General features: G+C 33.2%; 6 protein-coding genes and 1 pseudogene across 14 annotated transcripts; 5 read left to right on the top strand and 2 right to left on the bottom strand.

Annotated features, from left to right (window-relative positions):
* Positions 1–3074: 3074 nt before the first annotated feature.
* Positions 3075–7244, top strand: LOC140839745 (putative HVA22-like protein g). Of its 5 annotated transcripts, none has more exons than XM_073206678.1 (8): positions 3075–3324; positions 3481–3498; positions 3596–3627; positions 3764–3862; positions 4803–4859; positions 4985–5048; positions 5246–5455; positions 6167–7244. In XM_073206678.1, exons 3-8 carry the CDS (start codon positions 3596–3598, stop codon positions 6341–6343), a joined length of 639 nt encoding a protein of 212 aa, XP_073062779.1. In that variant the 5' UTR covers positions 3075–3324; positions 3481–3498; the 3' UTR covers positions 6344–7244. The 5 variants fall into 5 exon arrangements, with proteins under 5 accessions (XP_073062779.1, XP_073062778.1, XP_073062777.1 ...); XM_073206677.1 differs by having other exon boundaries at positions 3076–3324; positions 3586–3627; XM_073206676.1 differs by having other exon boundaries at positions 3076–3324; positions 3404–3498.
* A 9980-nt stretch (positions 7245–17224) lies between these two features.
* On the top strand, positions 17225–21857 carry LOC140839744 (nuclear transcription factor Y subunit A-10-like). Of its 3 annotated transcripts, none has more exons than XM_073206673.1 (6): positions 17225–17407; positions 20067–20348; positions 20681–20787; positions 20879–20947; positions 21091–21231; positions 21426–21857. In XM_073206673.1, exons 2-6 carry the CDS (start codon positions 20087–20089, stop codon positions 21765–21767), a joined length of 921 nt encoding a protein of 306 aa, XP_073062774.1. In that variant the 5' UTR covers positions 17225–17407; positions 20067–20086; the 3' UTR covers positions 21768–21857. The 3 variants fall into 3 exon arrangements, with proteins under 3 accessions (XP_073062774.1, XP_073062773.1, XP_073062775.1); XM_073206672.1 differs by having other exon boundaries at positions 17228–17407; positions 20072–20348; XM_073206674.1 differs by having other exon boundaries at positions 17236–17407; positions 20072–20348; positions 20684–20787.
* A 2631-nt stretch (positions 21858–24488) lies between these two features.
* LOC140837979 (syntaxin-121-like) lies at positions 24489–25812 on the top strand. The gene has a single exon (XM_073204063.1). The coding sequence runs from the start codon at positions 24634–24636 to the stop codon at positions 25540–25542; it is 909 nt and encodes a 302-aa protein (XP_073060164.1). The 5' UTR covers positions 24489–24633; the 3' UTR covers positions 25543–25812.
* Positions 25813–26441: 629 nt separating this feature from the next.
* On the bottom strand, positions 26442–41977 carry LOC140839742 (uncharacterized). Its single transcript, XM_073206670.1, has 28 exons — positions 41744–41977; positions 41575–41669; positions 40843–40942; positions 40455–40559; positions 40125–40287; positions 38829–38949; positions 38690–38752; positions 38524–38604; positions 38324–38415; positions 38069–38219; positions 37064–37150; positions 36339–36455; positions 36137–36265; positions 35954–36051; positions 35758–35881; positions 35099–35206; positions 34786–34927; positions 33838–33948; positions 33569–33632; positions 33261–33336; positions 31640–31822; positions 31411–31521; positions 29320–29481; positions 29073–29231; positions 28584–28817; positions 27923–28093; positions 27347–27456; positions 26442–27215 (listed from the first exon to the last, which is right to left on the bottom strand). Exons 1-28 carry the CDS (start codon positions 41904–41906, stop codon positions 26675–26677), a joined length of 3861 nt encoding a protein of 1286 aa, XP_073062771.1. The 5' UTR covers positions 41907–41977; the 3' UTR covers positions 26442–26674.
* A 236-nt stretch (positions 41978–42213) lies between these two features.
* On the top strand, positions 42214–44994 carry LOC140839743 (DExH-box ATP-dependent RNA helicase DExH1-like). The gene is made up of 3 exons (XM_073206671.1): positions 42214–42543; positions 43177–43389; positions 43460–44994. Exons 1-3 carry the CDS (start codon positions 42214–42216, stop codon positions 43592–43594), a joined length of 678 nt encoding a protein of 225 aa, XP_073062772.1. The 3' UTR covers positions 43595–44994.
* LOC140839269 (BTB/POZ domain-containing protein At3g05675-like) lies at positions 43656–45047 on the top strand (annotated as a pseudogene).
* A 2429-nt stretch (positions 45048–47476) lies between these two features.
* On the bottom strand, positions 47477–50974 carry LOC140839741 (BEL1-like homeodomain protein 1). Of its 3 annotated transcripts, none has more exons than XM_073206667.1 (6): positions 50647–50974; positions 50429–50484; positions 49265–50108; positions 48593–48966; positions 48424–48484; positions 47477–48336 (listed from the first exon to the last, which is right to left on the bottom strand). In XM_073206667.1, the coding sequence occupies exons 3-6, from the start codon at positions 50060–50062 to the stop codon at positions 47704–47706; spliced, it is 1866 nt and encodes a 621-aa protein (XP_073062768.1). In that variant the 5' UTR covers positions 50063–50108; positions 50429–50484; positions 50647–50974; the 3' UTR covers positions 47477–47703. The 3 variants fall into 3 exon arrangements, with proteins under 3 accessions (XP_073062768.1, XP_073062770.1, XP_073062769.1); XM_073206669.1 differs by having other exon boundaries at positions 50429–50486; positions 50653–50974; XM_073206668.1 differs by having other exon boundaries at positions 50429–50974.
* Positions 50975–62850: the final 11876 nt, after the last annotated feature.

Genomic DNA, 62850 nt, shown 5'->3' with positions numbered 1-62850 from the left:
GTGTATCAAATATTATTTTTAGTTGATTTTGTGAATTGCTACTTGTTTAACTTGAACTAGACATATTATAGATAAATCAATATATGAATTAATTAATATAATACATAAAAGTTCATCTCACCAATATCTACTTCAATGTATAAAAAATATTACTTTTTGTTTCAAAAATATTATTTTTAATTGTAAAAGTATATTTTTGTTATTTATTTTATGAGAATTATTGTGTAATATATGATGATTTGAATAAAACTGTTATTTTTATGTCAAAAATATATTATGTAATATATTCTATTTTGAGTGAAAATATATTTTTTTTGTCAAAACTCAGAAACAATTTTTTGGATAATCTATTTTCTATTAGGTTGTATTTGGAGATATGAATTTAAAATAAATAGATATCGATCAAATTTTAAATATATATCTTACTTGTTTACACATTATTAATACAAGGCAAAAACTTGTGTGAGACGGTCTCACAGGTCATATTTGTGAGACGGATATTTTATTTGGATCATCCATGAAAATGAATTACTTTTTATGCTAAGAGTATTATTTTTTATTGTGAATATGAGTATGGTTGACCCGGCTCACAGATTAAAATCCGTGAGACGGTCTCACATGAGACACGCTCTTAATACAAAGTAGAATGAATTTTAACTCACATCATAATTGAATGAATTTTAAATTTATCTTAATTAATGTGAAATACTATATAAACATGTAAAGAATGGATTTGAAATCCATGCATAAATCCAAATAGAATATTAGATAATAGAAATATGAATACTGCATAATTTTTTTTTGTCTTTTGAATCATCTTGCATATACTTTAAGTGTTGCGGCCTTATGGAAGAAAGCACGAGGTAGATATTGAGAGAAGCTTACTGGAACTTAGGGATCAATTTTTGGGATAATTCCACTGAATTGGGTTCCATTAAAATTCTTCAATTTTTCCTATCTACAAACATCACACCCCACCCATTGAGGTACACTTACAATTAAATTTTGTCAAATAAGATTTTTTTTGATGAGTTAAAAGTGTATAATATAATTTTTTTAAAAAAAAATTACTTACTAGCGGAATTCACATGCCTCATTTCAAAATGTACCTAAAAAGTATCAAACTACAAGTCTCAACTTAATATATACTTTGATAACTTACTTTAATAAACCCAGTTTTTTTCCCTCGCTGAATTCGAAGCATAGGTTTTTTGAGGTTGAGTCCAACCTAATTTTCGGGCATTGCTAAGAGTGTGTATCATTATTCACATTTATTCTTATATATATATTTTTTTATGGGTACTTCATATGTGAGAATGAACGTAGATCACTGGATGTTCGAGTTCTAACCGTTATTCGTGAAGATTGGCATGTAATACATTTATCATCAATAACCCTTTGCCTTTCATTTGAATCCTGTAACTGCTGAAAGACCATGCATATATATCAGGCAAAAGCTGATCCGGGAAAGGGAGAGGGTTGATGAGATGTAATTTTTTTGTTCCAGTACGTGTTATTATGGGAATTTGAGGTTGTCAGTTTCGCATTTGACTCATGCATGCTAATTTTTTTCATTATGATAGGAACAAAAATAAAAAACAATAATTTTCCTTAGCTCATGACAGTAAGAGGGTATCAGAATGGGGTTTTATCTTCTTTATGTATGTAGTGTCCAAAAATTTTGTGTCGTTTTCTTCTAATTAAAAAATACGAGTCGGGCACGTAAATGGTGTACGGTATAATCCATGTCTGATTTCGAACATCATCAAGCTTCCAAAATGTCCTCGATATCCTGTCTAGCCGTGTCAACGGATGCAAATCTCCATTTAGATTGTGAAGTGAGTGAGAAAGGCCTTTGATCTTATCCGAGCGTAAAATGTTAAAGAATGTTTCCTCGTACAATTCGAAACACAGGAGACGAAGTGAGTCCTGTCCAGAATAAAACCCCGTTAACAAAAACACACCAGGCCGGGCATGCCCCTTCACCTAATCACCTTACATGGTGTACTTGTTCTTAATGGGTTTCCAGCCACCAGTACTCAAGTCTTTGAAGTTGTTTCTATAGGATAAAGTGATCATCTGCCACTGAAGGCAACTTATGATGATGATAACACATTGGTTCATGCTATGGAGATAAAAGAAACCACGAGCTTCTGATTTTCAAGTTTGTAATAAAATTTATTTTTGAGTACAAGTGTCGATCCCACGAGGAGTATGTATTTAAATGTATATTAATGCTTGCAATTAATATAGTCTCAATTTTATTTAGAAAAATCAATTAACAGATTTGTTAAAGAGGAATTTGGCAAGAGCAAAATAGATGATTTTCCTAACATGGGAAGAGGAATTTGGCAAGAGCAAAAGGTTCGGATTTTTTAAAGATTTTTTATCATGTAGAGGATTGAAATAACAAGTAAATATCAAAGTTTCCCACTTTTTGCATACGACCTGATTCTTAGTTTCATAAAGATTTTGTCAAGATTGAGACTTGTACTTAACTCAACTATCAAAAACTATATTCAATCAATTTGGACATTTTAACCCTTTTTGAATGCAATTTTGATAGTATATATCCTCCACAATGGCATCGGGCAGAACACAGCCTGCATCCCCGTCTCCTTCTGATCCATCTCCAACGATTGGAAATTTCTTATTCATCATCTTCTCCTCTTTGGTACCTCTTTTCAATGAATCATACAACCGTACTTAGCGCGGTTGAATGTGTGTATGTATACATAGGTGAACATGAAAACCTTTTTTGAATAGATTAGTGTCTTATCTCACTTATAGAATTTGTCGAACATGGAAACTTTCAGGATGCGTTTGGATATTGAATACTTTTTATTTTATTTTTCAAAAAATATAACATAAATGGAATGTATTCAATAAAATTTATAAAATAAAATTATTTAAAATTCATAATTCGACTCACGACCCCATCGGCATCAACATACAATTCCTGATGCGGTGGTGCGAGCTGAGGAAAAATTAAACTACTCTAATAATACCCTAATATCCGGCAGTGGTGAAAAGACAAAATCACCCTCATCGGCGACCAACTGTTACCTTCAAACAACCTTAAAATGGAAAAAAAAGAAAAGAAAAAAAAGAAACCATCACATGAGTTATGTGTAAAATAAAGGAGGAGGCGTCTGTGCCAAGAAACCCCTTCACTCGATTACCTTCCTCTCTCTCTCGCCATCTTCTCCATTATATTTTTATTTCAATCTTTATCTTCTCTACTAATTCTTGCCACTTCATTTCTGGGATTTTCTTTTTTCATTTCACAAATTGAAGGATTCTTCCTCTAATCAATCTGCAGAGGTAAAATTATTTTGAATAATATTTTCTGATTAGTTTTTGAGGCAAATTCATTTCATTTCTGATATTTTTTAATTTTCAGTAAATTGATGTTTTCATTGACTTGGAACATTTTTGTGCTCCATGTGTTTCGGTCCACCGCCTGCACATAATTAACAGCTGAAAATACATACATATGTAAGTAATCTGTATGGTACAAATTGTTCATAAATACTGAAATTCGCCAAACTATATATTGACCTTTCTCTTTAATTTGTTTTGGAGTGTGTTGAAGATGATCGGGGAATTCGTCACCGCCTGTTTAATGTATGTAAATCCTTTTGCTTTTTGGCAGTCGACTAGACGATCTGTTTCAAGCCTTCCTTTTGCTTTATTCGATCCTTTTTCTTTAATGGGAAAATTAATCTATTGGAATTCATTAATTGGGTTTTGTTGTGATTAGATTGGTTCTTGGATACGCTTATCCTGCGTTGCTGTGCTTCAAATCCATGGAGAAAAATGGAGTCGAGATTCAAGAACTCCGGTTTTGGTGTCAGTATTGGTAAGCAAGCATGCATTCCCCATCAAATTCTTCCCAATTTTCTTTTATTGAAAGTGTAATATTATGATTAAACGGAGTGCAAAATAATTTTACAAATCGTTATAATTATCCTTTTGACCATAATTAATTAAGAGCATGTCTCTTATGAGACGGTCTCACGAATCTTTATCTGTGAGACGAGTCAACCCTACCGATATTCATAATAAAAAGTAATACTCTTAGCATAAAAACTAATATTTTTTATGGATGACTCGAATAAGATATCAGTCTCACAAAATACAATCCGTGAAACCGTCTCATACACGTTTTTGTTGACATGTTGAGAGTTAATAATGTTTAGAAACGTTGAACCAATCTAATGATATTTTAAAGTAAAATGTTTCTATAATAAAGTAGTTTTATAGACTGATTATTATATACTAGTTCTGTTTCTTTTAGTTGAACTAGACAACTACTTTCTTTTTTATAATCTTAATTTATGTGGGTGGGGGAAGAAACGGACCATAAATATGTATTTAAATAAAAGAACACAATTATTTATTTATTCTTCCACGAAAGTCGTATGTATGTGAAATAGAAAATAAAATTATATATACAAAAAAGAATTATATTATTGTAAATCTGAAACGTAATAATTCAGTATCTTGTATAATTTTTTTTATTAGCACTATTATAATATGGCATCATTCTTGATCTTCCACATCATTTTTATTATTAAGAGAATGTCTCTTGTGAGACGGTCTCACGAATCTTTATCTGTGAAACAGATAAACCATATCGATATTCACAATAAAAAGTAATACTCTTAGCATAAAAAGTAATATTTTTTCATTAATGATCCAAATAGAGGATTTGTCTCACAAAATACGATATGTGAGACCGTTTCACACAAGTTTTTTCCTCTTATTAAATATATTTGTGTATCATGTATTCTTTGCAGGATAATTGTCGCGATATTGACAATTCTTGAGAAAGTTGGCGATGTTTTGGTTTCGTGGTATGTATATTCTATCGTGTTTTTGTTTTGTTGTAGTTTAACATAAATTTGAATAATTTTCAATTGGTTACTCTCTTTAATTTTGTTGTTCCTTACTATTTATCACTTGAATATTCTTTCCATAGGATCCCAATATATGGTGAGATGAAATTGGCACTCTTCATCTTTTTGTGGTATCCAAAAACCAAGGTAAAGAGTAAAGACACCAACTCTACATACTTGTCAAGTCGGGCTGGCGGGTAGGGTCATCCCGTCGTTTTGGCGGACCACTAAATTTCCAACTCAGACCAACCGCAGCCCGCCTAATTTTTTTTATTAAAAATTAAAAGAACACTTTTTTTTTACAAAAAATTTAAGAACATTTGAACTAATTTAGGTTTTTACAGGGAAGTGGATTTATCTACGAAAGTATGTTGCGGCCTTGTGTAAGGAAGCACGAGGTAGATATTGAGAGAAGCTTACTGGAATTTAAGGAGAGGGCATGGAATTTAGCAATCTATTTTTGGGATAATTGCACTGAATTGGGTTCCACTAAGATTCTTCAATTTTTACAATCCGCCTCCTCCCAATCTACCATCAGACCACCACCCATTGAGGTACACTTATAATTAAATTTTGTCAGTAATATTTATTTAGACGAATTTAAAGTGTAGAATATAATTAATATAAAAAGACATGAAAAAAATGAAATTTTGATATAATTTATATATTTTTTGTTATTCTTGCATAGTAAAGAATATCCTACATTTCAAGATCATTAGATGTATTTTTAGGATAATATATAATTCGACACTACCTTAATAAACATAGGTTATTTAGGTTTAATAAGTTAAACTTGATCATTAGATGTATTTTTCGGATAATATCTCAAGTGAAGAATCTCGTTAACATGTTATTTTAATTTTTTTTAAAAAATTCAAAAGAATATAATACGTTGAATCTCACATAATATGCGAGAATATAAAATCAGATGCCCAATGAGTTAATTAACAAATGAAATTGTGTTGGAAATGACGACAAATCATGTGCATTCAAACCACAAAATTAGGCAATCCCTCACAGGTCACAGGCCCATTGCTGTGGTTTATTTCACCCTATCTTGTCAGGCACTGTCCCATGAGATGATCAAAGGTCCAGATTTAAACACACATACACCCCATGAAGTGATCAAAGGCCCAAATTTAATCACCATATAAAATCAATGGCTGAGATCCTGTGAAGGCACCGCCCCACATATAGCATCTACTCTACCGCCATTGCTGTCGCCATCAATTCTAACAATGGTCTAACAACTCAACCTCTACCAGATTGTCATGTATGATCAGCGCTCAGTGGCGGCTCCTCCGCCGACCCCGCCGTCCAAGCTGTCCCGATTATTCAAGAGGAACAGCCCCGACAAGCGATGGGTGCCGGGACCATACACCCATTCTAAACTCCGGAATCATAAACATTTCATTCGACCGGAGGATGTCATTTATTCTTGATTCGCATGTTTTTATTAATTATGGGCTTGTAGAAAATCAGCTTTGAATTAGCAAATATGGTGTGGGTGGTGCCAAGAAACGGAGAAAACGAAAATGTACATTAATTATTTGTTTATTTTCTGTATGTATGTTCTATTTCCTTTTCTTGTTTGGAACTTATTGAACACATACAAAAATTTCAATTTGCGATTACATAAGACGAAAATTGAAAAGAAATTAAAAAAAATTGTACATATATGTGGTTTTTGGAAACGAATCAGGATCAGTTACCGCATATCCTTTGATGTTATCTGGAGCTACACATCCGGAAAGCCCGGAGGGTCCGATCGAAGGCCATCCTAACGTTGCGGCAGAGGAAGTCGAATACGGCGGCGACTCGCGGCCACAAGCAGTGGAAGAAGCTACCACCGGAGGGTCCGGGCGAAGTGTACGTGGGCTGGAGGTAGGCCCACGCTGCCTGCTTCACGAGACGGTTCCGGATGCAGATGTCGGGTCCTGGATGGGGTAAGTGGAGCGCACTTGGCTTGGGGGAGTTGACCGCGACTGAGGGCAAGAGTTCCTTCAGCGAAGTGTAGCTGTGGCGGTTCGGTTTGATTGGTAGCATCTCCAGATCATCCGACTGATAGGAGGATGTGGAGGAGGAAGGTGAGGTGGTGATGAAGATGGAAGAGGAGCTGCGATGGCCGAGGAAGGCGACCTTGGTCGGGACGACTAAATCTGAGGTGAAGATTGAGGGGTGTGAAAGGGCGGATGCAAGTTTGTCCATGACGGCGGCGGTGGCTGAGAGAGAGAGATGTGCAAAGAGATGACTTCAAATTCTCTATTTATTTTGAGTAACGCAATTATTGGCGCACGTTGTCGCAATCTTTTTATTTGGTCTAAGGTTTAGAGGCTAAATCCCAGTAGTTTCGGATGTTTTCGGCCAATTTAAGAATGTAAACGTGAAAATAAATATTGAAAAAAGTTAATTAACTTACACAAATAATAGAGAATAACTTTGAAATGTTTATAATTTCAAAAAAAAAAATTGAACTTTTAATAAGTAGAATATATACCTGAAATTTCATGCATCGTTCTTCGAATACTTAAGCCTCGACTTTCAGATATTTCAAACAATATATGCGTATAAAAGTAAAATTTTGAGAAATAGTAACGGATGACCAAATTAATACAATGTTAATTAATCCTTTATTTTACTTATTAAAAAAATTCATGGTGAAAAAAATTGTTTAAAACCACAGATTTATAACATTTTTTTGTCTTCATTATAATTGGTAAATATGTCCATTGTAATTCCTATTTTAGCATGTCGGTCCACTTGCAGAGGCAAACAAATAAATGAGTTGCTCTTGTACCTTTCTCCGATTATGACCCAAAAAAAAAAACTTGCTGAGTTCTCTCTTTTTGTTCAAGATTTGACCTTTTCTTCCTTGAATAACATTTATTTTAAAAAAAATGGTTTGAAATTTTGATTAATGACTATTTTATTTTTAAAAGTCCATACCATTAATCTAGATAATCTTAAATCATTTTATTATGGTTAAGTAAAGTAAATAAGGTTTGTTACGTGCATTCTTCTCTCTCAAAAATCCTTCCAAAATATGTCTTGGACGGATGACTTGATTTACGTGTGAGATTTTATGAGACTTTAAGGAATGATTTTGAAATGACGGTATGAAATACGTGACTATTGAGTACAAAATTAACGTTGACGAATTTCCAAAAAATAATACTTTTTCATAGATGACACAAATAAGAGATTCGTCTCACAAATAAGACCCGTGAGACCATCTCACACAAATTTTTATCCAAATAAGAACTGGTCTTGTGGTTAAAACAAATACAACAAATATAATAAGATTTTAGTGGGCTTAGTTTAACCTTTTCTTGGCCCAATAAAGAATTTAAAATCCTCTACAAAGTAAATTTACCCACACACACAATGGATTTAAGATCGTAGATTTGAATCCTTAATCGTTATCTATTAATCCATATGCAATCTAAACTCATGAATGGGAGAACATGGAACTAACTAAATACAAACGTATCCCATTAACAATATTGTAATTCTACTTATGGAGTTAAAATACTTGTTTAATTACAATCCTTTTTATACAAATGCAAGCTAAAAAATTTTGAATTCATTAGATGATTAATATTCATCAACACTCTGATTTCATATACAAATGATATGTCAAATCAAGATCTAACAATTTTTTTTAAAAAATTACATATAATATCTAAACTTTTGTTGTTTAGATATGTTACATTCAGAGGCCCAACTCGAAATCCGAAACCCAAGCCCATAAACCATATCTTGCAAGAGGATGAAGAGGGTTAATGAGATCCTACCCATGTGGGCATTGCCCCCATGAGAGGATGGATGGCCAAGATCTTGCCAAACATACAATTTCAAAAAAAAATTGTGGGTCCTACATATACATGGACAAATCTTGACCATCCATCCTATCATGGGGGCAATGCCCACATAAGTAAGATGAAATAAACCGATGAAGAGTCTAAAGACTAAAATTTGGGGTACGCTAGTTAAGTACAACAATAATTGGAGGATGCTAATATAAGGCAATGCCTGCATTTGGACATGAGATGGGATGCTATCTCCGAGTTGTGCGCGACATTGGGCTAAACACAAGGAAGATTTCTCACCTGGGTCGTCCCATCGGACATAAGGATGATACGCATAAACCGAGAAATGGTCTATAACTCAGCTGAGACCAGGGAGATGGTCATTTACTTTAAATACTTGCTAAAATGACTTCTTTTCTGGCTATCAAGTGTTTTTGTCCCCCTTCGTTCAGGACAAAAAAATCGCTTGTTTAATTTCTATATACAAGGTGCTGTAATTTGTTTTTTAGCTTTTTGAAAACGTGTCGTTATTATACTTGGCCAAGGGCCGGGTCTGACCTAGATCCGAACCAGAACCAGTCCGTGGCCAACAGGTTTGACCTGAGACCTTGCGGTTCGGTTCCATTTACGGGTAGAAAACATGCAACCTGACTGGTCGTAGTATTGTTTTTAAAAGAAAATGTTAAAATGAAAGTGACTTCTGTGTTGAAATTATTAGATATGACAATTTAAGGAATTTAAGAGATTTATTTCTCATTTTTATAGACTAGCATGTGAGACATTGCATAAGCATTGGAAGGTAATATTCATAATCCCACGTTGAAATTTTAGTGAAAAAAAAGAAAAAAAATCTATAAAATGAGAAGCATATCTCTTAAGTTGTCATCCATGTGTTTGGCAACCCGGATTTGGGAGGATTTCATGAGATTTGGATTTTCAATTCCTATTTTTACTGTTTGGAAAGATGTTAAAAAAAAAAAGGATTCGGATTTGCTTAAGATTTCATGGGATTTCTACAAGTATATCCAAATCCCATCAAATTTGATAAGATTTGGTGGGATTTAGATTTTAAAAACATAAATTACTTTTTTATCAATACATCATTCTACACCAAAAATTTCTAAATGGTTATATTTTTTTTCCTTTTAACTTTTTTTAGAAGTTGAAATATTTCGTTTAAATTTTACAAGTTTCTTGTGTTATTTACTGATTAATATAATAAAAATTATAGTAATTACGAAAACCTCTTTTTATGTTTAATAATTAATTTCATGTGAAAGTTTGAAGTTGTTTGATGATTTTTTAATTATTATTTTATGTGCACTATGATTAATAAATAATAATTAATTTTTGAATTTATAAATACAATAATAGAGAAGAATTATTAATTTTTAAATTTTTTTTAGTTATTTATGTTTATATGATTTCTAAGGATAGTTTAGTAAAATTTTAAAATTCCAAATTCGAATCCTTTTTTCTCCAAATAAAAAATGGATTTGTAAATACCATTTTTAAATTTTAAACCAAACATCAAATAGAATTTCAAATACTTGAATTTCCAAATCCAATTCTAAATCCAATTCCAAATCCAATTCCAAATCTCACGAAATCCTCTTAAATCCTGGTTGGCAAACACACTGTTAGTTTCATACTTTCTACATATTGCTTTTGAAGAAGAAAGAGTTTATATATTCTTTTTTAAAAAAATATTATAAATAGTCGAACCGGACACAAGCAGACCGGTTAGAAATGAAGATTTCCCGATCCGGACCGACTTGGTATTTTTATCATCATAAAACTCAAGGACATTTTTGGCCTTTCAACGCCATATTAACAAGAACATCGTCGTTATCATCGTCATTTATATATAATGTTATAATTGTTATATAAAATATTAATACATATATACAAAACCTAAATCACTTTGAAAAAAAATGTTAATAAAACATATTAAGCCCCATGTTGGAAAAACTTAAATATGATTTTAAAATTTTTTAATAAGAAAAGACCCATGAATCTAACCAAAAATCGTGATCCAATTTGCATATATAATAGAGTTTGCTCTTCTTTATTTTGGAATTTTATAAGTTTGAGTCTTATTAAAAATTGACTAGCTAATTTCCCCAATTGACTATATATATAATTTTAATACGTTTCACACTCACCCTGCACACTTATGTGAACACCGATAAGATGTTGCTGACTTATTGAATGTACAAATTTTCTATATTTATCAATCCAATAAATGTCTGGATGTGCACATGCATAAATTAAGTGAATATTTTCAAATGAAAAAGAAAATATTAGTAGGACAATATTATAAAGTTGTTACTATACATAACCCCATTAATCTACACGATTCAATCAAATAATAAATAAAGGAAGAATAAATAGCCTGCCAGTACTTACACTTGCCACTAAATATATTAAATTTCATTAATTTTTTTTACTATTAATGCAGGTATCTGACCAATTTATAATTGACAAAAACTTGTATGAAGCGGTCTCACGAGTCGTATTTTATGATATGGATCTCTTATTGGGGTCGTCAATGAAAAAATATTATTTTTTATGTTAAAAGTAATACTTTTTATTGTGTATATCTGTAGGGTTGACCCATCTCACAGATAAATATTCATGAGATCGTCTCACAAGATACATATATACTCTTATAAGTTATAATTAATACTCTTATAATTAATGGGTGGTTGTTGTTAATTATATCTATTATTTTATATTATATAGTTAATATGATTTAGAAAGGATCCTCCCACTATCTTTTTTTGGTCCCCATCACAAAAGAATCTGATATATATCATTATTTTGTTAAAAAGATTCTACTAAATTGTACGGTTTATAGCAAATATATTAACTAAATTTTTTTATACCTCTATTTTGTAGATAAACATAATTCTCGAGGATCGACTCATCTTCAATTAGGGACAATATGTCTGTTTCATAAACTATGAAGCTTTTTGCATTATGATGGAAGAAGTTTTAGTCGAAAGCTTTTTATATATAGTTCAGCAGATAGAGTCATTACTTCTTTGAGTTTAGGTTATAGATTCAACTCTTACTGAGATCATTTTTTTTATTCTTTTATTTTTCAATTTATTTTTTAAATTTTTATATCAAAATTATAGTATAATCTCTCACTATTTCTTATAATTATATTTTGATCCTCATTTAAATATAAATCAAATGAATTATAAAAAAATATTATACAAGCACGTAACGCATGCGTCGGTGCACTAATGTTTGTGTGTGTGTATATATATCTCAGTGTGGGTGGCTGCTACAAGTGTCATGCATATTAACATTTCGTGGATCACTTTTTATTTATTTTTTTAATTTTGGGAAATATTCAAAAAGGATCGATCATTAGAAAATTAGAAAGTGGGTAAAAAAGAATAAAATTTGAAAAATAAAAGACAGAAACTTTTGCACCACCATATTATCTGCTTTTAGAAGTGGATCGAGAGATTTAATCGGGGCCCCTACTCCCAATTCACTAACCATTACTTGCTCTTAGTTGGCTTCAGAATGTACATAAATTAAATATATACGTTCATTCATATATCAACTAATTTTACGGAAAACTAACATTTATAGAAAAAAAATGTTTGGAAATTATGTATATATTACTATAATATCGCTTTATATATGTGTATACATAAATGATAATCCATTAGGGACGAAATTTCGAGCTCGCGAACAGTATATATTCACTTTTGGTTACCTTAATATGCAATTTTTTTTAAAAAAATATTTAAGTATTCACAAAATTAAATCCAAAGGAAAATACTTAAATTAGAAAACCTCCTATACATTTTAAATTGGTGGAAGACATCCCATATTAATTCAGTGTTGAGAAATAAGAATCATTCACGTAAGGGTAGGGGTAAGCAAGATTTCGGTTAAACCGAACTAACCGACCGAACCGAGCCAATTCAGAAATTCGGTTCGGTTATTTCGGAAATTCGGTTCGGTTACGGGTTTCAAAATTTTGAAATAGGTTAACCGAAATAACCGATATAATAAATATTATTATTTAATAAAAATTTATTTATCAATTTTTATAAATATTTTAATTTTTAGTTTTAAAATCGATATAATATGTATTAATTGTGTTCAAATAAAATTTATAAATTTGTGATCTACGTAATTTTATGTTTTTATGCATTTGGGTAAACTATAGTGTTTAAAAAAAATTACATATATAATTAAAGTTAAATCACAATTTTTTTTAAACTAATCGGTTAATTCGGTCATCGACCGAATTACCGATTTTAATTCGGTTAAGTTTTCATCGGTTATAAAAAATAATTCGGTCAATTCGGTTATGACAAATATTTTGATTCGGTTCGATTATGGCTAATTCGGTTCGGTCGATAACCGAATTAACCGAATACTCACCCCTACGTAAGGGATGTAACAATGAGAGCAATTATGCCTAAATTTGGAAAAAAAAAATATGATCGATCTAATTAAGCTCTAATATCATATGAATAAATACTTTATAAAAATAAGGAAAAATTTATGTAAGACGTTCTCACGAGTCGCATTTTGTGAGATATATATCTTATTTAGGTTATCAATGAAAAATATTATTTTTTATGTTAATAGTATATTTTTTATTGCGAATATCAGTAGGGTTGACTCATCTCACAGATAAAGATTCGTTAGACCGTCTCACAAGAGACCTACTCATAAAAATATTAAAATTTCTTAAATTTACAAATTTTTACAACTCGTGGGAAAAGTTTAAGTTCGGGGATCAAAAAAGTTTATATATATTGAGAAAGTAATTATAAGAGTAAATATGTGAATAAAAATACAAAAAAAAAGTGATCGATAATATATATATATATATATATATATATATATATATATATATGTGTGTGTGTGTGTGTGTGTGTGTGTGTGTGGGTCATTGTCACTTGGTGGGATATAACAAGAAAGAATATATAGAATTCATCGACCAAAATAAAATTCTTTAAACAAGACAGTGGACATCAATGGTACGGTATTTTATATGTCAGCCAATGGATGGGATTTTTAGTCTGCCAAATATTTTTTGAGTAGGTCTCATGTGAGACCGTCTCACGGATATCAATCTGTGGGACGGGTCAACCCTACCCATATTCACCACAAAAAGTAGTACTCTTAGCATAAAAAGCAATATTATTTCATGGATTACCTAAATAAAGATCCGTCTCACAAAATTTGACCCGTGAGACCGTCTCACACAAGTTTTTGCCATATTTTTTCCGATAAATATCTTAACAAAATTATGACTTCGACTAAATTTTTAGTCCCTCCTAAGTTAATGATACCTCAATTCATCCGAGTATCCTTAAACCCGACATTCGAAAAAACGGTAACTAAATTTCCTAAGTATGAGCCAATCAACCATTACATTAGATACAATGTTTGAATACAAAATATTTAATTGCTGGCTTATTTTTTTTTATTTTTATTTTTTGGCACAGACCACCATTGGGCATTAGAAGAATTTAGTGGGCATTAAGTAAACAAACACAAAATATTTTGTGAGGTGGTCTCACGAATCAATTTTGCGAAATGAATCTCTTATTTGAGTCATTAATGAAAAATACTATTTTTGTGTCAAAAATATTGCTTATTATCGTAAATATGAATATAATATATCTGTCTCACAAATAAAAATATGTGAGTCTGTCTCACAAAACACTTACTAAAAAACAAATTATATTAATTTAGCGATCGGAAAAGCTAAACTTAATTAATTAGTTGAATTAAATAATGAATGACGTCTGTCATTTAATCTAATATTATTATGATTTCTCATATTATAAATAAATGGGGTACACATCGGTATTGTGTAGGTTATCCGTACCTATGTTAGATATGACTTGAAGCGAAAACTCGATAAATAATGGCAAAGTTTAGTTAGTAATAAATAATAAATATAATAAACATTACATAAATACAACATAAAAAGTATATCACATATAAAAAAAATCAATAAATATTTAAATAATTACATAAATACTATCTGTTTAACTTTTTTAGATGCAAAAATATTTATTGAATTTGTGTAATCCGATTGTCGGGTCATTTTTTTGTCAATCAACAACATAACTAGCTATTTAGTTTATCTTATGATATTATTGATCGAATATGAGTCTTGATTAACTTCAACTTCGATAAATTTCTTTCTGCTGATATAACTGGTACTGGTATGATTAACAAAATTGTGTGTGCAATATAAATATTCGAGAATAAATCATTCACTTTTACCAAACACTATATCATATTCAAAAATTGTAGAACCTCCATACAATATTTTATCAAGGACAAAAACTTGTGTGAGACGGTCTCACGGGTCATATTTGTGAGACGGATCTCTTATTTGGGTCACCCATGAAAAAGTATTACTTTTTATGCTAAGAGTATTACTTTTTATTGTGAATATGGGTAGGGTTGACCCGTCTCACGGATTATGATCCGTGAAACGATCTCTGCAAAAATATGTTGCTACCATATCTCTGCTGCAGAAAAATCAACAGAAAGCTCATCAGAACGACAATATATGGCTACTTCGAAATGTCGAAAAATGACTTATGTTTAATAGTCCATCGCGTTAGAGCCATTTTATTGTATTGTCTTCCGAATATCATGAAAGCAGTAGCTAGCTTCAATATATAAAAATTATGTATTAAAACTGAAAAATATATTATTTTCTTGTGTATATTTATCAACCTTTCATTGATGATCAATTAGTCTCATTCAAGTTTCAACTTGGATTTCTTTCTTTCGAATTTTTTAAATGAAAAAATTATTGACCTATCACATTACTTATTATTGAGTAAGATTTTTGTGAGACGATCTCATGGATTAACACGATTCATATTTAAAGTGGAAAATAATTTTTTTCATGAATCAAGTTAGGTTAAAAAATTGATCCATGAAACTGACTCACATGAGTTTTTGTGTCTTGGAGATCGATCTGTATGTCTCACATAAGTTTTTGTATTTCCTATATACAATATTTATACGCATGATGTTATCGATTATACATACTTATACATATATGGATGTGTATATATTATATATGGGGCCAATAGATCCATTGTGAACTAAAAGTTGTCGTTTTTTGTTGCTCCGCATGTGTACTCCACTTGTCAAGGAAACAGCTTCAGACAGTGATATAATTGATTGATACAACTCAAATCCAACTTGTCCATTATTGGTTGCCTACTTGGTTCTATGCAAATATAAAGTAAATAGTCTTTTTTTAATTGTATTATACACTCTTTTAAATATTAAATTTCGTGATTTTTATACATCTTAAATAATTTGACTTAATAACAAAGTTTAATTGAAATTCATGGTTCACAAAATAATTAAAATATCGATAATATATATATATCAATCTCATATAAGATGTCACACAATCTTTTGTCCAACTTTAATTGTTTCTGATTTCCTTATATTAATTATCCATTATATATGCTAATATAAGTCTTAAGTAATGTAAAACATATGAATTCATTAACGACATTTATTAATTAGCGGAGTTGTCTATGGAGCAATATGTTATATATTTGTCCTTTTCATTGTTTGTATGAAACATAAAATAAAACCTGTAATTTTAGACATATAAGTTGTTATTTTTGATTTGACAAAAATTTGTGTGAGACGGTCTCACGGGTCGTATTTGTGAGACGGATTTCTTATTTGAGTCATCCATAAAAAAATATTATTTTTTTATGTTAAGAGTAATATTTTTTATTGTGAATATGGGTAGGGTTGACCCGTCTCACCGATTAGGATCCATGAGACGATCTCACATGAGACCCACTCTTTTGATTTTTAGTTTTGTACTTGTCAAAATTTAGTTTCATCAATTAACTTGATCTTTTTTTTTCCCGAAATCATTAAACCGAATGACATTTATTTGACACTGATATTCTCTTCTGTCGTTCATGTGACGAGAATAAATACATTATACACATTAAATATATCTTAACAAAATTAAAAGAGAGCGACAAATTTTTTTCCTCTTGTTTTGAAATTTTTAAGTATTTTTTCTTTATTTTTTTTATCGGATGAATTTTAAAATAAATAATACTAAAGAAAAATTCTAGAATTTTTTAACTAAAATCTATGTAATTCAAATTTATTTATTCAAGCTTTGATTTGACAAACAAAGTGTATAATTAATTACCGAAAGTATAAAATAGAAAAGAACAAGAAATCCAATCTTAAAAAATTCATTTATTTATATATATAGTGGATCAATCCACTTGAAGTAGATTAACAGTTAATTATTTGATAATCATCCTTCAAAGCCCCTCCGTTTTGTCGTCTTCCCCTTTAATCCCCGACCCCTCTTCTTCTTTAATGGAGCATATAATTGAGGATGCGTAGAGAAACCAACGAACACTGTCCCAAAACTAAAATAATTAAGAAACAAAAGGCTTGGAGAAAAAGAGAAATAATATTAAATATTCCACGCATAAAATTAAATAAAAGAAAGCAAAAATGCATGAGAGGAAAATATGATTGGCCCTTCTACCATTATACATACATACCCTTTCTCTGGCTTCTCTCTCTCTCTTCTCTCCAATGGCTGCTGTTTGAAATTTTACCGACAGATTTGTGCTTTGTTTTTCACTCTGAAGAAGACTGTTTGATTCCACTTTAGCTAAGGTACGTGCGTCTGTGTAAATTGTAATCTTTAGTTTCCCTTTTCGTCTCAGTTATTAATACTATCTAAAAATAAAATTATGTTTCAGAAAAATATTTCAAATTTCTGTATTTTTTATTTGGTTTTTTGGGTAGTTTCCTGATCATTAAATATAATTTATTGTTGAATTTGTTTTGGAAATAGTGAAGTTTTTCTTCTGTTTCAGATTCTTGGTATTACTGTTTTGAGTGATATTATTATCCAGAGTGGAAATTTGGCTTTTGGTGGAATTTTTTTTGGATTTATACAATATAATTTGGTCGCAGAATCAGTAATATATCGTGGAATTCAAATTTTAGGTAAGAAATGTGAATTTATGAAGAGCTAATTAAGCAGGTTGTTACTTGTTAGATTTAGAAAGATATACAGGATAAATATGCATAATTAGTAGTGATTAGTGAAAACACGCAAATTTTGTGTAATTAGTAGTGAAAACCTGCAAATTGGTGTATATTTATCAAGATATATATTTCAAGATAAAAAAATGTAAAATATCAACTGATATTAGACATCTATCCGCAACCAAGAATAAAATTTAAATCTACGGATCACGATCTATTTCGATCTTTGTTCAAAATTTAAAATGAAGATGATATGTTTATATATATATATATATATATCCACTCCACTTATAAATACACACCTATGTCATTCTTGAAAATTTGCACATTTCAAGCATATTAAATTCGAGAATAGCATCGTCAAGGTTATGCAGCATATTTGGAGATTTTTCAAGGCAAAGTTATGTCCAAGTTTGGGATATTATTTCCATTGCTTTAATTTTCTGAATCCAATCTTCATGGTTCAGAATATAACAACTTATGTTTTGAAGATCATATTCAAAATTCAGCCACATCAAACAGTTCGGTTTTTGTATATAATAGTCGCAATAAAACTACTCACATTCTATGCGAGAATAATATACATATTGTTTTTCGTCCATAAACTGATCCAAAAGAATTTCAAACCCGATCTTCATCGTTCACAATGTAGTTCACTTGTGAATGTACTGTCAAAGTTTAAGCTTGGTCCAACGATTCAACAAGTTGCAGACATTTCTGCAAAGTGATTGATTTTTTAGAGACAAATTACAGCTTGTTCATTTATTGTTTTTCAAGCAATACTAAAGTAAGTGGATTTTGTATGATATTTTGGCACATTTTTTCTTTGAAGTGGGCTTATTTTTTAAAATTATAATTCCTATATGAATTGTTCCCGTTTTTATAAAGTTTTGCTCAAGCATAATTCTTTGTTCATGATATATTTCCTTAAAGATTTGTCAAATTATATGTTCAAGCACTGTTAGGATTTGATTGGTTATGTTAAAAGATTTCCGAACTATGACCTTTATACGGTGAGATTATAACCGTTGTATGACCTCACTTTTTAGAAGATTAACATATAGGACATGTCCCCACTCTTTAGAAGATTAACATATAGGATACTGATATCATTAAACCATGAAAATGAGATAAATTTCGGTGCTTACTATGATTTATGTTATGATGTCAAGATTACGTAATATGACTACGCGTTACGATTCAAGTTATGATATGTTATGCAAATATTTAAAAATTATATATGTATGTTGTTATGTATTTCGAACGACCCTCACTTGCTGGATATTTCTCAAAATATTCTCCCCTACCGAGATAAGTTTGAAGAACAAGTTGAGAATGAGAAAACAAGAGGAATTTTTGTGGCTGGTGATAGAGACGATCACTTAAGATTGTTTCGTTTATTTTAGTTTCAAGTTTTAATTAAGTATAAGACGCTTCCAAAAGTTTTATTATGTTTTGGGATTTCTACATTGTAAAAACAATGGTATTTATGAAATAAACTGTTTTGATTTATGTTATACTACGAGACTAATTGTTTAACGATTATGTGATGTTTCAACAACGCCAGATGTTTCATACTTTGGTCACTGGGCGTTACAAGCGTCATTCGAAATTTTACATTTCTTTTTAAACTTGACGAATTAATGTGAGATTATTCAACTTGATTTTATCTTCATTTACTATTATAGTCCCCCTCTCTTTTGTGTTTTTTAAGAAAAAAAGAAGAAGATATCTGTGTTGTTTCAACTTTGGAAAGTTTCCAGATCCCGATGGGAAAATTTCCATTTAATTAAATACTGGTTTTCCTATCGGGAAGTACTGATTCAATCATGATTCATTATATCGAATCTATTTGAGTTGAATGCTGTTTTATTTTTTTCGGTTTATTTTTGTTTAATGGAAATTTTAATATTTGGTTTTTTTTTTAAAAAATAAGCTCATGTCTATTTAGGTTTCGAAATATTTATAGATTTAAGTGTTTATTTGAGAAAATTATAGCTGTATTTTTGTTTGGAAAGAAGTATGAGCTAGTATTTATTTATATGTTACTTTCAGAATTGTTAATCTGCTTAATAATTTAAATAGTACTATGTATACTGCTAATAAATAGAACAAGCACCACCATTAGAAAACGAGTTTGGAATTTAATAGATGTTGACAGATGGATGAACAATATATTTTTCTAAACAAATTACAAAAAGATTTTTTTGAGGAAATTAGAAATTATTAAAGACTGAAAGTACTTTTTTAGGGTTTTACCTAAATCAAGAATGATGATCAGTGCAGGAACTGAAGCTAAACATGACCATGCACGCAGAATTCCTCAAAGAACATGATGAGATCCATGTTCCAAATCCCATCAATCGGGGCAGTGTGTTATCCGCTGTTCCTCGATGGCCTGGACTTGGATCCGAACCGCTATATTGCGAATCTTTCGTCCAGTCGAAGATAATTTCATCTACCGGCCTCGACCTCAATAATTTCTGCACCGCGGCTAATAAATTGACGCAACCTGAAATTCAAATGGCAAAGGGAAATGCAACTCATTTCACTATTTTCTCAGGTAGTTAATTATATTAGACGTTATAAATTCTAGAGGATGCATGCACTACGTGTGTACAATTCATATTATTTCATATGTGTATGGCCAGAATTAATATTAATCTAGTACGAAACATGAATAGTTTATTGCAATGTTGTATTCAGTCAATATAGTAGACAGTGCAAAAACATACAAGATTTGAGATTATGTTAACTAGCTTCGAGTTGAAAACGGAGCTTGGTTCCAAGTAAAGTGGCATATATGGCATAAGTTACAACTTACAAAAGGGAAGTTCTGTTGATTTGAACATAATTTTGTTGCTTTCAAAAGCCTCATTTCTTTCACATGTTAAGTAGGGTATGATTTTGGTGATGACTGCAAATCCACTGAGAACGGGGAGAAAAATCGAACTCAAACTGAAAATCAAGGGCATTTCGAGCTTGGATTCGGCCAATCTTTGGTACGCACAACTAATAGTTTTATCAGTAAAATGAAAACAATGGTGCTAGAATCTGTTGTGACCTGTTTCTTGCAAACGAATTTTCAAACAGGTATTTTCAAAACATCATTCTGCTGAGCAATGCATTGGAGCACACTCACCTTATGGAACTCAAATCGCGGTTCGTCCTTTGTTTCCTCCAATTCTTTTACTCCAACAAAGCCAGATCCTAGAATATAAGTTTTCATATCAATCCAGTTAATAATTCTATATATTTTCTACCCTCGAAGCATTTCATTTACCTTAATTTTAGTACGTTTTCAGGGGCGGATAATGTTACCGTTGAGCATGTCTATTGATGGAGGGCCGATTTTCGTGAACGCGAAGCAATACAATGGAATCTTGCGTCGTAGAAAGTCACGGGCAAAGGCAGAGATGGAGCGCAAACGCACCAAAGCCCGCAAGGTACCATATATTACATTGTTCCATTAATAATATATTAATTTAATTGAATGCATTAGTGAAATATATAAAAGATATTGGTAGATAACTTATTTTATTTTCTTCACTTCTTGTTTATTCGACACAATATATACTTACATGTTTCAAATCTTAAGATATCAGATATCATTCTAAAATAATTTCTCTACGAATTTCAGCCATTTCTGCACTTATCCCGTCATCTTCACGCAATGCGCCGTCCAAGAGGCAGCGGCGGCCGCTTCCTGAACACGAAGAACTCGGGCATCGGGACCAAAAATGATGACGAGAAAGAGGAATGGCTCGCACAGCCCGCAGAATCTCAGATTTCGATCGTGCTGCAGTCCGATGGAAATCGGTCCTCTAGTCCAACCTCGGAAGCAACCAGTCACCTTTTCTCAAAGGGAAACGCTAGCACTTTTCTTCCCTTCCGTATCGATCATCTCCATAACTCTTCTTTTCAGCCATTTCCAAATGAGGCTGATATTGGGATAGGAATCGGTATCGGGTTTCCAATCTAAAAGGCAACTCATTCTTGGCTAATTTTCTTTCTCCTAAAAGGAGAAAATCATCTAAAAACATAAATAAAACATCTATCTTCTGCCGGTCTGTATCTGTTTGGTTTCGTTTCTCTCCCGAGTCAAGCTGTGTCGTTGACACGGGTAGATTCGGACATGTAATATATATATGTATGATCATGATGTGGTTTTGTGTGGGGATCGTTTCTATTCCCACAGTAATAAGACATGTTTAAATCATCAGACTAAGGCGTTGGTATTATTGTGGTACATCTTTTGAAATTTGATGTTTGGTGGTCATGAAATCTTTAAAACACGGACATTGTACTGTTTTTAATCAGTGGAAGACATCAATATCAAACTTAATGGCAACCTAGTATTTGTAGATTACGTTGTTTTTTCCTCTTTTAAATGTCTCCTGGTATCGATCCATGCAATTGCGTGTCTAAGGAGATCTTATGCTACACTATCTATATCATTATCTGTAATATTCGTTGTAACTTTTTTTTTTTTACTTTTCATAATCAATATATATGAGAAATTTGTATTGGCGATACATATATTGTTACCCATAAATGTTACATAAAATTTCTTCCCGAGCCTAACATGTCAGGATATTAATACCATTCTTGTTGCATGATCGCGAGTTGAGTTTTATTTTCGAGTTTCGATGGATTAATTACCGGTTCAGGCCTCTTATTTGTTTCTTGGTAAAAACTTGTGTGAGACGGTCTTACAGATCGTATTTTGTGAGCCGGATATCTTATTTGGGTTATTCATGAAAAAATATTACTTTTTATGCTAAGAGTATTACTAATTTTTATTGTGAATATTGATAAAGTTGACCGGTCTCACAGATAAATATTCGTAAGCAATTTAAAAGTTACATTGTTAGTTATGTGATTAATAATTAATCTAATATTGCAATTTAAAAGTTATTACAAGTTGATAATTAATGTTTTTAGTTATACGAGTGAGTCTCATGTGAGACCGTCTCACGGATCATAATCTGTGAGACGGGTCAACAATACCCATATTCACAATAAAAAATAGTACTCTTAACATAAAAAGTAATACTCTGTTATGGGTGACCCAAATTAGAGATCCGTCTCACAAATAATACCCGTGAGACCGTCTCACAAATAATACCCGTGAGACCGTCTCACATAAGTTTTTGCCTAGTTATACAACTGAAGATCACTTTTGATTAAGCTTAAATCATTGCACAAGCAAATATTATATATGAATTGGGTAGTTTATTTAATAAATGCCTAACTCAAATCTAATACATCCCTATTTAATCTATATAATATTTTTCTCAATATCATTAAATAACAATATATTTAGAAATTTGTCTATATAATTTATTTTCCCAATAACATTCTTAATTTGTGTGAAAAATAAAGTAAAATTATATAATTGAGACGAAGTGGGTGATACTTTTCATGAGTCAAATACTTTTAACTCAAAAAATTATATATTACACTAATATTTAATAATTACATAATTAACAAAAAAGAATACATTTACAATGAAAAAAAATAATTTAAAATATCCTTTCAATAATAAATTTCAAGTATATATTAAGCTTCAAAGACTTCATGACTGAATGCTTGAGATGACTTTCAGCTATTTCTATTATCTTATTGCTTTGATAATTATAGACTTTTAATAATTTTAAAAATATACTTTTTTTTCGATAAACATGTCTTGACGTGACATCATAATATGGGGATAATCACAATCGTAACGATAAATTAAATCGAAGAAGTATGGTTATATTATGATTTACATTAATTTAGATATAATTTTTTTTACAAATCTACCATCACATTTAATATGCTGAAGAAAATAGAAATTATGCAATATTTTTTAAAGCTAAAGGGTTAGTTAGTAATATTTAAGTATGCTTTAATTAATTCAGCACGCCCTCTTATTTACAATTCAAAAATATTATTGGAACATAGATCCGAAATAAATACCTAAAATTGCATGAGTAAGTCTTATGTGATATCGTCTCACAGATATTAATCTGTGAGACGGGTCAACCATATCGATATTCACAATAAAAAGTAATACTCTTAGCATAAAATGTAATATTTTTTTATGGATGACCAAAATAATAGATCTGTTTCACAAATACGACTCGTGAGACCGTCTCATACGAGTTTTTGCCAAATTGCAGATGTTCATTGATCGGATAGTAATAAAATCCTAGAGGTATATGTTTACTAAAGTTTCAACCTCTCGCAAAAAACATCAGAAAACTAGTTAAAGTAGTGTTTATAGTTACTAAAAAAAGCTATTTATATATTTTGGCTTAAAATAACAAGTTTTGGGTGTTTCTTAAATCCAAATTCTGCGTTAGCTGCTGCTGGTGATGAGATACTGATTCCGCTTCTACGAAAGTAATTATTATACATGTTTTCACACACTATTCACTTTGATTTTCTCACTTGGTTATGATTTATAAATTTAATCAATTCTTTAAAAGCAGAAACTGCTGCAACAACAGTCTAAATGTGTCTTTGAAGATCTCTCGTATTTGTATCCATTTTAGACTCCTTTTCTGTATAATATCGTAAAAAAATAGTTAAATATGAAATATGAAATGGGTGACATAGACAAGGCAGATGGAACATTCTATGCAACTTGAGGTCTTACCTGGTATATTTCTAAGAAACTAACGGGCAGGCGCGTTCATTTGACAAGTCTTATTTCTATCCCATTCAACCTGCCGAATTTTACCATATTTTTCAACATATTATGCTATTAATAATTCACGTTCAAATCGATTCGTATGTCAATCTAGTTATCACATATACAGCTTCAGATCATAAGCTGAAAGAAGAATTGATAAAGAGAAATCATGAATGATCTACTATCAAGATCATTTTCTCGGGGAGAAAACCATTCCCCGACGCAGAATTCCCATACCATAGAGATGAGCGGCTCCGCCGAAACAGGTGGTGAAAACCTGGACAGTTTCTTCCAGGACGTGCAGGTAATCAAAGACCAGCTCCAGGACCTGGAGACCCTTTACGTCCAGCTCCAGACCGGGCACGAGCAAAGCAAGACCATGCACAACGCTGGAGCCATAAAGAGCCTCCGATCACGGATGGATTCCGATGTTTCTGCTACTCTAAAAACTGCGAAACTCATTAAACTCGGCCTGGAAGAGTTGGACCGCTCCAACACTGCCAACCGCAGCGTACCTGGATCTGGCCCTGGAAGCTCATCAGACCGGACTCGAACTTCTGTCGTCAATGGCTTGAGGAAAAAGCTCCAGGGAACCATGAATAAGTTCAATGAACTGAGACAGAAAATGGGTTCCGAGTATAGAGAGACGGTGCAGCGGAGATACTACACAGTGACTGGGGAAAACCCGGATGAGAAAATCTTGGATAGATTGATAGAGACAGGCGAGAGCGAGAATTTTCTGCAGAAAGCGATACAGCAACAGGGAAGAGGGCAGGTATTGGATACTATAATGGAGATTCAAGAGAGGCATGATGCGGTAAAGGAAATAGAGAGGAACTTGAGGGAATTGCACCAAGTATTCTTGGATATGGCGGTTTTAGTGCAGAGCCAGGGGGAGCAGCTAGATGATATCGAGAGTCAGGTGAATAGGGCTAATTCCTATGTCAGGGGGGCTGCCAAGCAGCTTGAGGTAGCCAGGAAGCATCAAAAGAATACTAGGAAATGGGCTTGTTTCGGGATTTTGCTCTTGTTGATTATTATCTTGATCGTCGTTCTCTCTCTTCGACCATGGAAGTGATCCACTACCTCGGATATTGATTGTCATTCCATCACATGATTCATATATTCGCCAGCAATTAATATGTTTGTATATGTTTTTTTTTGGTTTGAAAAGTGTACGTATTTTCTTACGGGTTACTCCGGGTAGCAATTGGGCGAGGCTCACAAACCCAGTACTTGTGAATTTGTTGGCAGTAAGAGAGAGATGCTTATAAGATGGCTACTTTATGCATCGCTTATACGTATTGTTGATTTGTTATAAAAACGTAACTAACACGAATAATGAGTATATTTTTGCTTTGAAATACCGAAGCGAACAAGTCAAACATAGCGATACATCAACGAATATAAACCATCATTGACTATGGATTGGATCATTGAGATACAGCTGCTGCAGGAATCTCCTATTGTGCAAGAATATACACAAGAAACAGAAGAAAAACTTTAAAAAGAAAACACTGATAAAAGGACGCTTTCCAACTATTCGTTCCTTCTTTTCCCCGTCTTACATTCCTCACAAAAATTTAAATACAAGATTGTGATGAAGCATTTTAGGATGTTTGCAGTATGAGCTCTTTTGACAACAGCACGCTTTATAGCGACTTCTTAGGTACAAGAACTGTGTTCTCCTGGAAGAAGCATCGGCGGGCTAATATGGCCCTTAATCTCACGTAAAAGAAACATTGAATATACGTGTAGATTATAAAAGAAATTGACGTAAAACTTCTCCGCCACAATGAGTACAATGAGAATAGCGAGAGTCATTTAAAATTCATTTATCAAATTTTGCTCATGCAAAAGAACGACATCATAATATTCCAGGACCATATTAAAAACAAAAGAATTCAAAAATGGGTAAAATTTGTTTCTCAGAAGAGATAAAGGAGAAAAACGCCGACATTGGTCCACAAAACAGTGTACAAAACGTCCAGATGGGTTAAAAATGAAAAAATTACAGGTTGTTCAGCTGTAACTGGCTTAGTCTGAGTACCCCAAGTTGATAGCATTAGTCAGCCAATTCTTATTCAATTTTGTATTTCTAAATTCTATCTTGCTACAATAATACATGGAATCATCGTGATTTATAAGTTGCAAGTAGAAAACCACAGAAAATAATTCACATTTTCAAATTAGGAACTTACAAGAAAATATCATTCTTTTCGCAGCACCGTGATATGATAAGAATGCCCCTGGCAAGTACCAGATGACACTCGTGACTTGTTCGCATCATCTCCTTTACCAGCAGCCGGTAAAAGATTCCAGTGCAATGAGTAATTCGATAAATCATATGTACCGGGAGAAAATACACTGATCTGGAGAGGAACTTCTGTGGTAGACATTGGGTCAAGGTTGAAGTGAGTTGAAGTTGATCCTGACCAAATGAAAGGTGAAATGCTCTCGGGCAACATGGTCTTGCTAGCTCGAGTTCCCATTACATCAGATGTTCCTTTGACGTCACTAGAATGAGATATATTGTACCAACCCAATTCATTTCCAGAAACTGAAGCAGAATTGCTGAGTGTGTTTATGGGAGGTGTAGAATTGTGGGTGGTGAGCCGAACTGATACATTATCCTCCGAGGAGTTGTGCACGGTAAATTTAAGATTTATTTCACATAAAGCAGCAGAAAAGTCATGCCTCACTATCTGGGGGCCATTCATTAGCCATGATATTGGGCTTGTACGAGCAATTCTGTAGCATAGACAGAAACAAGAGCAGTGAATAAAGAAGATAAGCATTAAGAAGGCAAAAAATATGGCTTCAAAGTTGCTGGAAACATCGTTATTCATCAGCAAGAATTGACTCTAGAGAAATGGACGAACCTGCAATGGCATGTGTGGTAAGTGAAAATTTCTTTGGACCTTGATACCCCTGGATCGCAATCACTTTGTGACTCAGTAATCAAGATGAAGTCGACTGTGTTTTGATGATCCTAATCCATGCCAAAAGGAAAAAACAACAGTGAAATTCCTGTTATAAGAAAAAGATGGGAGTATAAACGAAAACAGAAGATTCACATTTTTCAACAAAGATCAACAAAAGCATTTATTGATGGCTTCAGTCAATCACGTGGTTTCATTTTGTATCCCTAATATTACAGTCACATACTGTCCACAAAACCAAAATAAAAAGAAAAAAAGAGGCACTTATTTCACATTCTATTTTGTGCCAGCAGATATTAAATGATAATACAAAATATTCACCCATGCCACTTAGCCATTCAATTTGAGATGGAATGAGCATGGATGAGCAAACCGTTTTTTTCAATCCGGAACATCTCATTCATGTTACGTATATTTAAAAAGCTCATCACTAACAATTTAACAGAGGATGAACAAAAGTATGTCAATGCCAACTGCCAATTCAGCAGGACAATAGAAAGCAAAGGCAGGGTAAACCTGGTCTGGTCTTTTCTGGTGTATTCTTTCATAACGGTGAAATATGTTAAAAGGCGATATCGACATATCATACAACTGTTTAGAATCCCTAGCACAGAGTTTTACATCTGTCCTTGCTGAAGTGGAAAGAGAAGATATATCGTCTTCACCAGTCACTCCTGTCTGGGATTTCTGCATCCAAAAAAAACTTAATACAATAACTCTAGAAAGATAACAAAAAAAATTAAAAAAATTTGAGAAGGTGCTTATACGGGTTAACATTATCAGCATAGTATTACAGTATATATCATTATTAAAAAAAATTAATTAAAAAGAAGGAAGAAGAAGAAAAAAATTGCACCCAGCTCCAGTCTGGAGTCAACTGCCCAGATTTGACACAATAATGATTTAAGATTGGAAACACCTGTAGCAAATCCTCTCGAGGTAAAAAGTATGTGGGCAACTCACATGACTAATTTCCAAAATGCTTCAAGCTACTATCCATTTGGTGTCTAAATTTATGATATGGCATGTAAAAATTAGCTAAAATAATAATTTGACATACGCCAGCAGACTAAAGATTCTGAAACTTGACAGGCACAAAGCAGTAAACCCAACAAGAATATTATCAAAAGGAATCTCCACGAATCATTTCAAGAAAACATCCAACTTTGATACAAACCTTTAGCGTGAAAAAGCATGACAAAGCCTGTCCAGCCATTAAGAAATCCAAAGGAAAGCCAGAATCTGTTGATTGAAGTAGCGTGAGTTCCCACTGGTATCCAACACATGATAATTGGTGAACTTGGAAACTCTCTGAAGTGGTTCTATTGATAATATCCATCCGCACAAGGAACTCATGCAATCTGGAAGGAGAAGGGCTGAGTTGGAATGTCACTTCCAGAGATGGAAGTACCTACAAATTTTCAGATGACGAGAAAGGAGAAAATTAATGATAGATGTGCTGTCGGAGATATCTACCTTTACCAATACATCCCAATTTCAATTGGCTAATGAATGAACTAGCACCAAGTAGGTTTCCTTATATTGATTGATGAGTCATACCAAATGATCAACAAGAATGCTGTCTGATATTCAATTAAGTTTTGCATGCTACTAATAGAGCTTAAAATACAGCCACAATAAGATCGTACTTCTTTTCAGTGCATACCTCCAAATTGTAATGCATCCTTAAAGTTCGATATATTATAAGAGTTGATTTATCTTCCATCTCATAGTAAATGGTTATGTACAGCGAAACATTTCCAGCTACAGCAGCCCTAAACCAAAGGGGCCACCTTAATGGCTTTTCCCAACAAATTGGTTCAATCTGCGAAAAAAAGAGTTGAAATGTGAAAACGAAATACAATGAATATGTTGACATTGCACATGAAAAATAAAAGGTAGAGCCCAATGACCTCAGGGAACACAAATACACTATTTGTATATTTCTCAGTATCCAGATAAGTCAAATTTTGTGAATCTGCTTGTTTTTCAAGACAAGTTGGAAATTCTTGCTTTATAACTTCCTGATCTGCAACGTTAATAAATCTTGGATGATTGACCCGCACTTTCAAATTCTGCCAAAAGAGAGAACATCAGAAAAAGTAAACAAAGGTAATATTCCCTCAATCCAGTGCAGGTGGATGTCACCATATAAACAAATTAACCAGGGCATACCAACAAACAATTGTTTACCTCCTCCAATACCTGGAGCAAATGGAGAGATTATAAGGTAGTAACTAATCAAACCCTCATGAAAACAGAGATAAGATCTGGTTTTGACAAGCACCAGGAGCTCAACAACAACGAAAAATCAGTATAGAAGAGGTAATTTTTTTTAACATTTTGGGAAACAAAGAATTCATATCCTAAAAATGAACTCGTGTGATTGCGTGGAAGGAAGCAATACACTCTGGAATGGATAATCATTCTGCAACAATCATCATTAATATCAGATTTTGCACATCTGATCATTTCACTGAAGTCAAAACAGCTTGTGAGTGTGATATGTCACACTACCCACCGTACAAAGCATGAGTTTAAATGTAAAATGTACCACACAATCCATAAATGAAAACAATCCACCATATGAAAAACATGACATTAGAATGTTTTCCATGTACAAGTGTGGCACAGCATAAATCTAATCTAAGGCCCAGTTTGGTAGGTATTATTAAGGTTGGATTATTATTTATTTAGTAATCTTATGTTTGCTTTCATTTATAAATTTGACATTGACTATGTGTAGGACAACTTTTACTGTTTGCCTTGGAGAATGAATCCATGCATTCAAGATGGATAATATTTATCCGGCTACACTCAAAAAGAATAATGACCAAAATAGCCCTTAATGTGAATTAAAAAATTGCAAGTGGGTCTTGTACACACGCCATCGTCCCTATTTCTTCTGAAGAATTGTACTTACATTGGACTTACATTGGATGATTTATTCACCGTACAAAAAAATTGTGAATAAATTATGTTTGAATAATAAATTGAATTCGTGACCATAGTAGGAAAAAATTCGAATTTGAGACACAATCTTTTATCTATTTTCATAATAGCATTGAAATACAAAAAAATCGATGCGTGAAACATGACTCAGACAAGAAATTAACAGGGAAACAAAACTAAAAAAATTAAATGAACGTAAACATATAAAAAAAAATGAACGATGCTTGTAGATATAAATTCTGAGATCACCTGTAAAAACAATTTATCAGAATAACATGGAGAGCGTTTGATTTTGGCAAACAGGGAGTAGGTTGGAGAGAAAGTGAACAGTTATGGGAAATAATTTAAAATAAAATATTAAAGGGTATTTTGGTAATAAATAAGTTTGTCATGATTTTATCACTCTTCTTAAATTCACACCACACATGATATTATATATCTCTCAAATTACATTTTTATCCTATCAAACATTTATCAATCAAATTATCAATCATTCAATTATCACATCCTAAAAACCAAGTGAACCCTAAGAGTATTAAAAAGAGTTAGTTGAAAAAGAATAAAATAATAAATAACATGACACTGGCAGGGACAAAGCTAGAAATTTTGGCTGAGGGGTGCGAATTTTTTTCCCAAAATAATTAAAATATAAATATATTGTTTTCACATTTACTCACAAAAATAATATTTATTTGACAAATTTATAAGAATTTTTAATAAAAAAATAATCTTAATTTAATATAATTAAAATTTAAATTTAAATTTTAAAATTATAAACTATTGGTTCAAAATAAATAATTGAAAAGGAAAAGAAAAGACTAGAACAACAAAATTTATAATTCTTCATCTACAACAAATTACAAGTAATCAGTACTATCTTCAAAAAACTGTTTCTTAAATATGAATCAGTTTTCATTTTCATAATACTTATAATCAGGGGAAGATCTTATGCAAGGGCAAAGTCGAGCATTTGATCGGCCAACACTTTTTACTTAAAGACAAGAATACAAATGACTAAAAAAAGCAAAAAAGAAAAAGAAAAACAACAATACCTTTACGGATATTTTTGATGGATTTCTTATCTCTAAAGTAAGGCAACGAACGTCCCCCGCATAAACTATTTTAGGTAAATTGTCAACGACGCCTTCAAGTCTGGGTAGGCTCTGGATATCAAACAAGTTTAAGCAGATAAGTAGAATACAAGGAATTTGTAACCATTCGACTATCCAGAATCAAGTAAATATAAATTATGCCACTCCAACAAAACAACAAAGCCAGTACCTTTATCACAAGGAACTTCAGGCTTCCTTTGATTGATTGCTTTGGTTTCCTTTTCCCCTTAACTTTATTTCTAATAGCATCTGAATCAAAGTTACAAACTCCAACCACTGAACCAGAGAGTTTCCACCTAACACCAACTACTTTTAGGGTGCCTTCGGCTTTGGGAGTGACTCTTAGCTGAACCTGAATATCAAAGAAAAAGAGTGTGAGAGAACATTTATAATTCCATTAAACAACAGATCAACCTGAAGAAACTAATTGGAGTACTTATTACATAGACAAAATACTATGCATCAACGAATGAGAAGAGTGGTGATAAACACGGGACATAGTTAGAAGGATATATTTAGAACTATCAGATATATATTTCTTCGTTCTCTAATAGCTAAATCATTTGCACCAAGAGATAATTTGATTGCGGACATATTCTTACTTTGGTCCTTAGTTCATGCATCAACTATCAACACAACTATTTCTAGACACTTAATTAGACTCGACCTAGGTTGTATTGGAAACATGAACTGAAACCGAATCCGTCTCTAAAAGCGAAACTGTTTTTGGGCTTCACATTCAAAACTGTAACTGGAAACCTAGGAGTTATGATTCGGTTCCAGTTCCCAAAAATAAAAATACAAAGAAACCAAAATCATGTGAAAACATAATCAGGACCCTAAATTATAAAATTTTAAGATATTATAGTGCATACAAACTACTTAATTTATATAAGTAAACTATATAATTTATAGCTAACATTTAACCTATACTTTTATTTATTTTAAATTTTAATTTTCAATAAAAATTAAATATTCATAATATTTTGTAATAAATCATTAAATAATTAACTTCAATTAGTTTTATCATATGATGAATGGTATTATTATTCTTTTCTTGTCCGTTGAAGGTTTTAAAAAATAAAATTTAGTTCAAATTGGTTCAAACCGTTAACTAAACCAGAACTGGAACCGAAACCATATCCAAACAGTTCAGTTACAGTTTCAGCTTTACTTGAAAGTGGAAGCGTAGTTAGGGATTGGAAGTTCGTATTGTATTGATTTATTTGTTGTACTTCCTTCTATTCCGCGGATCACTAATCCGCTTAATATGTAAAAGATTTCAAATTTTAATAAAATATTAGTTTTCTATCAAAAAAAAAAAGAAAGTGGAAGCATCGGTTTTTTAACCATGGTCCAACCTAACTTAATTCCTCTCCTTGTTACTTTGATATTTAGCCGAGGTTTATTGGGACAAGGCTAATTTTTAAACATGCAACCTAGCCAACCCCAACAAATTTGAGGAAAGGCTTTAACAGTGATGAGTATTCCTGGGAGGGCAAGGAATGAAGATAATGCTTTCTGTTATTCAGTGTTTTTGTACACTCTTTTCATGAAAGTATGGATTTCCTTTTCTTTTTTTGTTTGTACTTTGAAATCTGATGTTCTCAGACCAAAACCAGGTTATTATGTTGGATATTCGCCGAAGACTCAGAGATTTTACATAAGACATCCAAATAGGGATAGAATATCAATAAACGTAAGATGGAGTAAATGAGTACATATTAGTATAAGACGAGAAATATTGAAATAATAAAAAAAATCTACGTTTTATTATTAGCAAAGCTCACCGATATAGTTTCACCACCTTGCATCAAAATGTCAACTTCAGATAAAGTAAAGAAAGATGTGTCTAAGCTCTCATCCCTGCATTGGACAAGGAACATATTATCAGCAATAGTCACACATAGCATGCGCACGGTAAAACCAGGAAAAACCATAATTTTTGCAGGGGCAGTTATAAATATAACCCTACAGTGTGTTTTATTTTGGAAGCTAGGCATGTATCGAAATACATGGGAGATGCCTAATTTTCAAAAGAAACACACACAGAGATATCAAAAACCAAAAGATCCAAATCTTTGCATCACTGACATACCCACTAGTTGATACGGCTCTCATTTCCAAGGCATTCCCATAGTCAATTAAAGTGCTACTTGAATCTGCATTATTCAAAATAGGCCCGCAGTAGTTATGCTAATGATTCTTGTCAACTTTAACTTCAATATAAAGACTTAAGACGGAAGAATATACAAATCTATGAGGAGAGGCACTCACTCATATCAACTAATACATATAAGAAAGGTCCTGGGAAAATAGAAACTGAACATTGATTTGCAGTAAGAAAATTACTAAAAGAAAAGTTACCTGATTCAGTTTCATTAGATTCTGCTGAATACTCGCATACTAGTGAAACATTTGAAATGGATAGAGGGATTTGAAGTGGGTTTCTCAAATTCACATCCACCTTTATTGACTCTGAAAAGTCATGGAAACAATATGAAATGTTGGCAAGCACTCCACAGAGTGAACATATCAACAACAATAGAAGACAACTATCGGTACATACTATCAAATCGTTGCATGAGCCATGAAATAATGAATGTGTTGCAATAAGAAAAGAAAAAACAAATTAAGTTTGTGCAGCTAAAAACAATACATGCTCCAGAAAAAAGTTAGCTGAATGACAAAAGTTAGCTGAAAACATGCAAAGATTTTAAGCAGTAAATCTCCTACTCTGGACTCCCAGGCTCAGAACCAAGAATTTTTGGTGGATGGAAGTCTGGATTCGGGTAGTGATCATGTGTAAGAATTTTAAGATAGCAAATTTCTGATTAAGAAATAAAGATAAGTGGTTAAGTTTGTCAACAATGACCAGATAACACAATTTCTATCTATAAGTGAATATGTAAGACATATTCACCATCTTCATAGGGGCTTCCAAAGTGCTGCAAAGAATTCTAAAACCAAGCGCTTGGCATAGGCAAACCTCACGAAAAATAATCATGAACTCGGAGATATACCTATAAAAAACCATGTTATCTATGATTTCTGCAAGACAGAAGCATTCGTAAACATAGCCTCAGGCTCAGGTATTAGTCTGAGGACAAATTACATTAAACTAAAAAGGAAGTATGCACAACCATAAATTTGCTACGTCCTGGAAATTATTACAGTAAGATCCAACAAAGTCATGTCATCAATCCTATTACAAACTAAACATTGTCCCCAGTATCGGTGGAATATGTGCAGCGAAGTTTGACCCAATATATCCAACACTCTGCAACTAGAGCATAATATCAACTTCATTCATACCTCCAGAAACACATACATTTGATTTCTCGTAATTCTTTGGTATGACCTTTGGTTGTGACTCCAACCAGTTAGTCCTCATAACTGACGATGACGGAATTATGTCCTCTTCCAAAGACTGCCATAAACTTTCTTCAATATTTGCCTAAAGGTAAGGAAATTGGGACTGCAAGCATCAATAAAAGAACATACTCCAAGAAACAGATAGAAATCAAGATTGGATGACACTATAAATCATAATACTATGTTGAAAGCAAAACCCTCCAAGTAACCCCACCACCAGCTTGTTATTAAGGAAAACTGCAAACTAACTTACCGCTGCAGTTGATGCAAAAGTTCGATGATCTTCAAAAACAACTTTAGTTAAAGGAAAGTTTATGACAGGTAACTGAAGCCTGAAAATCTCAAATGCTTTCCCAGTTTCCTACAATGAAACAAGTAAAAGAAAGATATCACTGACGTTTAATTAACATTAAAGTAAATATGAGCATGAAGGAAGAACACAAGGGTGCATTTAAATTTCTTGAGTTGGCTAAGAAGAGGATTAAGCAACAAACACCCAAATTTCCGATTTTAAACAACTTGCTGAATACACTTTTCATTAACTCAGCTTTCGTACCATTGTGAGAAAGGAACTGGATAACACATGAAAGTTTAACAGTAAAATAACAGGTAACTGTTGACGTATAATTTCAAGTGGCAGCAATGACTAAAAATTAGTATTTTTCGCTGAGCGTGAATAGGATGGATGCAATGGCCTAAACTTTATCTACAGGAGTATTATCATTATCAGTTGCAGATGCGACAAAACAAACTACTTTTTAATAGGTTGTCAAATTATGATAAAATTTGGGATTAAACCCCATGAGGTGATTACCAACTAGCAACAGGAAAAAAAAGGAAGAAAAGGAAACAGGTACAACAAAATGAAAGAGAAACAGTTTAAGAGAACAAATGCAATTTAGCAGCAGACACCTGAATAACTTGAAAAAAGCCCCTCAAAAATAACTCTTGAGTCGCCCTGGGTTGATGACTACATGCCAGGACCTCTAACATATGTTTAACAGCCTCACCAAAATTTCCAAGAAATGCATACCACCTGAAACATGAATGAAGCATGGAAGAATAGAAAATCTATAATTTACCAATCAAGATTAGAGAGCTTCCTTACTTTCCAATATGGAAATGAACATGATCCCTAATGTGCACCCATGCAGTGCCTTTGAAGACAGAAAGGGCACCTTTGTATGTTCTGATTGCGTGTTTTATCTGATCAAGGACAAGCCAACATCTTTTTCAGATCATTACAAAAACCATGAATTATAAATTGCATACTTGTTTAAGAAACCATCACCTGACCACATTTCTTGTAGAGATCTCCCGAAAGAACAAGATGAAATCCATATTTTCGTAACATGGTTGGTGTGGACAGCAAGTAGCAGTAGGATGCTTGCTCAAGCATCACAGCTGAGTGCAGGGGTTCCTAAAATATTATGTGCTTCAGGAAGATATTTTACAATCTCTTATCAGTTCAACCATCAAATCATGGGCATTACCTCACCAGAGATACGAAAATAGACACCTGCAGCATCCTTATACTGACCCCTAGCCTTTAACATTTCTGCCCACCAAAGGCCACAACGTGTCGCATTTGTCATGCCAGATGGGATTTTCTGAATTAAAAGATTTAATCTAATCAAAAATTTCAGATTCTTGATAACCAAAGAACATGTGATAACATGGACCTTGTAGATCTACTTATGTTATCACTTAAATCAGCCTAGACATCGTTTAACACCATCAATGCGTCAAAATAAAGACTGCAAAAAGAAGTTAAGCATATAAACCAGCAGAGCTCAGATTTCAGATCAAGAAGTTCAGATCTCCACCCAACACAATTCCAAGAGGCTACAGTTACCACCTGAATCCAAAAATCTACAAATTGACAATCGTTTGATGTTGAGAACAAAATTCTATATTTACGTCCAACGTCCAGGTCAGAAATCTGGTGAAGTAAAATGACATGATAAACTACCACTAGAACTGTCACAAAGCAAGATCCACCAATCCGTAGGCTGAATATTCTAGTGACAAGTTAAAAAAGTTTTCTTGTGTGAACATGCAATATTCCACACGTTTTCTTACATGAACCTGAGTAGAATAATGGAACCCCAAGAAAAATCTTAATTTTGTTTGCAAGTGGAAAAGAGGGGAATTTTATACATAACTTCAAAACATCTCTATCAAAAACCAAAATGCAGCAAATTAAGCTTATAAATACCAAATAAGCGCTAAAAGCAATTTCCATGCAGTACTCCGCATCTTTTCTCGACTGATCCAACATAAAACAACATAAACCCATCATTTCCTGTAAAAGCATTGAAAGACAAAAATTAATACATTATAGAAAGAAGAGAACAGACAAGTGCATAATTTAGTCACTGTTATAGTTGATGTAGAGTATATAGGAGGCTATAATCTCATATTTGCAGCATTAAAACAAAAAAATAATCCAAAAAATGAAATTGTTCATGAAACTGCTCATGGAACAAACAAAGCAAACTTCTCCATGCAAAGAGTTTCTGAGCAATGCTCAATTATTACCAAATAAAATTGTGCAACTTTAAATATGACGGTTTGAAAACACGCCTTCCAAAAAAAAATTAATCTTGGCAGATTAAACAAAGATACGAGGAAAGCCCATTCAAAATCTAGATCTGTTAACAAAATGTTTGTTAAGAAAAGCGATGTTGCTCCTCAATAGTCCTTTCTAACAAACTTGATGCTACCATGCAGTACTCTGCCATCAGTGAGTAAAGCGTAAAAAATTGCTTCATTACAGCTGAAACCCCATCATATGATGAACATTCTAAATTGTTGTTCTTTTCAGACATCTTGGAACATCAAACACACCAATCCAATCCTGTTCTTGAATCCGTAAAATGGTCTGTCTTAGCTACTATTTTCTTTCTTCTGTGGAAGTACTAATTGACCAGTGGAAAAAAATAAAATGAAATTCATGGGGTCAAGCAATATATTTTCAAAAAAATAATGTAATAGCAGAACAAGTATCCAACAAATAGAATCTATTTAAAAAGAAAACTTTCTAACATGGATTGAAACCAAAATAGAGCATAAAGCTTCTAATCAAGTATGTGACAAATAAAACAAGACAAGACAATATAAAAATGTAATATAGGGCCCAGTAGATGGACAAATATATGATCCCGGAACTTCCACCTAAAAGAAGCAGATAAATGATTACGAAACAGAAGCAAAGAAGTACCTGAACACCAGCAAAGCGCCTCCATGCTTTGTCAAGCTTGTAGTCCGTAGAAATAAGTCGATAGTTTGACAAAGCAAGTTCGTAATCTTGTAACATGAAAGCATAGTCACCCAAAACTCGTATCTGAGATTCTATGGAGCTAAAAGTGTACCTTCAGCAGCGATTAAACAAACCAAATAAAGCTAAGGGAAATGGAAAAGGCAGCATTCATACGCCCAATCATATATAAGGCAATAATTTGAAAATTAAATATACATTGGCCCATGCTCGTCTGGTGGATCTTCTTTCCCTTTTCTCCACCACAAGTTTTTAATTTGATTTCTAAATCCTTTCCTTGTAACTGAAACCTGGTGTAATAGAGAATAGATTGCAGAACAAGAGCAAAGATGACAATAATTTGATATTGAGCCAAACTAATCACGAGTGCAAAGTATCTCACTGTGAGATGAATATACCTGCTGATTAAGAACCCGTATTTTTAGTTCCATGAGAGGAATGATGTGCTTAGAAGAGAGATCTTGCACTGTATTTCTCAACTGAAGAGTTCAAACCAAAAAAATGGCTGATCCACTACTTTTACAGATAATAATTCCACAAAGAAACATTAGCCAGGTGAAGTACCTCTCTTATATCATCCAAATTAAGGAAGCCACCAAACTGTTGTTTAGGTGAAGTATGATTTTTCTGTATGCCAGCAAATTTAACTATAAGAGAGGCGAGAAGGGAAGAAATAAATGTCAATTTTCAGAATTTTTCTCACATAATATGCCCATGGATTTTCTTGATGTTCTTCTAAGCCATCCGGAGACGAGTTAATACACAACAAACGACAATCATTCACACCAAATGTACTCCTCATTTCAGTCAAAATACCGGTAGCTCTGTAGGGAAAAACATGAAGACCAAAAACCCTTATTTTGTAGATAAAGCTTAACTGCAGATAAAAAGTGAAGTAGCCTGAGACCATAGACAAGTTCCGGATAACGTTGAAAAAGGATCAGGTACCCAATATTGTCCTTCTTTTAGAACTTTCTCAATAGACTTCGATATTCTAAGAATTATTTGGTTTACATTATTGGCCTTGACACCATTTACTAAACCACACTACTCAGTATACCATCACAAAAAATATTCACGTTTGAGATAAGATAATAGCAGTACAGTTTTCAATTCAACCTAAGTGAGTTCAATTTCAACCAATCGGAAGTTGATAGTAAATTCCATGCAATTAATAATTGGGCTGATAAAACCGTGCTAACCTGGGAGTCATCACAAATATGTTTTCAAGGAAATAGTCCTTTAAGTAAGTAAATAGTGGTTAAATAAAGAACGTCAAGTATGGGAATGCCTTACAGGGGATAGAGCATCCATTTAATAATAAGTTTAAATTTAATCTATCCTTGAGGAAGAAAAAGTCCTCGCGACCGAGCAAAAAGTTATAAATGATCACCAACGCCTAAGATAAAGCAAATGAAAAAACTGAATTTCACAATTATTAGATACAATCTTTTGATAGTCAACTAATTATACTAGATCCAAGTTGAACTATGATGCTTACACAGTTTATCTCTGCACTTTCAAAATAATTCCAGCTGACTCCTAGTTCACTCAGTGATTCCCACTTTCAGGTGCTATGCGTTCATATAATTTCCTTCCCTTATACATTGACACTTATATGTTAGCTAAATTTAGTCTCGGATATTTGATTAGAAAAAGAACTTACATTATAATGTCTCAGTGTTTCAATTAAAAGTAAATTCAAACCATTGCAGATTCATCATTACCGACACTTTAGACACAAAGGCCAACAAGAGTATATTGCAAATGCAAGAAATCTGTCATATTAACCAAAAGATATTTGAATAGATTTACTGCTTCTTTGAAGTACCCACCTTCCTTGTGTTAAATGCAAACAAGAACATTAAATAATAAATTGTGTTTCACAAAATTCATCCAAAACAAGTCTATTCAATTATGGATATAAAAATATTTCGATGCTGTTCATGCACTCCCTGTGTGATACAAAAGAACAAAAGGGGAGTAGGTTGAGTTATACTTCTCTAGCATGCCAGCGTCATTATCATGCACCAACAAGAAATACTTCAAAATATTTGGATCCATGGCACCATCATTAAGGAGAGACGGCAACTGATTCGTGTTGAAGAGGTCAACGAATTTGTCAATGGGATCTTTATCCTTGGAAGAGACAACCACAAGGCCTATTCGCATGGGCACAAAAGGCAGAAAGATAAGCAAACATTTGAGCAAGAACCTCTAGCATTTAAAGGCAGCCCAGCTAGTTTTTCAACAGAGCAAAGTGAAAAATGTACAAGAAAACACAATGTTGAGCACTATGTAAAATGAACCAGAAATTATACAAACTTACATGCCACGGGATGATCAAAAGCTTCGTGTTCTGAAAATGAGACTGTATCTACTAGCTCTTTATTGAATATTCGAAACCATGATGGCACAAACTCCAGCTCAGAAGCTGTACAATTCATTCAACTTTTTAATATCAAATGCATTGTTTTACCTTTTCAAATAACAGATTGTATCACTCAAAAACCTCAAAGGTAGATATATCAAATTTCAGCGTCTAATAATAATAGACAACTTAACATCAGACTCCAATAAGTAAAGTTTCTACAAAATTGTCAAGTGTAAAATGCATAATCACAGGCACACATCCAGGCTGCATCCATCAACTCGTTTTCTTTTGGCTTAGATGCAAAAGGATTTCCAGTGTTCAAGTTACAGGGTTTACAACTTACTTGGTGCTGCATTCCCAATTTCTGGTGGGTCTGAGGACAGCCCAGAAATATATTTATCTCCCTCCTGAGTGATTACTTGTTTTAACCTCTCTTTAGCAACCTGGGTGGGAAATTATCAGATTAGAAAGCAAAGGTGGGAATCATCAAACCATCTCATATAGCATCCATACCACAACACCCAAATTGACTTATTAACGATGAAAGTAAGAGAGGAGTGATGTAATGTTATTTTCAATACAATAGCTCAAGCCTCAAGCATCCCAAAGGAATCATGATACAGTGTACCAGCCGAGTTATAACGTTGTCACATAAGATAACTCAGACCATAAAATGGAATCAATATCACATATTTGTTAAGAAACCCCAAATAGCTTAAAGATTCACCATGAAGCATCTATCTGAATGACCCAGGAATCTGGGAATACCCGCTTATGCTCATATAGCCTTGAACCTCAAATTATTGCCAAACAATTAAGACGCAAACAGCTCTACATGGAATGCGATTTAATTTCTATTAAGAACAGGGCCCAAAACACCATCAAATTTATGTCCTTCAAATTATATGTTATCCTGTACTATATAGCTTCATATGATCTACAAGGGAAAAAAAATGTTTACCACGAAATGTACATTACGAAAGACAGTGCTCAAAAAACAAAAAAAAAGTCTTTCCATTTCGTAGAATCTGATAACCGAGCCAATGCGAGATAAAGACTATCAAAGTAAATGTACCTCGATATTTGGCTGCCGTATTTCGGAAGCATAAAAAAATCTCAATTTGAATCTTCTTAGCCTGTAAGGTTGATCACTAGCTGTCCTCACTGGCACTGAACATCGACACATGAAATAAATCAGTAAATCCAATTCCACAATTCAGCACTCAAAGCTTCGTGGACTGTACCATCGATGTTATTGAATTTGCAGAAAGGGTTTAGCATTTCAATGAAGGAGAGTCCATTCCGGCGGCAGGACTCCTCCACGAGCGGCGTTCGAAGGACCATGACCGCCGGAGTGATCTGGTCCAATAGCATCCTTCCAAGCGTGGTGTTTGCTGGATCCATCATCCTTCCAGGATTCGACCCGATTTACAGGTGACCCGGTGTCTTCAAATGGAACCAACAAAGCAAGATTTTGATACGTCTTTCAAATTTTGGTCGCAGAAGGCAAATTGCGAGAATGAAGGCACGCAGATGAAGAGGCGGTCATATTTGGGCTTCTCACAGGCCCATTATTGACTGTCAAAACACATAAGGCCCAACTATCGCTCCAGACCCAAAATGAGGCACTGTAATTTGCGTCGGCTGTTTATAGGCCCAACATTAACGGGTCAACAAACTATGGGCTTATAGCCCAAATATTTATCGGGCTCCAATGCTGCTAATTAATATCGCCCCGTCTTCTTCCCAACTCCCTCGGCGGTTGCTGTGTTTTCTGCCTTGTTCAATTACGCAACCCTCTCTCAGTTGCGGTCTCGGCGCCAGCGAGTGGTTGGGGGAACTCGTTGGAAGGAAATATTACTCGGATCTCAACTTTAGCTGCCATGTCTCACCGTCCATACTCCAAGGAGGCCGTCGTGGCGGAAGTGGAGGCCGTTCTGGAGGGAGAGGCGGCGGAAGAGGTGCGGTCCGCGTAGGTGTAGGGGAGCAGCGATGGGGGGACCCTGCCTGGCGAGCTGAGCGTCTCCATCAGAAAGCCGCGGAGGTATCGTTTTCAGTTTTTTTCCCATGTGAAGTAGTGAATATGTGGCTTCGAGAATGGTTGAATAATTTTAAGCTGGAATCTGATCAGAAGAATCTGGTTAATAGGACTAACTAGAAGTAAATAACAGCCGATTATATTTTGATGCATCAAGTTGTTAGTTTTGACGCTTGAATTGCAATTTCATCATTCCTTTTTAAACAAAATATCTAATATTCGATATTTTAATGATACTGATATTTTATATTTAGTTATATGATCTTCATATTAACAAGGTTATAACACGTTGTTTCAAAGAGGTGATAAATATCATCTTTTTTATAATACCTTTTTGTGGCCAAATTTTGTCTACATCACGATGAGTTCATGAAAATGTTCTCTTACTAGAAAATCAATTTATTTTGTAGAAAGTAGTGTTATTTAACTCTATGTAACACTATGGTCTTATTTTGTGGAATGGAAGTTGTGTGTATGGTGAAGGGAGGGCACTTGTTGTGAGCAAAGTCCCATTGCCAAATTATCATGCAGATCTTGATGAACGGCACGACTCCAACAAGAAGAAATATGTGTTGCCACTGCAGGAAACAATTTTAGTACGTAGTTTTAGTGTGTTACTTATGGAATCTATCATAACAGATCAATATGCCCATGGAGACTGAGACAAGTTGGAAATTTATTGAATACTTCCAATTGACAATATCTATGGGAATCAATTCTTCTACGTCTGCTGATACTGCCACTGTACTAGCCAAAACAGTTGAAATTGGGAGACAAGCACCAATGTTGGAGATCGAGACCGGCCTGAATGAACTTAATATAGAACTAAAACAGAAACAGGAAAAGATGAGGGTATACACATTGAATTTTATAGATTTGTCTTCTTAATATAATTTGCGAATCCTGATTGATCGACTTTCAGGAAAGTGATAGTGTGAAGGCAATGTTATCATTTAGAGAAAAGCTACTGGCATTCAAAATGAAAGCAGAAATTTTCAAAGCTGTTGCGGCAGAACAGGTACAAATTTTTTTGCCATTATCCTTCATATCTTCTTAGCATTGTATTTATCGGGATTCATTAATCGAAAGGAGGTGAGGAATTATATATAAGTGAAACCATGCAGTCATCTCCCCACGATCATGTACCAAAAGGTCACAGGGTGTGTATCATGATGGCAGTGGTGTTTTTGAAAAACATTGCTAGTTGAAGAGGTTGTTCCGCACTTAGCTGCATGAGATTGCAGCATTGGTAGATTTTTTGTGATTGTTATTTCTACGGTCGATTAGTGTGAAGATAAGACCTTTACAATTCATTTGATTTAATATTTTTTAAAAACTTGCTTGGACAAGGCGTGTGTGGGTGGCGGGAGAGGGGAGTTTTCTGGATGAATTATGCAAATAGTAGCCAGGATAGATGGGAGATGAAGTTTTTTCTTGTATGAGCTTTTGGAAATAGTAGTAGTAGCTTGAGTACATGCTAACTGAGGATGATGATGCACCTTTATAAAGAGCTGACGATGTGATTAAATTGGAAGCTAGCCAGTGTGTCTAACAGGCTTGTATCAAGATTTGTAGATCTTGTCAAGTCTTTGGTATGTGATTTACAAGAGTTAGTTCCCGGACCAAGACAAATGGACTTTTATTCCTGTCATTTTAAACCGATTTATTATGGGCTACCAAATAGCAACAAAATTGGAAATTTCAAGAGAATTTATTCGCATATGGGTGGATGCATCGGCAAATATAGTGAAAATTTCAGAGCAATCATGTCCCATAGTAGAAATAAATGGAATAACGGTGAAAGCCCTTGATGTGACTACAAAAGTCTTGGAAGCAATAGCATATGGAACCGTAGTTTTGGCTCCCCAGAACGCCTTCATATGGTTAAAATCTGGCTTCCATACATAAGGCTGATGAAGCCTTTGACCGATTCTTTTTCTTCTGATGAAGACAATAATTTACTGGTGAAATTTGATTGCGAGCTTAGGCAATCTTTGGAGTCATCATTGGTGTCTATAATATTAACGTTGCCGTCTGGTGACCAAGCTGAAATTTTTGAGAGAATGGTTAGACAGTAAGGAAATTCTATATCCAGACATTTGAAGTGTGGTGTTACCGGTCGGAAGTTTCAAAGAGAAGGACTAGCTTTGTTGGATGGAAGCCATCAGAGTACCAGTCGAGTATGATTTCTTCACTTTCATTTAATCGCTTTTCGGTTAGATTTTGCATGTCCAAATCATGGTTAGTATGTGGAATACCATTGCACAATACATGATTCGAGCATTAAGCATTGCTTAGTTTGAAAATATGAAGTACCAGTTAAAACTTACATAGAAATGCCATTGTGTAATTAATTTGAATATCTTAACTCATAACAGCAATATTTGTAACCGAGGATTTTGTGCTGTACGAATCCTTCTTTCTTGTCCGTTTAATTCAATTGTATAATATTGATTTAATCTTTTTTTACTTGTGGATTTTCACGTTGTAAGATTTGGGCCATTTTTGCAGTTGCTCTAATTTTCCATCTTCACTCAAATCACTGATTTGTTTCTCAACCATATCGAGTCAATGCAAAGCTTCAACCATATTGATCCATGTGTAACAGTCGTTATAGATTATGTGAAAAACATATGAAACTTATGGTCAATTAATTGAATAGCTATAGAAGACTGGACTGAATCAGATTCAACCTACAAAATATATAAAATAGACATAGCATATAAACTAATGGCTGGTAGCAACTACAATAATCGTTGAAGTACCAAATTCCAGGATTTGGGTGTTAATTAACCCTCCGATGTGAGAAAATCTCAACAATTTGTTTGACATTTCCTGTTATACCAATAATTGGTAGTCATAACTCATATGTAGTAAATTTCATTTGATTTTATAACTATATCATAATTATAAATTTTCGTACTAATAACAACTATACACGTGACAATGTTACAAGAAATATTTTAAGTAAATGCTTACATGCAATTGATGATCAATTTTCTTTTTAAATTTTTATTTAATTTATTTTTAGAAGCATCAACCTTTCTAGCTTGTGTAGGTTAGATAGGGATGTAACAAAATGAGTTTAGATAGCATGTTATTACATCTTGACTTGAAAACAAATCAAGTACTAGAAATCAAGCTTACTGAATAATTTTTTGAGAGCTTCAGGCTTTCAGTTCGACAAGATTGACTTCTCGAGCATCAATCGAGTTTTGAACTCGAGCTTCGTGTATACTCTAAGGCTGCGTTTCGTTGGAAGGATATGATAAACTAATGATTAGTATGTAAATGATAAAGAAAATGATTGTGATAGAATTGTAATATATGATGTAAAATAATATTATGTTTGGTAAGATTTTTAAGTGTAGGATAATTTTGAATTTTTTGATGAAAAGACGAAATTGCCCTTCCCCTTCGCGACGGCGACAGTGGCGGCCGGCGGAAATGGTCGACCGGAAAAGGTCAGCAGGTGAGACGGCCGGAAACGGCTGCCGGAAACTTACCGACGGATTTTCAAAAACCGTCTCATAGCGACGGTTTTTAAGAAAACAATCCGTCGCTCATAGCGACGGTTTATGAGAAACCGTCGCCGATCTTGTTTGAATTATTTTAATTACTAAAAATTAGACATTTAGCGACTTTTTTAAACACACCGTCGCTAATTGCGACGTTTTATAAACAAACCGTCGCTAATAGCGACGGTGTGTAGACAAACCTTTCTATACAAACCGTCGCTAATAGCGACGATTTTTTGACAAACCGTCGCTAACCGCAGTGCTCCGGTCCGTCTATGGTTGACCGGCGGTGGTCGGTGGCGGGAAATGGTGGTGAGTTTGAATTTAGGAGAAGGGTAAAATCGGAAAAATAGGAGGTATTAAGAGTGGGATAAATAATCCTAGGGGTGAGGAGGTATTATTTTAACCTACCTAATATAACCTAATCATACATAGGAGGGATAAGGTAGGTTTATTTAAAATTGAACCAAACACTTGATTGGGCCGGATAAATTAGTCTATCACTCCTAATCCCTCGAACCAAACGGGGCGTAAATTTTAAAAAAGAACAACACACGAAAACCTATAATTTATGATCATTTCCCTAGACTTTGTCCTATTTTGTCCCTATAATTTTGCATGTGTAGCTTAAAACCTTCAATCTTTATATTGTGTCATGTGTGTCTAAGTCATTACCTCAAACATTAAAATCTGAAGGACTTGGCACGTGAATCCATTCCTCTAAATTAAAAGATGCAGCAGTCCTAACCCTAATGTCATTGTGTAGTTCCTATGAAATTCCTCTCCCAAGCCGACGATTTTTTTTATTTTTTGCCGACCTTAGCTTGCACGCCGAGAAAATATAATGATTTTATTGAATGAATATTTGAGTTTGGTAGTCAATGAATCAACTTTGGCTTCTCAATTAGAAAGATGATATTTGATACGAAAGCTTCAAAGTCCTCGTTGAACAAGAGAGAGGCCATTATTTTATTCAAAGATTTAAACAAAGATATCTTATCTATACATGAATCGGTCATCATTCTTTATATAATTGCTATAATCATAATTATATGAATTCTACATATTAACCTCCATTTACTTTATTTCAATTATTAAATAATCAAATTGTGTCAAATCTTTAGAAGATCTAAGCTGTGATGTTTTGTCTTATGCTTATGGACTATGTTTCGTTTGCATACTTTTCCCACATCCAACTCGGAGAAGACCATGAAAATGATGCTTTATCTCTGAATTTGAAGGGTTCCACTTTTTAATTAAATTATTGAGGACCCATTCTGCCCTCGAGATATTTGTTCACCTAGACATGATGAGTTTAATCAAAATCAATACGAAATGTTTGGATTGAGATTGAAAATGGATTAGTTGTATGAGTGAAAACAATGGGAATTTCAAATAAAAATATATAAAGTCTAGAAAGATTGATGATCAAGATTTATTCTTGTATACCACCCAAAATCACAAGTTTTTTTTTTAATTCACGTTGATGATTATCACAATCATCTTTATATCAGTAGCAACAAAAGTAATATACAAACCCCAATCATATATCCTCTAAAATCCTAAGCTGTCCCCAAGAACTCAAATGGTTCTACTAAAAATGTACGTATTTATATAAATTACGTATACTAAGTATGTAATGTGTTCTCTACATTATCATGCCACCAAAACCGCTTGAGTCTCCGCCTCTTTCGAGTTGTATGCTTTGATTAGGCATAAAGTTCTGGTGTGGAAGACCAAGTGTTAGAGATACACCGTTGCCGGAATAGGGTGCCTGAAATTGCTCATCTCCGAATCTTCCCAGCTCCCCCATCGGATAGGAACCAAAACCTCCAATGAAATTCGTGGGTGAACCGATTAATGTGAACTCGTCTCTTTTCTGCCTCTCGTTACCAAATTTCAACGACATATGCTCGTTGGCAGGAATTGTGGGCTTTGAGTCCATGTTCATGGATGGAATTCTTAATTTTTTGGGACTTTTTTGAGTGAAGTTGGCCATTTCTGATGATCCAATGAGGTGGAAATCTGAGTTGTTCTTTACTCCGCTAGAGGACGTGAAAGCGGTGGAAGTTGATACAGATGCAGATTCGTTTCTACTGCTGTTCTGATTTTCAAACGTTGGATTCTTGGCTTGTGGAGCTGTGTTCTTTGGGGTTGAATCTTCATCCTGTGACTTATCATCTGTTACATTTCGTTCCTGTTCTTTAGTCTCTTCCAGGTACATTTCTTCTACCATCGGCTTCCACAATCGAACCCGAGCATTGATGAACCAATTCGACACCTGAATTCAAAGCAAACCAACTCAAAAATTTACCAAAAATCAAGCAGAAGACATTGATCGAGAATTCAAGAAGCCTAGCTCAACTACCTGGCTCCTGGTAAGCCCCGTCTGTTTAGCAAGAATTAGCTTATCTGAATCCTTCGGATATCTGCTCATTTTGGATAAAAATAAAACACGACTCGTAAGCTACGAAAATTAATCTGAAATCCAACCAAAAAATCTTACACCATGTTCACAAAATCACTAAACAACTCACGGGTGGAGGAAGTGCTCGAAAAGCCAGGCACGAAGAACAGAAACAGATCGTTCGGGTAAACCTCGCTGGGGTCTCCAAGCATTGTGCTGGATCATTCCCAATTGCTGTAAGGCTCGTTGCTGTCGGATCTGATTATCAACATATTTAAGTTTCGAGCCTTCGGTTTTTCCTCCTAAGCTTTCTTCTTCGCCTAAGCTTTTCGTCGCCGCTCTGATTTGGCCCAAGATCGCATCTTTAAGGCACCGAAATTGCTTCGAAATTGTTTGCAAAGCCAGGGCAGTATAAGTTTTAGCAGAACCTATTCCTGCTACTTGTTCAAACCAAGAGACTACTATCTGCATCTGGTGATGGTATTGCCTGTATCTTTGCTCCACCTTCGAATCAAGAAATTAATAAATAAATTTTCGAGAAACATGGAAAACAAATAAATCGGAAAAACACCATTAATTTTTATTCTTATTCGTTTTAAATCATAAATATTACCTGCCACCTGGTGTTTATTCGTTCTTTTCCCCTTTTTCAATTTTTATGAAACCGAAAAGAAAAGGAAAAAAGAATAGAACTTTTTACCTTCATTTTGAAAAGTGTCCGGTAATAAATTTACAGTCATTTTCTGTACGGTGGCTGTTACAGCATCAATACCTCATCAAGTGTGTCATTTAAACAGCTTACCTCATCGAGCATGTTAACAAGCTTTGCTTTCTTCATCTGAATTTCTTGTCTCTCTGATGTAGTGAGCTCAGCCCCAACTTTTTTAACTTCTTCTCCTCCTCCTCCTCCGCCAGAGCCGGCGCCTGAGGGCTCTCCGGTTGTCTGGGCCCCCTCTGCTAGTTCAGCTACAATCTTTGCTCCCTTCTGTACCTTCACAACTTCATCAAGAATCTCCTGTGCTGCCTTCAAATATTTAGAATTAAACATCACACTTTGAACTCCATTAACGACGTTGGAAACTCCGGAATTCGAAGAAGGGGATCCACCCGAAACTCTAACGTCGTCCTGACGTGGCTGAGTCGCATCCATTATCGGTTGAGTGGGCACCTCCCTTTCCAGCCTGAAAGAGCTGTAGCTGGCCGGCTGCTGCGACGAAAGGCTCAAGGAAAGACCCTGGTGGGAGCGCGTGACCTCACGCGCCGCCGCGATGCCTATCTGCTGGTTGTAAAGATTGCGTGGGATGAAACTATGGAGCGCCGACACGTCATGCTGGCCGTAGGGATCTTGCGACGAGGCAGCTGAAGTAGCGCTTGCCCCTTGGAGAGGTATGCCGACAAAATGTTGAATTTGGGAAGGCGGCGGCGCGTGGGAGAGGTTGACATTGTTGCCGGAGTTGAGGAACACGAAGTTGTTGCTGGCGGGTGGCTGCGGCGGTTGATTCTCGGAGAATCCTACGTAAGTAGGGTTCATGAGAATCAGGGTCTGTAATCCATCGCCACTTCCTTGGATTTCCGAGTTACCATGAAAGTACGTAGCCATATCTATCTTGGAAGATGCAGCACCCACTCAAACTCTCAATAGATCCCTGTAAATCAAATACAAAGTTAAAAGAAAATGTTAAAAACTATTCACTTTTCAGATGAAAAATTCGAAAAAAAAAACACGAACTAATAAATTATCATCACCCGGAAACCCAAAAACCCTGTAACCACAAAACTCAAGAATTCTTCGTAAAAACACTCTTTACTTTTAATTTCCTTGAAACATCTTTGAAGAAGTACCATAGAAATCAATGATGATGAATACATATGTATCACCAAAACTTGGGATTCGCAGAAGAAGAAAGGTTTCGATAATTGGGTAATATATATAAATATATATGCATATATATACCGTATTCAGTACCTGGTCTGGCCTGGTATGATGAAAATCTGAATATACACGTGCTCTGTCATCACCATCTGCGTAATCATAAAAATTCAGCTTACAAAACCCATTTTCACACATCTAGAGCAAATCTGTGGGTAACTTTATAGAAAAAGATAGATGCAAAAAACCACATGAAGCTATAGCTAGAGATCTATAAAGCGAAAAAGCTAGCAGCTATATATACATACACAGACCTCCCTCATATGTATGTATCTATGTCTACACATATATATATGATCACAAGTCCGGCCGATCCCTTCGATTGAATTATGTATGTGTGTGCCTTTTACATCATCATCTCCGCAACTCTCTGAGCTCCAGTATACTGTACTTGATAAAGCAAGAAAGAAGGGGAGAAAGAGAAAGAGAAAGAGAAAGAGAAAGAGAAAGAAGATAGATAGGGCTTAAAAGGATGGGAAAAAGATACCATTCATATATATATGTCAACACATATATCTCTCTGTTTTTGAAAAAAAAAATTACTTATGTGGGTTCTTCAAAAAAATATATATATATAATTGAGAATAGATCTGTTTTCCTACATGTTCTTGATTAATTATATCACCTGCGAATGGATCGAACGAAGGGAAGTTCAGTGGTTTTGACCCGATCGTTTTCAAATGATCATCAGATACAAAGAAAGAAAACTGAAGTTTGCATTAGTGAAAAAGATAGGGGAGGGGGATGTCTATTTTGTTCTATGTATGAAAATGAAAATATGCCATTATCAAAGTGTGTCAGAAGAGATAGATACACGTATACGTACACAGAACCAAACAGAACGAGGTAACGTCCCCTTCCTACAAAACATAAAAATATTTTACCCCAACCCTAAACAAATATACAGGAGCCATATATGCATGTCTTTTATACATACATATATATATATATATATATATATATATTATGCGTGGTACAATTATTTTACTAACATATTATATAAATTTTTTACCTTGTAACATAATCCTAGAATAGTTTTTTTAACTGATTGCTTGAAATTATAGACACGTCGTGGTTTGGTGTGTTAACTTATTTTAATTTTTTGCACTCAAAATATTTGATCATTTATTTGAAAAGTGGAAGAAACTAAAGAATAGGAAAATGAGAGGTGATCGATCTTAGTTCACGACGTCTGGTAAATCACTTTTTTTGATTAAATTGAAACTTACATTATATACTATTTAAAATTATTAAATTAAATGGTTTTGGGGGTGGTGGGGGGAGGTCCCCATCTTCATTATTGAATCCTCTTTTGTCTTTTTTTTTGAATTTTATTTATTTTTATAATTTTTTGTGGTATAATTTGGGTGGATGGAATAGTTTGAAGATAAAGCAATTTAAATGCCAAGGAAGGTGGGACCAACTACCATAAAACCTCTTAATACATACATAATAAAGAAAAAAAATATATCACATTGTTTAATTATCTCCGTATTTTTACGCATAACAAAAATGCTTCCAAGAAATAAATTAAATGTCATGTGATGAGCTCATGGGACATGCTTCTTAGACTAAATTCGTTATTCTCAATATGAAATATAAATTTTGTAAAATAAAATAAAATTTTATCGTGAGAATTGCATGACGGTCTCACGTATCTTCATTCATCCATATTTATAATAATAAGTAATATTTTGGCATAAAAAATAATATTTTTTAATTGATAACTCAAATAAGATATTTGTATCACAAAATTGACTCGTAAAAGCGTCTCACAAAAGTTTTTGTTAATGGCAAAAACTTGTGTGAGACGGTCTCACAGATCGTATTTTGTGAAACATATCTCTTATTTGGGTCATCCATGAAAAAATTTTATTTTTTATGCTAAGAATATTATTTTTTATTGTGAATATCGGTAGGGTTGACCCGTCTCACAGATAAAAATTTGTGAGACCGTCTCACAAGAGACCTACTCTTTGTGAATATATTAAATCGCTATGTTAGTTTAGTTTCACAGCCCGTCTCCTGAAATCAAAATCCCGTCTCTTGATCTTGTTCTTTAGCTCCGTAAACATGATGGGAAAATCGTGTTTTAGTCCTATAAATTTGTCAGGTTTTTATTTTATTCATGTAACTTGTCAAAATTTGGTTTCAATTCATCCAGCAACTTGAATTTTATGTTTTGGTATTTTTTTTGTCTAAACTACTAAATCCATCAAATATTGTTTGTTTTGTATCTATGGTCTCCTACATGGTTCATGTGATGATATTGAAGCTTATTACACATGCTAACCCATCTAAACAAAAATAAAGAGAAAAAAACAAAGTAAGACTCCACCCAATTCTTTAAGTTGAGAGTAAAAAGGTTTGCTATTTCCTTTATTTTTTCCTTAAGTGAATTTTAATATGTGCAATAAAATTTTTATTTTTGTCACATGAACAACTTAAGATAGAATCAGTGCTACCAAATAAGCATTAATATTTCTTGAATATAGTGGCTTTGGGAGAAAAAAAATCATAAAGAGAAATATAATTTTCATAGTAAATTGATTTCTTTAATATTATCTTTTTCTTGTTGATTTGATTGGGTGTAATATTTAATTATGGTTTTGCTTTTCTAGATAGTTAAGATTTTATTGTGATATAATATATTCCTTAAATTTAATTTCTTTCTTGATAAGATTATGTGGAATATTGAGTTTTACTTTTCTAGATATTATCTTTATGATAAAGATCTTCTAGATATAATATTTATGATAATGATTTATATGATATGGTATTATTGATTTTGTTTCTAAAAGAATTCTTGTATATCATATCTTACAGATTTCCATCAAGATAAATCATAGAAGAGGAGATATTTATAAATAAGATATGGAGATTCAAAAGCAATCGGGAGAGACATAGAGAAAAGAAAATTTCAGAGAGTTAACGTGTATGATTTTTCGTGGAAGTGATTTTCGCGGGAGTTTTTCGTGGGAGATTTTCGTGGTGCTCTCCTCTCTCAAATACATACTTACACGCACTTGTGCACGCAGTGAAAAAGTCAGAGAAATAATCCTTCGAGAGACGTGCTGTTTTAAAGAGTGCAGATACCGGGTGTTGCTGTGAATGTTGGGAACATCTGTGAAGAAGTTGGCTGAAGACTGTTTTCGTGGATTCCTTTTTGGCATCACGTTTTGCTTTCTTGTTTTAGTTTTATTCTGGTTATCTGTTTTTAGAAAGCTTTAATTTTCTCAAAGTGTTGAGGAAATTGATTTTTGTCATTATCACTAGTGATAGGTTTTTGTGTAAACGATTTGGTTTTTCCAGTGATTAATTTTTTCCATAAGACATTGCATAAGTATTTATACTTGTGCAAATTTAATCTCCCCCATTTATTTATTTAAAGTGAATTTGTGTTACAAAATATAATATTCCGCTGCATAACATCTGGCACAACATTTAATTCTGATATAACACAAATTCTCTGTTTTACATCCTATACTGATAATTTTATTATTTACTAGTATCTGTCGAACAATATAATTCTTACATATCATAACAAAAACTAAAAAAACAATTTTTTTTAATAAAAATCCATTTTCACAAGTTACATATCCAAAATTCAAAAGAGACCGGTTTATACAACTTAAATTGAAATTTTCCTTTCACATAATCGTTCGACGTTAAAAGATGTGCGTGGGATTCAAATTTATAAGAATTTTCGAAATTTCTCTTATAAATAATTTTAAAATTATATGAATATTTATACCAATACTATCCTCATTGTGTTCTTTCACAATTACACGCACACGGATTCTTCGTGTCATTAACATTGATATTTTTTTAGCGTAAATTGTATGCAAATATCAAGCTGGCATGAGTCAAATCTTCAATATTTTGAAAGTCTAATTTTAATTAAAGCAATCGATAATTAATTGGGTACATTTAATTTATAATATTTATATTGGTGGAAGTCATTGGTGGGGCAGAACTACTTCACCTACTATTTTGTAATAAACCCGTATTAAATAAGCTTATGCACACGAAACTTATATATATCTGGATAAGAGCTAGTTAGTCTTCATTTAAAATTTTAAAATTATATCCATTGAATTTTTTCCAGAATCATATTTCATCTTCGTTTGTTTAATGCATAGACAATTCTATTATTTTATTAAAGATATATATGTATTGATTAAATTTTAATTGTATTCAATTATATTGCTATCATATATTAATTCATAAATACTCTTACTAATGTAAATGCTAGCAGTCTTAGTTTTTATGATAAAAAAACTTGTTATTGTACTTCTAACATATTTACTCAAATTGGAAGTTAGAACTTGAATTTAGCAAACGGTTAGACTTTGGCGAGCTGAAATCTTTCGATAATATCTCATAGTTAAGTTAATGAAATGACCAGCGACAAAAATGAATTAACAGAAAACTCAATTTGCTATAAATCATATTTAAAGCTAGCTTAAGTAGTTAAGATGTTATAATATAGGTGAAATAATGGTTGTAAGATCAAGCTGGAAGTCACAGATGCAGCAAACGGCTAGACTTGAGCAATTCCGAGCAATTCCGAATAATTGTTCGTAAACCTGATAAACTCCCAATGTGGGGATGGAATTGCACTCGAGCCGTATCAAGGCGCATTTCGTACTTCACATCTCCGCGAGGAGCTGTGGCCTTTTTCTTTATACGGAATTGAAGCCAAGAGGCTGGAATTTTTTTTATCCGAATATATATTATAATGAATAACTGCAAATAAATGTGACAAGTTGAAATGGACATGTCACGTTAAATTAAAAGAAAATATTCTATGAGAAAAAAAATTATTGGATCTAAAAAAAATGTTGATTCCTAAAAAAAAAAATTATTTATATGTGATGAGTGACATCACTTGTTGTAAAATTACTTATACGTGTACACATAGAAATTGTTTATTTAATTATATATATTATATATAAAGTGTATGTATTAAATAAATAAGCCAATGGATTATTTCAATGGGTATGTATTTCCGGCGAGTAATATGTGAATATTGTACATGTAGAAGTGGCACAATTCACATCTTAGAACCAAATTTGTGCCTCTCGGTAGGGCTATTAATCATGCCTTTGTTTCTAGAACCTGCGGGTAAAACAATGTATAAATTTTAGTAGGATTTACTAATTGTTTTAAATAATTGTATGCTGTTTTATTATTTAATATTTATGAATACTGAATTTTTAATTCAAAAATATAAATGATCACTCCTATTCATTCATAGATGAATCCAACTAGAAGGGGGCAACTCTAATTTAAAAGCGTAAATTTTGTAATATATGGCAATTAATTTGATATTTTGTAATATAAATTTCTAACATATTTATTCAAGTTGTTTTTTTTCAAATTGAAAGTTTAGCTGCTGAAACCTGAAATATAGCAGATCTCAAATCAGTAGAGATGACTACTGAAAATAATGAGTGATGAAATTATGAGTGTTGAAACTTGAAAAGCAGTAGACCTTGAAATGCAGTAGATCCCAAACCATTAGAGATGACTACTGAAACCCAATAGCCGCTACAACCAGTAGACAACCAGTATCCACTTCATGTAGTAGAGCCCAAAATAAGTATATTGAATACAGCACCACAAAATTCAGCGAAGGTTCAAATTCAGCAAACATCCAGCAACACGAATATGATTGTTTCAATATCAGAAACAGTACATACACTTTTCAACAGTCATATTTTGTTTCAAACATACATATCGTTGTTGGATGCTATAAATACAATAAGTTGAAAATCAAATACAATCTTTGAAAGAGAATTCAAAACATGAGTAGTCTACATGAAGAAATTAGTTAGAATGAGAGCAAACTCAAGTGTGGAGATATATTTTATATATAGATTCACTGTAATGGATTAAATACTCACACATATACATGAGAGTTGAGCTTCAAAATTTAGACGAGTGAGTATTCACACAAAGACATTAAATATTGTATTTGTAGTCTTGGCATAAGAGACGTTAAAATTATGTGGATTTTGTTGTTGTGGCCTACAATCGAGTGTATTAGGAGTTTCAATTAGGCAAAAGATAAGTCTTAAGTTTTAATGAGTTTGTACAAGAGTTGTATAAATTAAAGTTTTCTAGTGATACATTCCTAGGTGAAAGAAAGGATGACATAAGAGTTATTATTCTCCGAACATTCATAAACAAATTTGTGCATCTTTATTTTATTTATTTATTGCTACTGTTTTTTAAGATGCATTGTTGAAGTATTTTATTTATTCTTCAAATACCAAAATATTCAAGTGTTTGATAAAATTATTCTACCTAAACGTTTTTACATATTCAATTTTCATATCTTTTAAATGTTTTGCCAAAATATTTAATCGGTTTCTATGAAAAATTATTTTGTTTTTCTTACTAATTGTTTGAAAACCAAACGCAATTTAATCATCTGTATTCAATATCTCAAGAACCAAACTATCATAGCTCAATATTTATCTCTCAGTCGATCCTACTAGATATGAATTTTAATTAACACGTAGTAACTTAGGCAAAATTAAATGAAGTGTAGCTAACAATTGAACCTGTCTCATGAATCATATAAACATTTTAAGATAAAATCACGTTTTATATGGGGACTTTCCACGGTTTGGCAAAGTGAAATAGGTTGCTTAGGGATTAAGAGGGAAAATATCTTTTATCACCGTGTGAAAATCGAAAAAATCATAAAATCGATGTGAAAAATAAATACAACCACGTGTTCTTAAAATTTAAGCCAAAATCTCATCTCTTTTATGGTTTGCATATGTACCCAATCTTTTTTTTTTTATAAAAATTTAAATAACAAATTTAAAATTTTAAACTTTTTAACTCAATAAAAATTCAAACAATATTAATCCTTTTTTGTTAAAAAACGGGATTAATAAATTTAAGAAAATCAATATAAGTCGATTGATGATTATTTTAACAATATTTCACTTATATATAATTATAAGTGTAATGCCATGTGCATGCAGCGAGCGACGGAGTCACATGGGTAAATACCAGGGCTTAGCCCAATTATATGTAAATTTTGTATAATTTTAGATTAACATGATATTAGCTCAGATAGATCAATTTAAAATATTAAAAGATTTCAAAGTTTAAAATTCTAGTCCGGACGGAGCCATATTCCTGGCTCTCCAACTGTGCGCATGCATATGAAAACAAAAAAAGGACGGAGATATTTTCTTAGATTTTAAGAACTCGTAGTTGTATGTGATCATTTATTTTTCACAGAGAGTTTTATGTTCTTTTCGGTTTTCACCCAATATATTTTCTCCGATCAAGGCCTAACTCTATATTCATGTTTAAGTAGGAGTATTATTTACAAAAACTTAGTTTTAATCTTGACTAATCAACTGGTTCAATTATTGATTTATTGAAATTTTAATTCCATGGCCATATGTTACAAAATAATTAGCTAGGTTGTATTTGGTTGATAGGGGATTATATTAGACCATGGTAATTTAATTAATGTTTGGTTTAATATTTTTTATGATATTGCCTAACCTCAGGCTCCATAGTTCGTACAAAGTTACGTCTCGGGGATCTCTTTGTGCCGATCTCTCAAGCGACATTTATCTATGATGAAACATATCAAAAATGTCACTTTGGATACAAAGGTGAGAACAGTTGATGGACATCATATCAAAATTGTTTACCTGCAACTTTTAAATAATCTACATGTAACCCACCACCTTCGCCATCACTCAGTCGCCACCACCAAAGCTTAATTAAATTTTTTTAGGAAAAAGAAAAACAGGATTACTCTTTCGATCCTTTTAGTTATAGTCGACTATAGTTCTCTTGGAATCGTAAATCGAAATTGGAACAGTTTCTAAAAAAATGATATTAAAACTAATTTCCGGTTTTGATTTCAGTTTCAAAACGGGAATCGGAATTGAAAACGGTTCAAACCATATCTAAACCGGAACCAAAAACTTTCGTGGTCAATTCATAAATCATGTTCAGGCAGTTTGGTTCTAGTTTCACCTTTTATATATTGGAATCGATTTCAGAACCAAAATTCGTCGGTTTTACAGTTGAGATTTGAATCTGAAACATTGTTCCAAACATTCCAATTTTCGTTTCTCTAGCCGAAGAGCTAGCCCCATCAATAGAGGTTGAGTTGGGGGATTAGTACGTATTATTGGTTGTGGGAGTCAAACATAAGAGCTGTTGACATTAGGAGCTAATTACTAAAAATTCGATCGAAATGATATATAATCGGCTGGGAGTGAGGTAAACACATCATGCAATGGTTGAGGAAGCATAGGCGCTAAACCTTGTAAACAATGAGTTCACATCATAACTTATAAACTAGGCACTTACCAAGAATAAAAATGAAATTATGTAAAAGGACCATGTACAAGTATATAAATTTATTTGAATAAATAAATTTATTAGATTCACATTTTTGAAATAAAAAGTATAAGACATTTTTTTTGGTCCCCCTCGACCAATTGGCATCCAAAAGCTTCAAGGCAAAAAGCCGAAAGCAACGGAGCACTCACTTTAGGGTCAGGCGTAGAGGCAGTAGCCTACCACCCATGGCGGCGCGTTTGGAACAGACACCCTTTGGCCTTTAGCTGTTGCTTGGGGTCTCGGTGTCACGAACTGTACCTGCGTCGAGCTTGCATCGCCTTCAGCACCGGAAATAGACACAAGATTCGCCGGTCAGCATAACGGGCCCCACAAGTCCAATCATGTTTTTAGGCCTGTCATGAATCATTGGGCCTTGTGTGGGTCCGAGCCCAAAGAAAACGGGGCAAGTGGGGAGTCATGCGAATGGCCAATGGGAGGCCAGACGTGTGACCATTTGCCATTGCTTTTTATTTATTGTTGGCTGGACTGTCGCTGTCGGCAGAACACGTGTCGAATAGAGAAAATACGTCGTCGAGCAGATGATTGTCTATTACTTTCAAACTTGAATAACAAAAATTCAAATTAATAGAAATTTGAAAAAGGTGTTACTTTTGGGGCAAAAAGAAAATCCAAAAATATTTTACTGCCTAATCACATCGATTTTTGTAAAAAATTAATAATGATATATTAGTGTGTTGGGAATATAGAACATTGTCATATTGATATCACTAACGAAAATGGATATGGATATTTTCCTTCGTAAGAAAATTAATAATATGTCTGTATGCCATTAAACCAATGCAACGGTATTTTGATTTGGTACATAATTGTTGGTAGAGTATTTAGTTCCCGATATAAGTTCGGGACACTTGCCTCCTGCCCACGTCAAATATGCGTCGCTACTAAGAAATTATACCAAAAAAAAATAATCAAAAGATATATATTAACATCATCAGGAAAATAATAGTAGTTTTAAATTATATTTTAAATTAGATAATTAATTGACTACATAAACATACATATTTCTTGCTGTTAATTGTCTTACATCAGTTGGATAAATAACATGTGAGTTGTATATATAGGCTTGGACAATCCTCCCTCCTTGAAATAGCTTTTGGGGTTGAGTTAAGTCCAAGTTTCAATCTTAACACTTGTATATGTAGATATGTAATTTACGGAATATAATTTTATATTTTATACACCATAAACTGAAGAAAGGGTAAAGGAAAAAAGAGTGGAATACGCATGCAAATTCATTAATATCCCTTCACGAACTTGGGTAAATCATAAATGGAAAATAACACAGCAGGAATTACTGTAGTTATTTTCCATTCATTTTTTTACGTAAATTTTTTTTGAACCGGTGAAATGAGATGCGATTATTAAATATAACATTTGACCCTACAAATGACTCTATTTTCAAACGTGAAATTATTCTATGATCTAATCAGAAATTAATGCATGGGATCCAACCATTGACAAAATTTTAGTTACAAATATAATTTTAAGACCTTTTCATTTGTCAAATAAATATATTTCATACAATTAATGCGTAGACCAGCTATTCTAAATAATGCACGTAGATATCGACAGTCGGGAGTGAATTCTAGCTAGAATCTCGATCCATTGACATGGTAAATTCAATATATTTGAATTAAAAATAACTTTAATTGAGTAGGATGTTGATTTTTTTAGTAATTTTTTAATGTAAGATTACAATATTAGTGAAGCTTATAAAAAGGATTTATCATTTACCTCAACATACTTGGATATTTAAAGGTGCAAAAAAAAAAAAACGATCCATAATTTTAACATAAAACCCGTCAAACCCGTATTTTTCTTTGTTTGCGATTTTATATAGTTCATAACTATTTTACCATATCTTGTTCAATTCATTTAATTGGTAAACCTCGCTCCATAAAGACTTATTATCATGTAATTCAATTCGAAAATATTTTTTCATTCAAAAGAATTTGGCTCTTCCAAAAGAGAGGTAAGAAAATTTTTTAAGTGTTTGTGTGTGTGTGGAACTGTGGATAGTATTGAAATCGTGGGGCTTTTCTCCAAAATAGAACGTGGCCTCTCTGCATCCTAGAAATGCCGAATTTTGGTGTGATATTGTAGGCAAAAAGAGCTTCCTTCTCCTGTATATAAATAAGGGAGAATTTTGTTGGGTTCATCTAAGTAAATAAATATATTTAAAAAAATTGTAATAAATATTTGTGTTATTATTGTTGGATTGTAATCTAAAATTGGGGTTGAGAGTGTAAATGAGTTTTTGAATAGCTCACGTAAGAAAATAAAAGTGGTACAAGTAAGCTTATATTGAATTACATTTTATATAAGTGTAATAGTAATTGGTCAAGAAGAAAACAATCGTCCAATATGATATTCGAAACACGTGTCGGATATGACAATTAATCTGTTTTAAGAAAATTATAATCTGATTAAATTGTCAACACAACTATACCCCACCCCTATCTTTTCTACCTGTGCAAGATCGGACAAGGGTGCATGATCTTAAACAGGGACGGATCCAGGAATATAAGTTGAGGGGGGCTTGAACTCAATATGATAAGTTATATATTATTAAAAAAAATTACATTATATCGTTCAACGAAGTTGTGCCCTACAACGATTTTCTGAAAACGACGATTCTGGCTTCCAAATTTTGTACCTGGATGGATACTCCAACATATCTCGTTGATAATGCCCCATATTTAGATATGAACGTCTTATCTCATCTCGTACATTAACATGATATTCACATATCTGTTTTCTATTTCCCGGATCTCGTTCAATAAAAGTAAACGAAGACTGATGATCGTCTCTAGGAGAGAAACATGAAGGAATTTGGATATTGAGAAATAGAAGACTTTCACTGGATTGATGTTATATTGTAAGGACCGTAGGAATTGAAGTATCTTGCTTGACGATCTCTCTTCTTAAAGAAAGATGATACCAATGTTGTTCCTTTCTTTCAGCAGATTGATGTTCCATTTTGAAATGTTCAAGTTATACTCCTAAGCAAGAATAAAATAATTATTAAACAAATAAACAAGTAATAGTCAATCAACAACTCAACAACAAACAATCAAGAAACCACAAATCACGCACAGAGAAGCTATTAAAAACAAAATAAAAAATGTATAGCCGCTTCTTACCTGGTTTGTTGCTTTGCCGATGAACAATTCGATTTCTTCGGGAGCCCACAATTCTATTCTGTCGCTAAAGAGCTTGAGACTTGGGAGAGAAATTTTGTAGCATTGAGGTGGGGCGGATCAGAGGATATGGGATGAATTTCGTCATGTACGACGATTAGCGACGGATTTTTCGCAACCGTCGCTATTAGCGACGGATTTTTAACCACTGTCGCTAGTAGCGACGGTGTAATTATAACCGTCGCAGATACATCGGCGACGGTTATCCTAAACCGTCGCCAATAATAGCGACTGTTTCTTAAAAACCGTCGCTAAATTAAAAAGTGGGCTGGGCTACAGCCCAGTACAGCCCCAATGTAAATCCGTTTCTGATCTTAAACAAATTTATGCTCCTTGATTTTAAATAATTAAAAATCGTTTTGTCCAATAATTTAAAATATATGTTATCATATATATTTTTGAAGAAGTAATGTTACATTTACTTAGAGAAGGAGGAGGAAATGGTATTTGCCATCTAATAATTAAAGGAGGGGCAATATCAATTCCATCCTCAAAATAAATGGATGGTGACATTAAAGATGTTATCCTACACGTTGCCTACTCACTACATATTATTTCATAAAAAAAGATGCACAAAAAAAAAACACAAGCACTAACTTTATGTTTTCATTTACAAAAGCATACACATTAAAATATATGGCATGCATGAACACCTTGCATCATTTTGACTGTGATTGCTAGAGAAAATTTCTATAAAGAAATATATATATACCTTTAGTTGCTTTGTGTTGTGTCTAATCAGACAGTATCTGAGTAAAAATATTCGAGTCGAGTTATGTTAGGATCGGAAAAGAGTTTAGAGGGAGTGGTGAATAAACTCTTTAAAAATCGTTGATTGTAAAA

Source organism: Primulina eburnea, chromosome 8, assembly GCF_022965805.1.
Source record: "Primulina eburnea isolate SZY01 chromosome 8, ASM2296580v1, whole genome shotgun sequence".
In the NCBI taxonomy this organism is placed as follows: domain Eukaryota; kingdom Viridiplantae; phylum Streptophyta; class Magnoliopsida; order Lamiales; family Gesneriaceae; genus Primulina; species Primulina eburnea.
Note: the sequence above shows the minus strand (reverse complement) of the source record. Positions and strands in the feature narration are given on the sequence as shown.

What these genes read in the sequence shown, in the direction of transcription:
- LOC140837979 (XM_073204063.1), top strand. Translation starts at nt 24,634, where the DNA reads ATGAATGATCTACTATCAAGATCATTTTCTCGGGGAGAAAACCATTCC.
- LOC140839742 (XM_073206670.1), bottom strand. Translation starts at nt 41,906, where the DNA reads ATGATGGATCCAGCAAACACCACGCTTGGAAGGATGCTATTGGACCAG. An exon ending in CTTTTGCATCAACTGCAGCG is followed by an intron (nt 34,928 to 35,098) that starts GTAAGTTAGTTT and finishes CCTTACCTTTAG; the next exon opens with GCAAATATTGAAGAAAGTTT. An exon ending in GTGTATTTGTGTTCCCTGAG is followed by an intron (nt 29,232 to 29,319) that starts GTCATTGGGCTC and finishes TTTTTTTCGCAG; the next exon opens with ATTGAACCAATTTGTTGGGA.
- LOC140839744 (XM_073206673.1), top strand. Translation starts at nt 20,087, where the DNA reads ATGACCATGCACGCAGAATTCCTCAAAGAACATGATGAGATCCATGTT. An exon ending in TTGGATTCGGCCAATCTTTG is followed by an intron (nt 20,788 to 20,878) that starts GTACGCACAACT and finishes ATTTTCAAACAG; the next exon opens with GTATTTTCAAAACATCATTC. An exon ending in CTTATGGAACTCAAATCGCG is followed by an intron (nt 20,948 to 21,090) that starts GTTCGTCCTTTG and finishes GTACGTTTTCAG; the next exon opens with GGGCGGATAATGTTACCGTT.
- LOC140839743 (XM_073206671.1), top strand. Translation starts at nt 42,214, where the DNA reads ATGCTGCTAATTAATATCGCCCCGTCTTCTTCCCAACTCCCTCGGCGG. An exon ending in TCCATCAGAAAGCCGCGGAG is followed by an intron (nt 42,544 to 43,176) that starts GTATCGTTTTCA and finishes CTATCATAACAG; the next exon opens with ATCAATATGCCCATGGAGAC. An exon ending in AGAAACAGGAAAAGATGAGG is followed by an intron (nt 43,390 to 43,459) that starts GTATACACATTG and finishes ATCGACTTTCAG; the next exon opens with GAAAGTGATAGTGTGAAGGC.
- LOC140839745 (XM_073206678.1), top strand. Translation starts at nt 3,596, where the DNA reads ATGATCGGGGAATTCGTCACCGCCTGTTTAAT. An exon ending in TTCGTCACCGCCTGTTTAAT is followed by an intron (nt 3,628 to 3,763) that starts GTATGTAAATCC and finishes TGTTGTGATTAG; the next exon opens with ATTGGTTCTTGGATACGCTT. An exon ending in TGTGGTATCCAAAAACCAAG is followed by an intron (nt 5,049 to 5,245) that starts GTAAAGAGTAAA and finishes AGGTTTTTACAG; the next exon opens with GGAAGTGGATTTATCTACGA.
- LOC140839741 (XM_073206668.1), bottom strand. Translation starts at nt 50,062, where the DNA reads ATGGCTACGTACTTTCATGGTAACTCGGAAATCCAAGGAAGTGGCGAT. An exon ending in TTGTTAACATGCTCGATGAG is followed by an intron (nt 48,967 to 49,264) that starts GTAAGCTGTTTA and finishes CTTGATTCGAAG; the next exon opens with GTGGAGCAAAGATACAGGCA. An exon ending in TTCGAGCACTTCCTCCACCC is followed by an intron (nt 48,485 to 48,592) that starts GTGAGTTGTTTA and finishes CAAAATGAGCAG; the next exon opens with ATATCCGAAGGATTCAGATA.